The sequence below is a fragment of the Cavia porcellus genome, unplaced genomic scaffold, assembly GCF_034190915.1.
Source record: "Cavia porcellus strain 051 isolate PalLab524CR breed Dunkin Hartley unplaced genomic scaffold, mCavPor4.1 scaffold_4, whole genome shotgun sequence".
Lineage (NCBI taxonomy): Eukaryota > Metazoa > Chordata > Mammalia > Rodentia > Caviidae > Cavia > Cavia porcellus.
Window position 1 is genome coordinate 27,614,191 of NW_026947487.1, and position 72,089 is coordinate 27,686,279.

The window sequence follows — 72,089 nt, forward strand, 5'->3', positions numbered from 1 at the left end:
CTTCTGCCTCAGCCTCCCAATCCTGCAGGCTGGGTTTACAGACATGCATCACTATGCAGGTCCAATATCCTTATTTTCTAAATGAGAAAAGTAAGGCATAAGTAAGACTAATTGAGGTCAACCTTCAAAAGACAGAAAGCTAGTTTTTCATATCCTTTTTAGTACTCTGTCCCTCAGAATATAAGATAATGTTTTCAATAGGAACTAAAATCACTTATCACTAAGTGGCATTGTAGAATAATAAGAAGGAAAGAAGCTCTTGACTGAGGCAAAACTGGCTTTCACACCTGGACCCATGCCCAACTAGCTGTATCATTATGGGCTATTATGTAACTTTCCTAAATATGAGATTCTTCAGATAAAAACAGAGATATATAATTAATATTAATAACATTTAAGGGATGCAGAGTATTTATTATGCAATAGTTACTGCATAAGAGTTTTATTACTACTTTTTTAAGTGTTCTGTATTTGCTAATTATTGAATCCCCAGAAAAGAATTATTGTTAAAACTGGGTAGGAGGATAAAACACACAAAGCATTTCTCATAGTTTTCCTTCCTTCTTAATTATGTAAGTCTGATATTCAGGAGGGCGACAAACTTCATCCTCATGAATCCCCCATTCTTTCTACTGTGACTCAAATTAGGACACATGAAATGGGAAAAGATGATGGAATTTGGGGAAAAATGATCATCTTACACTGTTTTTGCCAAACTTTAATTTTAATGCTCTGATCTAACATTATGGTTGTCACCAACCCATCTGACAACAAATTAATTTTAATTTGTGTATTTTTAAGTTTATATTTTTTATGTTTGCCTGCATTAAGTAAAAATATTTTCCTTCAAGAATTGTCTTCTACTTAAAATATATGCAAATTACAATCATTATAGAAGGATGGATCATCTGATTCCTATAATTTGATCTGGTAAATACCACATAAGCAACTAATTCTTACAGAAGATTTTTTTCAATAAATTACATCTTAAAATCAAAATCAAAATTGACTTTCCAATTAGAAAAAAAAGAATTCGGGTCAAATATGTGAACCATCAGTTTCAAAGGCAGCCACATATATGGCTTAGAAGTAATATTGAAACAAACTCTGCTGCTGCCCTATTTACCAGAAAGTCTTTTCAGCAGTTTCTGTAAATTCTTACCTTGTTGCCAACAAGTGATTTGGGGTTCAAAGCAACTAGAGAATGGAGCTATTATTTCTGTGACTTTTCATTAATTCTAGGCTTTATGGTGACTGAACATCTTTCTTTCCAGAAGCTCAGAGACATTGTTTACTGAGCCACTATGCTAATTTGTCCTTTGGAACAAAGCTTGTGCTAGTACTTACTTCAGCCATGGTGCAAATGAATTGGGTAGAAGCAATGGTACCCAGATCTTGTAGTGTTGGAGAATACAGAAGTTTCAAAATCAAACTATTTGATAATTACTCCTAAAACTGTTTCTTTAGTAATAACTCTTAAATCTGCTTCTTTGGTAATAAAAATAGTAATTCTTTTATTTCAAGTGCTAAGTATGAGAAATTAACTGTGTATCTCTTCATCCAGAAGTTGCAGAGATACTTTAAATTCAACAAGTCCCATATGAACGCAAGATATTCTTCCCTAAACTTCTTTCCTTTGGTATTTTGATTGATGATTTGCTGTCCCCCTAGAAATCCAAGGCAGAACCCTGGCCATCACTGTGAGTCTTCCTTTTGGTTAGCATTTATACCCAATGAATTGTCCCTGACCATCAGTTCCACTTCTAAAACGTCTTTGAATCTGTTCCTTCTTCTAACAGCTATCCTCATTTTCTCTCTTCTGGATTATTGTCATAGCTTCCTAATGGGCTTGCCTGTCTCCAGGGTAACCACTTTCTATTCCACCCACTGAACTGTGCCAGAGTGTGCTTTCTGAATAACAAATCTGATCTTGTCACTCACACAATTAACATCCTCCAGTGGATCCCAGCTACTTGCAGCATGAAAATTCAAACTCCTCAGCACAGAGTACAAATATTGCTTTCAATCTGGCTTCTGTATCTTTTCTCTGTAGTCTGACACTATACTCCATTAACCTTTCCCAGTTTGGTCTTCTGTGATGCTCGCTCATGTTTTCATGGCTTTGCATGTACAGTTGTCATGCCTGGAACAGCCTTTCTCTCTTTTACCCTCTAAACACCTACTCATCCTTCTAGATGGAATTCAAGTGGCACCTGTTCTGAGCATCAATTCCAACTTCCCTCTGTGCATACTCTCTGTAACAATCCCGTGAATATCCTTATAGTAGATTTAACTTCACTGTATTTAATCATGTGTTTATACATTTATTTCCCCCTCCTTCCTGTGAATTCATTTGAGCATTATCTGTGTGTTCTCAGCATTTACAAGAGTGCCTGGCAGTAGAGAAAACTCACTATGTGTTTGCTGAATATGAATGAATACTGAGGCAGCTGGTCTCAGTCAAAGCACAGCAACTCTGGGCATGCATCCTTTGAGACTTTGTCCTCATCTGCAAAATCAAGGATGACAAGAACTATCTTCCCATGCTGTTATAAGAATTAAATAAGACATTGAAATATTCTATACATTGTAACCTATATGCTTGTAGATCACATAATTATTCTGACCATTATACACTGAACAATATATTTTAAAAATCTATCAATGCATGTGACATACAAGGATATTTCACAAAACAGATTTAGATGACACTGTCCCTTTACTCACCTTCCAATGGATTTATCTTACAAAGTCTGGCCCTGGTGTTTGATGCTCTTCCAGGCCTCTGCTGTCTCTGCTGAAGCTGAGCTGGCCATGCTTCGCTCTAGGCTCCACATGACTTGGTATATGCTTGTCTTATAGCAAGTGGAACTGACATTTGTCCCAGTGGATAGTTTGTCTTTTCTATGTTCTTTTGCAACCTCCTGGAGATGTCTTATTTTCCCAAGATTGTTAGTTCCTTTTGGTCTTGACTGCCCAGCTGCAAAATGGGTTTTATTTAGATTCCCAGACCAAACTGAGGACAATGAAGACAAGATATTTAAACATCACTGGTTTCCCAGATGGCCCCTCTCTTGGGAAAAGGTACGATATTGCAGAACATGTTATTGAGATCACAAGTTCTTCAACGACTGCCTGACCTCTATCTGTTGTTCTGTGGGGTGTTGCAGATTCCCCAGGTAACTACTGTCCCTGGTATTTTGTGGCTTGATTTATTTAAGAGCTTTAAGTGGACACAGTGCCTTGATTTCCTCTTAGTAAAAGCTCAAGTCTCTGTATGAGACTTGGTATACTTTTTCTTTTAAAAAATTAAAAGAAAGAAGGAGATTAAGATAAAAGAGGACATAACAACATAATAACACAGGTCAGGACAGAACAATTTAAGCAACATAGTGTTTCACCACAAGATAACCCGACATAACAGTAGCTACAATAGTGTCTCTTTCCTTGAAATATTTGAGTATAACTTCGGATATTATAGCATCAGACACAACATGACAGTGTAAAGCCATTCAAGAGAAGGAAAGTATTACAGGGCATTTAGAACCAACTAATAGAAAACGAACAATGGTTTCTATATTATCTCCTTGTCTGTAAAATTTTTGTTTATACTATCACATATAATAAAATTCAATAAGATACAACATGATAAACCGATGGAGACAGAAGAACAAAAGCTTCATGGGACTTCAAAACAAGATGATATTATATCAGCACTAGCTATTATATTGTCTTGTTTTCTTCAAAATAACTGCTCATATCATCACAGACAATAAAATCAAACAACCCAGAATAAAACCATTCCAATTAATGAATGAAAACATTATAAGGCTTTAAAGTAATACAATGGGGGATCATGTTTGCCACATACTTTTATGTATTATTACCACTTCTTACACTAGGAAAACTATTCGGTATTTATACATGTGAGTTTGATTTATTTCACTTATGAGTATGGTCTCAAGCTGCACCCATTTATTGATAAATATCTCAATGTGATCATTCTTTATAGCTGAGTAGTACTCCATTGTATGAAAATACCACAACTTTTTTATCCGTTCCTCAGTTGATGGATACTTAGGTTGTTTCCAAGATCTATTACAAATTGTGCTGCTATAAACATGGATGCACATATATCACTGTGGTATAATGCTTTCAGTTCTTCTGGGAATATGCCTAGAAGTGGTGTAGCTGGAACAAATGGAGCTTCCAATCCCAGCTTTTTTGAGAAATCTCCAGACTGACCTCCACAATGGTTGCACCAGTCCACCAACAGTGCAGGAGAGTTCCTTTTTCCCCACAGCCTCTCCAGCATTTGTTGTTGGTAGTTGGCATACTCTTTCTTCCTTGGTTCATTTCTTGCTGATTCTAAGCTTTGTCCAGGAACTCAGAGCTGTTCAGGTACATATCTCCTGAGCGATGACCAACACACAGCCTTCCTGAGTCTACGTCTTTTCATTGCTCCCTAATGTCTGCCTTCTAGTCTTCTCGTCTTCTTCCACACCCTACATTAACAATTTTGAAAAGGCAATTTACTGTCCCTGAAAATGTGTTCAGTTCTGGTACTGTGCTAAGCACTGAACGTACATTGTATCATTTTTCCTTATAAGAAATCTATAAATGATTACTATCAATGTCTCTTCTTTGAAAGAAACTTAGAAAGATTGTGTGACTTGGCAGACATTTCAAATGACCCCAGTCTTTAGTCTTTCCTGCATGAAAATAGAATAGCAGAACAGTCTTTTACTTGCCAGCTCACAATCCTTCTACTAAGGGTGCGACCGATTCTCTGGCACAAAGATTAGCAGTGACAAGATGCAAGGGCCAGGCTTGAATTAAAAGAAAAATCCGAGGCTGGGACTTGGGGAACCAACCAGGAAATCAACTAGCAAGCCTTCCTGGTGAGCTGTAAAAGCTGCACATGTTCCAGAGAAAAAAAGACAGCTCCTCCAGTGAGCCTGACAATCAAGCACCATCCATATCTCACTCCCCCAGCCTGCAATTTAGCAACTGGCTGGTGTTGAGGACAGCTGGAGTTGATAGCAACTAAGGTACATAAAGCAACTAAATGCTTTTATTGTTTGGTTGATTATGCAGGCCTGGGGTCAGTGGTCTGAGCATCTCTTAGGAGAATGATAGTATGCAATACAGCAAATATGGAGGATTTCCTTCTATCTTGTCTTTGAAGGCCAATATTATTTTCACTGTTTTGCTTTGTTCTGACTAGTGTTTTGCTTTATTCAGTATTCTGTTTTGATAGTTTTTATAGTATTCTGTCTTTGGTTTGATTTTGCTATACCTGATGAAATGGACAACTATTGTGAAGATAACAAGATATATTATGGTAGTTATTAATGTTTTCCCGGTATCCTGCTCTGAAGTTCTGTACCAATTTTTCTGCTTTATCTTGATTGGCTTTGTTCTGTCTTGTCTTATTGGATTTTACTATCTTTAAAATAAAAGAAAAATATTCAGACAGCACTAACAGTTATTAAATATTTCAGTGTCTACAATGAAATGAATTACTGCTTCTTGTTATCCAAAAGGGGAGAAAATGACTTCTTCCAGACCTATGATCTGCCCTTATTATTGAATTAAGAAAATTTCCTTAAGAAACTAAGATATAACATCATGTGTTGTGTTGAAATAATCATGTGATTCATCTTTACTTAAAATTCACAATCACATTGAACTTATGTATTTATATGGAGTTGTAGAATCAACCATGATTTTTACAACAGTCTATATGCATTTTAACTGATCTTATCCAAGTGACTGCATAAATCAAGCAGTTAATAAAAATATTGATTTAAAAAATTCTTACCTTCATGCCAATAACATGTAATTATAAAAGCATTTGAAGTACAATTTTTAAAAAATAAATAAATTTTGAAGGAATGATTCATTTAAATTGGAGGAAGAAATATGATTTGGATCTCCTAGAAATATAATTTTATCATTATTTTATTAAAAACAACCTGTCTACTCTGCTATCCTTCATTCATTTGTTTAACAAGTAATTACTGAAAACCTTCTCCAAACTATGTTATTCAATCCTGAACATTATTTATTGAAGATAATGTTCATGATTTATTAGCCAGTAAAGACAAATTCACTGTCATTTCAGTAATCTTACATGTTATTTCGCCAAGCTTATACTTTCTTAAGTAATAGAGAACGTAGAGTTTACTGAACAAAACAGTAGCCTAAATCATACCACTATCTGTGTTCCTGGTAAGCTTAGTTTCTAATTTGTCCATAGATTCCTTAGATTAATTGTTTAGTACTAACAAAGAGTGTCAGCTCTGTCCTGTCTACACTCTCTAGGAACCCTGTGGGAAGTGAGGGGCTTTATACCAACTACTCACATATAACCACTTAAAATCTGCTATCATGCCACAGTCCTTTTAGCAGATTTCTGTTGGACCTTGTCAGCCACTTACACTTAGTGGACCTCTGAGTTTCTTTCTGTACCTCCCCTACAGCCAGCCCTGTCTGGACAGTAATTCTCCTTTCCATGTTATGAATGCTGCTGCTTGCTGGATGTATGTATTATCTTCTGCTTAGTCATCTGCAGAAGGCGGAAGAATGTCTGCCCCTCAGAGCTACCCACAGCCTAATCCCCATGCCTGTGGCTATGTTGCACACCAAAGGGGAATTAGGTTGCAGGTGAAATTCAGGTTGCTTAATCAGCTGGTCTTGATCCAGGGAGAGACTTCTGGATTGTTCTTGTGGGCATGATGTAATCACAAGCGTCCTTAAATGGAAAAGGACAGGGGTGGAGTACTTCAGTGAAGAGAGCTTGACCCTACCACTGGTGACTTCAAAGCTTTTAACGCCTGCAGGAGGTAGAAAAATTTAAGGAACTCATACTGAAGGCTAGTGGAGCCTCCAGTAGAAGAACAGCCCTGCAAATGTCTTGTTTTCAATACAGGGGAGACTCATATCAGACTTTGGCCTACAGAATGATGACATAATAAATTTGTACTGCTTATAGCCACCAACTTTGAGGTAATTTTTTAGTTGAAGTCACTCAACTAAAATGTATGATCCCTAGATGGAGGTGTCCTGTCTTTCACAGTCTCTCTGAACGGTTACCCTACACTTGTAAAACAGTCAGATATCTGACTTTAAAGTTTGGTGACTTTTTCTACAGATAGGAGGACATAGCATCTTTTCTGACACCAATAACTGTTCAAAAGAGAGTGTATCTACCAGAGACATGCTTAGGCCTCAGTGTTACACTAATTTGATTTTTAAATAACCTTGTGCTATCTGTGACACAAATATTCTAGGCTGATCAGGAGGACAGTATATGGGAAACTGATCATCCTCCAAGTTGCTAAAACTGCTTCCTTTTATACATGGGCCAACCGGAGAGAACAGGTCCAGCCTGTCAGAAACCCTGTAAGAGTCCCAGGGTGTTTTAGTGAAATCTGTCTCTTAGGCACCATTTCTTTTACCTTTAACAGAAATGTTTGCACATATGGAACATTAATGGTAAACAAGTATCAAGCTTTTTCCCACAGACAGCTAGAGCCTCAGAGAAATCAGGTATGGAGCCAGATCACTATTTTAGTGCATTAATCTGCTATTATGTTATAAGAATTTTCCTGAACATTCTAGAACCAAGGCAGAGGTATATATACTTGACCATTGCTCCATATGTTGTGTTCAGTTCTAAGACAGACAATAGTTGCAGTAACATAAATACCAGATGGTGCTTGTCCTCAAGGAGATCAGAGACCTTTTAGACTGTGCACAAAGTGATTGTCCCACCAGGAGACATTTTGTTGTGCATGACCAGACCTTTTATGATCAACCAGGCCCTTGTTTTGTTAATTGTTGAATGTATTGAGTGTAGGAGAAAAAGTGCAGTTGACTTTAAATTGTCCTCAGAGTAGACGTGTAAGTCTGTTGGGAGAAGAGAGTCAGAATCAACAAGAGCTACACTAAGCCGTCAAAGGAGAAATCCTGAGTATAGATGAGAACAAGATTCAAGAAATTCCTGACCATGTGTGAAAGGTGAGTAATAATCCAAGTGGTCAAAATGCTGAAGATGAACCTGGGATAGCCAGGGGACATTAGAGACATACTGCGAAAGTAACTACTTTTAAAAACAACTGTTTGCTTAACATTTTTTATTGCGGAAGAATATATGTCTCCAGTTACTTATTTTTCCTCTTTATAGTTGCTTATTTCACTGTACAATGAAATAAACTCTTGAATTCCCAGTACTATGAAACAAACTAAAAAAGTAAACAGTCTCTCATATGGTTTTAAATATTTCTGACTTCAAAAATGGTCATTAATTTTCTTATTTTGCTTGTTTATATTATGAACTAATTGTCTAGTAATTTATTTTTGTCTTATTTTGTTTGTAATGGTTAAAAATATTGCTGAAATATTAACCAGTAGCAGATTGTAGAATGGCTTTTTAAAACCTTGCCCAGTCTTTGTTCATATATGAAGCTTACTTAGGTCCAGGCACAGTATCATCTTGAATACTATTTAATGTCTCTAAGTTTCTATTTTCATGTTTATAAAATGTCATTCATGTATCTGCTTCACATAATTATTGATGAATAAAGCATACTGTTAAGATTAAAATTTCCCGTAAGTCTCAGCACATTAAAAGATAACTACTTTCTTCATTAACTTCTACTACTTTTTCCTTACAACAAAGGTGAAGAGAGCCAGGTGTGGTGGCACATGCCTGTAACCTCAGAGCTTAGGAGGCTGAGGCTGGAGGGGTGCTATGACCTTGAGGCCAACCTGGGTTACAAAGTGAGTTCAAAACCAGCTTGAACTGCATAGAAAACCATGTCTCAAAAAAGACACACAGACACACAAAAAGGCAAAGAATTATTTCTGCAGGAAAAACATACAGAGAAAGCACAAAAAAGAGCATAATCTTACCCATTCAAATATCAGTATTATTAATACCTTGCTAAATATTTTCTATATGATATATACTTGTAAATTATTTCTGTATATTCTTAGATATTATTTTTTTTTGGTAAAATGAGAACATAGCATATGTGCTTCAGTACAATTTAACAATAATCAATTTGACTAAACTACGTTTTGGTGGACATTTATATTGCTCTAAGTTTTTGCCATATGTAAGTATAAAAAAAAAACTCCCTTAAAAGCAACAAATTAAAAACATTAATTTTTGTTAAAAATTGACAAAAATACTTAAAATGCACACAAAGGTGGCAAATAATACACGATTGCCAGTATTTTTAAGAGTCCATTTATCACTGAAACTTCACTTTTGTGTGGAACTGATTTCATGAAAAAAAAATCTTGAAAATACTTTATTTGATTGAATTGTTTCTGGACAAGTCATATACTACTGGAGCAGATAGGGAGTTTTGGTGCCAGGAAGAGGTGAAATTTTGAAGGTTATGTGTCACTGGACCATGGAGGATGGGAAGACTTTGAAGAGACTTAAAGTAGCAGCTGACGAGGATCTCTGTCAGTCTGAGACCTTTCAAAACAGAAACCCGAAGGAGTTAGTGGTGTAACTAAGCCACTTTCAGATGGAGATAGGGTAGCGAGTTAAGACAAAATTTCCAGTAGATCAGTCTCAATCTTTTCAGGACCTAGTTATAGACAGGTGTAAAAAGACATATTTAAGTAATAATCACCTCTCCAAATAAGTCGTACCTCCCTTCTGACCTGTGGATTCCTTTTTTTTTTTAATTAGTGTGCTACATTAATAAGTTCTGAATACCTGTTGCCCTCACCAGTATGGTAACGATAAAGGCAAAAAACAAATCAGCTGATATTCTATTTATGAACGGGACCCATTGCAAAAGGAAATGGCTAATTCCCTAGAGCTTCAAGGGAGCACTTGATCTCAAGAGGTAGTTACTCCGTGAGTAACTGCCCAGAGCCGATACTTTCTGCAGCTACTTCCTGTTTTCCTGCTTCTTTCATCTGAAACAGAATTATGCAGAATGTCCTTAGACTTGCTTAGGGATTAAAATTTGTAGTGATCTAATAAGGGTTTCTGACTCTGAAATAAAAATAAATTACAAATACATACAAAAATATATTTTTAAAAATATGTATATGTATATTTGAAAAGCATCCAGATTGTTTTAAAATTTTGTCTCCCTGGCTACATATTTGATGGGCTGACGTTTGGGTCACCGCAGCACAAGAACTCTGTCAGTGGCCAGTGCTGTGAATACACACGCCTACCTGATTCATCTACAGCGCTCAGCTTGGTTCCAGGGTTTTTGTTTTACGTTCATTAAAATTCCTATCAGGACACAAAATGCTGAACATCACCCAAAATAAAACAACAAACCAACCAATTAAAAAAAAAAAAGCTTAAGCACATAGATACAGGCATTTTGCTAAAGAGCTATAACAAACCATTTATATATGGTTTATTTTTCCTTAGCTCATTGGTATTTTTTCTAAGCTTGAAGATTTGTAATAGTTGCAAAGTCTCAAGTATTGAGTTTTTGTTTCCTTTTTCACCTCTCTGCTTCACAAACAGAAATTGAAAAATAGAAAAAAAGAGAAAACATATTCCATCTTTCATGCACCCTGTTTGTGCTCAAAGCAATAGAAAGCATAGTCTTGTTGTAACTCAGGTATTTTGGTTATTGCTAAAGGTGTTACTTTGCTATTTATAATTTGAGGAAGAATGTAAGGGTTAAAATAGGTATTTCATTCCTAAACAAAATGAGCTATTCCAGCTGAATGTTACACAAATATGCAAATGTTTGGTCTTTATTTTCAAAAACTACAACTGCAATTTAATTTCAATTTTAAGAAATTCAGTTGTATTTTCAGAGAACAGCATTAGCTATTCCAGGACAGAATAGTCATTTGATACAGGCTATTGGTTTTTTTTATTGAATGCATATGTAACCACTGATTTTACATTTTCCTGTGGAAGGGAAAGAGGTAGAGACTGAGTAGGTTACATATGATGTACTGTTTTTAACAGACATTGTACTATGTTAGAGAAACAACTATTTTCAATGAATGTGGCAGAAATTTCTGGTTGTGTCCATATGGTTGGTTCTTGTGTTCCTCTATGATAATAGAAAGCTTGATATTTGGTTTGGCACTTTGCCACTCGCTTAAGACCATATTTCCCAAACTTCATTGCAAGGTGTGGCTCTGCAAGAAGTTGTGCATATGTGTGTTCAATTTCCGGAACATATGCTCCTTCTCCTCCCTCCTTGCTGCATCTCAAAGGTGGGCGAGATGGTGAGCTATCTATCTCTAACTGTGTGAAAGAGAAAGCATCCTAGGGATGGCCCCAGAAAATCTGGAGGAAATCTGCAGTCCAGATCTGACTGTGGGATCATCATGCCATCTGTGAACTACCTTAATTCAGGTTTCTATGCAAAAACAAATGAAGATTCATCATGCTTATGTTTTAGGTAGTTGATATTTGTTATGAACAAAGAAATATCCTAATGAAGAAAAAATTTGATGTCTAAAAGTTGGGTAATGACTGAGACAAAAACCTATATATAGGTGCTGAGGAGTCAGATAATAGAAAACAAAAGGTAAAAAACTGCATTATGCTGTGACAAAAACAGATGATAAAACTGTTACTGTGAAATCTTATCAGACCACATACAACAATCAGCATTAAGAATAATTACAGGAATGATCAGATGTATTGTAGTATATTTGTTATTTCTTGATGCCTTAGCAGATCCTACAGAAGAAGTAAATTGAAGGAGAAGCTAATCAGTTTGGTGGAAGACTACATCTTACAATACCGAGAGTCCAGTAATGTTACACTAGAAAGTTAATACTAACTATATCTGTATGGTTTTTACAATAAGTCAGGGCCAGTTTTTAATGTATATATTTTCAGAATTTAATCTTCAAACAACACAGTGAACTAGATGCTGTTTAGTCTCATTTTATAGATGAGCATCAGAAAGGTAAAGTAACTTGCCAAATGAAGAACTAATCATGAGAAACTATTTGAACCAGACAAGGTTCCCAACATAGATATTCCTAACTATTATCCCCATCTGTATTCCTAACTGTCATACTCACTTTAGTCAGTAATTTGGGCCTTAGTATTTATAAAAGCTAATTTGCTTTTATACCTCAGACTGAAAGAATTCTATGTAATTGACTGAAAAATTTCAGACTTAGCAGAAGACAAACCAGGGTCTACAAGTCTTAGTGATCAGTCTCCCTATTACTGCTCTTCATTTCAAATGGCTTCAGATAGCTGGAAGTACAAAGGAGAATCAGAATCAATAAATAAAATATTTTACCTTTAGTGTCAAAAACTGACACCTCACAAGATTTTAATCTATTGTTACTAATACATAGGACTTCCCAGAGCACAGAAACTGGGAGCCTATCCCATATTTGAAGAAATTACATTACTAGAAGACTGAAATCCTATCCAATTCTCAAATAATTCCTTTGGCCTCTAACTCAATACTAACAACACATAATACTGGGCAGGTGCAAAAGGACACCCTTTTGAATACCTCAAATGAGCCTCAAATGATAATGGAGAGAGAAGGACCACTCAGAGGCAGTTTTGGGTAGGATAACCTAGGAACTCATTCTATTCACAGGAAAAAAGTCACAATTATTATTGCCCAGCAGGATATGCTTGTAGGTCTCATTTTTTCAAATGGGGCTTTTTTTCTCTCTTTATGGGGATATTCTTTCTTTCTTTCTTTCTTTCTTTCTTTCTTTCTTTCTTTCTTTCTTTCTTTCTTTCTTTCTTTCTTTCTTTCTTCTTTCTTCACTGTTGGGAGCAGATAAATGAACCATAAGGAGTCTACTTGTACCTATTAGAAATGCTTTTCAGTCAGTTAAACATCTAACACTTGGTAGACTTTAGATATCTCTCTTTTGAAGATGTAGAAGGGGCTGTCAAGAGAAGGATCTATATGGATATTTGGAGGATCAAAGTGTTAGCACTGGTAATAGATACTGGTAGTTGTTCTTGTAGTATCTATTTTGCTTTACTCCTTTAAAATGATGAGATATGATAAACAGTCACAAAGACTTTCATTCCTTGCTTAACTCACAGCTAAATGTGATCATGTAGCTGACTGTTGACTAATGAGATATAAGAAGAAATTGTGTGCAATTTTGAAACCTGCTGTTAAAGAAAATATGTTCTTTCTTTTATTCTTCTGTAATCTTATTCCTGAAACATGAATCTACTGGCTAGGGATCCATTATGGGTGGACACCACCCTTTTCCTTTCCCCCTAAGTATTTACATGCTAGTCCTTGGAATATGAATATTACATTATATGTGATTAAATTAAGTTTCTAAAGAAAGGGAGATTATGTTGCATTACCCAGATAGCCCTGCTATACTTTTTACTGCAATACCAGTGTACCACAAGCTGAGTAAATTGCAACCAGTAGAAGTTTATTTGGCTTATAGTTTTGGAGTTTGGAAGCCAGAGAGCATGGACTCAGTATCTGGCAAGGGCCTTCCTACCACATCATTCAGTGCAGGATAGAGGAAGAGCAAGCAAGAATGTGAGACTAAGAAAAGAAAAGGAGATCAAACTGTCCTCCTTTATAACTCATCTACTCCAGAAATGCTCTGGCTTGGTCCCTCATGAGAGTGCACCTATGTCCTGTTCACTCCTTAAGGTCTGACTTCTTAACATTGTCACAATGACAATTACACTTCATGAATTTTGGAGATGTTCAAATCATTGCAGACCTTAACATAATCATACGTCTTCCTATACAAGAGAAACAGAGGGAGACATGACATGGGCAGAAAAAGAGAAAGCAATGCAGTCACAGAGAATGTGGCTTTTTGGCACAGAGTATATGCAGCCCTGGAAGTTGACAGAGGCAAGACATGGATTCTTACCTGGAGTGCAGGGAAACCAAACAACCACTCCCTGCCTGGTGAGCAGCTGTGAGCATGGCAGGCTCTGGAGGCCCAGGATGGGAGCTACTGGTGTTTACTAGGATTCCTGCCATGCCAGAACCTGGAGTGCTGAGAAACCAAGCAACCCCTTCCCCACTGGTGAGCAGATATGAGCATGGCAGGCTCTGGCATCCCAGGATGAGAGCCACTGGCATTTACTGGACCTGAGCCGTGCTGGGACTCAGAGCACCATGAAATCAAGCAACCCCTCCCCCTTTGCCTGTTTTGTTTTGTTGAACTTCAATATAGATGGAAGTATGGACAGCTATTTTGAAGAGAACAAGAGACTCTACAACAGCCATTTGTGACTTCCCTATTGTTTGGTTTTGAAGCTCTAAAATGCCTTTTTCATTCAGTTCAGTTTTATACTATGTTGTTTTGTATGAATTCTCTGTATGCGAAGACATAGGCAACTATTTGGAAGAAAACGAGAGACAATGTGATAGACAGTGAAGATCACAGGTTGTCTAGCTTTGAAATTTATATCTCTTACATTGCTTTCTTATGTCCTATTTTGTTCTGTTTTGTTGTGTTTAATTTTGCTTCCTTTAAAAGAAAAATTGAAAAAAATTTAAAAAGACACAGATTCTTCCCAAGGTCCTCTGGAAAATATGATCAGACTTAAGTGAATGTAAACAACTCTGAGTCAAAAATTTAGAAGACCACTGCCTGTGCATAACTGGAAAACATCTGTGAGGCCCCTGGAAACTGAGAATCTGTGCCCAGTGACCCATAGACCTCCATAAACCCTCAGTGAGGCCTGGAAATCTGCCACCAGTGACCCACTTACACCTAGGAACCATTGCTGTGGCCCATGGGGAGTAGGAATCTGTGAATAGTGACCAATAGTCATCTGGTAACCCTCAGTGAGGCCCATGGAGATTGTGTGCCATCCAGGAATGCTCAGGGAGACCCACAGGGACTTAGAGTCTGCATCCAGTGATCCACAGTCACTTAGGAACCTGTAGTGAGGCCCACAGGGATAAAAGTCTGCACCTGGTAACTTGTCCACACCCAACAACCATCTCTGTGACTCAAGGAGACCAGAAGTCTGTGCCCAGTGAACCACAGCCAAAGGCAACACTCAGTGAGACCCATTGCTGGACAAGGCACCAGTGTAGCATATACCTAGGGCTTAGAATCCATCTGATTCAAAGGAATACAGGAAAATGCTAAAATGAAAAAATAGGATGCAATCTCAAACTTCCAGGCCATCCAGATCAAGATGACACAGACATGGATGAAATTGGAAACCATGCACCTGAAATTTCTGAAATGAAGCAATGGAAGTGAAAAAATGATTCTAGGAAATTTAATGGAAATCAGATCTGAAATAACCTCTCAGATGAAAACAGAAATGACAAACATAATGAAAGTATTGGTAAGTATATCCAAAGAAGATATAACTTTAAAAAAATAAAGGATCAACGGACTTCCAGAAGAACATGGTGGATAGATAGCAGCAGCTATGGAGGCTCTCTAAGATACCCTGCTTAGAATCCAGGAATGCTGTGGTACGAGGAGTCCTAAGGAAGGGGAGATACACCCTGCTGACCCAGGAATGAACTAAGCTAAGAGAAGCCAACCGGAAATCCAATCCTGCTGCTATAACAGGAACAGATAAAATCTCAGCGCAGAAGCTAGAACCCGTGCCACTGGAAGCCCCGATTTGAATTTCCTGCTGCCGCTGCTGGGTCCAAATCTGCAGGGCAAGGAGAGAGACACACGAAAGCTCTGAGAGCAGGAATCTTCAAACAGAGTTGAGAGCGGGACTAGCAGGGAGCCTTACATCGACTTACGGTGAGTGAGCAGAACAGGGACCCTTTCATAGAGTAGGACGCTCCAGAAAAGGACATACTGGAACTGGGCAGATTTGCCGGAACAGGATGCTGCAGTGACATTAGTCACGTATTGCCCTCTCAAGCAGGATTGGCGGGGAGCGCTTAACCTGGGTGATGCCATGGAACACCAACAGACCCAGTAGGTTAGCCCAAACCAGGTCCCAGCGCCTGGAGATGCAACCTAGTGGTGAAGCCTTCGGTAGGTTGACCTGGAGGGCGGGCCCAGCACAGGCTGCCCAGGTCTGTGTCTCCAAGTGTACACTGCAGTGGGTGGGAACACCTAGCCAGCACAATTCAAACAAACTTATAACCAAAAAAAAAAAAAAAAGAAAAAAATTGGGTCTCCTACATTTGCTTGTATGGAAGGAACAAAAAGTATGGGAAGAGGAAGCAACAAGAAAGGGTCCTCAGTCCCCAATCCTGAGAACACTGATCCAGTAAAGGGAAATGCAAAGGAAGACAGAAAACATGCAATATCAGACACAGCACCAATAGACATAAAGCGATATCTCCAGAGCCTCATAGGTGAGTTTAAAAATGAAATATTTAACAAAATAAAGCAAGATATAAGTAGAATAGTTAGAGAAATGCTAAGCACCACCCAAGAAAAAAGATGGTGGAATGGAAGAACAAAAAAAAAAGGGGGGAGAATTGTTTGATGGAGAAAATAAAAAAAAACATAGAATATGTGAAGCAGGTTCAAACAGATTACCAGGAAACTAAAAACTCTATCGAAAGCTGGCATAACAGCTTGAAAGAAACTAAGGATAGATTATCTGAATTGGAGGGCAGATTTGTAATATGGGAGCATGCAATGAAAAACTTCTTAAAAATAACAAGAAAACAAACAGCAATAATACAAAGACTAGAAGACGATAACAGGATCTACAACTTAAGAATTAAGAACATAAAAGAAGAAGTAGAGACAGAAACAAATGGCCTACAAAAGCTATTCACAGAAATAATCCAAGAGAATTTCCCTAATTTAGCAAAAAGTAAAGATATTCAGATATATGAGGCATACAGGACCCCAGCCATCCACAACCCAAACAGAGCTACACCCAGGCATATAATAATCAAAATTCCAGAAATCCAATATAATCACAGAATATTAAAAGCTGTCAGAGACAAGAAACAGAACACTTACAAGGGAACACTCATCAGAATTACAGCAGACTTCTGGGCACAAACCATCAAATCACAAAGAGCGTGGGGGGAAATAATTTAAGCTTTGAAAGATAACAACCTCCAGCCAAGATTGATATATACTGCACAACTGTCCCCAGAAATTGATGGAAAACAAGGTGCTTCCAAGATAAAGAGGAACTAAGGGAATTTGCAACCACCAATTCAACTCTACAAAGAATACTGCAGGATATTCTTAAAAAAGAAAATACCAAGTCAGAAACAGTGGCAGAGAAGCCACAAGGAATGGAGCAGAAAGCAAAATGAAGAAGACAAACTGACAACTAAAAACAGAAAAAGAGCTCAACAGAAATGAGGCAGAGAAGATTGGATGGTAGGAACAGCTATTTTGGAGAAAACAAGACATCATAATAGCTAGTGCTGATTTAGTACCATCTTGCTTTGAAGTCCCATCAAGCCTTTATTATTCTGTCTCCATCGGTCTTAACAGGTTGTATCTTATTGAATTTTATTATATGTGATAATATAAGCAAAAACTTTTATAGACAAGGAGATTATACAGAAACCATTGTTCATTTTCTGTTAGTTGGTTCTAAATACCCTGTAATACTGCCATTCTCTTGAATGGTTTTCCATTGTCTTGATATGTTTGGTGCTACAGTATGCGAAGTTATACTCAAAGATTTCAAGGAAAGAGACATTATGGTAATTACTTTTATGTCAGGATGTCTTGTGGTGAAACACTGTTTTGCTTAAATTGTTATGCTTTGACCTGCGCTGTTTTGTTGTTATGCCGTCTTTTATCTCATTCTCCTTTCTTAAAATTATTTACTTTTTTTTCTTTTTAATTAAGAGAAAATTAAAAAAGTAGCAGGATACATTATAGTTACCCACTTTGATTTCCTATTAACTTGATTTGAAACTCTGTATAGCCCTCACCATCTTGCTTTGACTGATTTTCCTCTATTCTGCTTTGCTTGATAGTATCAAGTTTGAAAGTATAGGCAACAACTGTAAAGACAATAAGATTCATTTTGACACCCATTCTGGTTGATTATTATCTTCTTTTAAACCCTGTAATGTCTCCAATGTTTTGGTTTTATTCTTTACTGTTTTTTCAATTTTATTATAGCTGATGATATAGGCAATTCTTTTTAAGATAGCAAGAGGCAGTATGGTAACCATTATTGATCACCTGGTATTTTGTTTTTACTTATCTATTATGTCCACCCTTTTGATTTGACTGAGTCTGTTCTTTATGTCACATTTAAATTTACTCTCTTCAAAAAAAAGTAATAAGAACTGTGGGAGTAATAAAACCCAAAATGTGTAATTGTCATTGTACAAAAGAAAAGAAAGTGCTCTAAAGAATATAACCACATATATATTGAAGTGTATATGATAGATAACCATATTACTGAGCTTTGTTGGATCATTGAACAAAACTGTTTCCAGTCTCACTGTTTGAAAGTCCACTTTATATGCTTTAATTTTGTAACTTAAACAACTATTTCTAAGACAACAATATGTAATCTATTAACTAGTGATTTTCTATTGTTTATTTTTCTTTCTGAAATTCTGTATAACTTGTACCCTTTTTCTGTTTTTTTTCTTTTTCTCCTTAAATAAAAAAATAAAAAATAAAGGATCAAGCAAAGTGATGGAAACTTTGAATGAACAATACAGGAAACAACTAAAATACATGAGGCATTCAAGGAGATATTCAGGAAATCAAAAATTCCATTGAGAGCTAGTAAAGCCACATGAATGAAATTGAAGACAGACTCTCAGACCTTGAAGACAGGATTGCAGCTAGTGATCATGAAAGAAAAGATCTCTTAAAAATAAAAAGGAATCAAGAAATAACACAAGCTATAAGATGATGGAAAAACAATGCAAACTAATAGATATCAATGAAAAAGAAGCCAACACATATGACGTACAAAGATTATTTGCAGAAGTAATAACAGAAAATTTCTCAAATGTGGAAAAATAACCTGACATACAGTTAAGTGAGGCATATAGAACTCAATTAGCCATAACCAAAATAAGGCTACACCTCGACATATAATATGATCAAGATCCCAGACATTCAGCATAAGAACAGAACATTAAAAGGCTCTAGAGAAACAGATCACCTATAAAGGAAAGCCTATCAGAATCATAACAAACATCTCAAAAGAAACTATCATTTCAAGAAAAGCATGTAGAGCATGTAGTGAAGTATTTCAAGTACTGAAATAAAACAATTTCCAAATTGTAGGTTGATGTAAACTACAAAACCATCTCTCAAAAATCAATGGAGAAATAAGCTACATACACTAAAAAGAACAGCTGAAGAACTTCATTTTCACTCAACCAACCTTACAAACAGTACTGAAAGACATTCTATAAAGAGAAAAAATAACCACAATTCCAAGAACAACAACAGAAAAAGATCAATAAGCAGGAAAGACAAACAGAGGGAACCAATAGCAGAAAGGTAACATGACAAAGATAAACCAATACATATCAGTTATAATGGCTTCAATTCACTCACTAATCAAAAGAAAAGACTGACAGAGTAGATCAAGAAACAAAATCTAGCAATATGCTGAATACAAGAAACATATTTAACTCAAAAGGGAATTCATAGATTGAAAGTCAAAGGATGGAAAACAATACTCCATTATGACAGAAACCCAGAAAAAAGCAGGGGTAGCTATTTTGTTTGCAGAAAATATGAACTTCAAACCAAGAATGATCAGAAGAGATAAAGAAGATCACTACATACTTGTTAGGGGAAAGCTTCAAGAGGAAGAGAAAACAATCATAAATACATATGCACCAAAATGGGAGCACCCAGCTATGTAAGACAAATATGAATAGATACAAAAAATTAAATAAGTAATAATACAGTTATAACAATGGACCATAATACCCCACTGTCACAAAGAGATAGATCAACTAGGCAAAGCATCAGCAAAGAAATAACAGAACAGAATCAAATTTGTGAACAAATGGACTTAGTAGACATGTACAGAATGTTTCACTCAAAAACATCACAATACACATTTTTCTTAGCTGCACATGAGATGTTCTCTAAAATAGGCATATACTAGCCCACTGAACATGTTTAAGTAAATGTGAAAGGACTGAAATTATTCCATGTATATTATCTGACCATAGTGCTATGGAATTAGAAATTAATAACAAAAGAAACTTCAAAAGTTCTGTAAACACATGGAAATTAAATAGCACCTTGCTAAACAAACAAAGGGTCACAGAGGAAATTAAAGAAGAAATTAAGCAACATATACAATTAAATGAAAATGCAAATACAATTTGCTGGAACCTGTGGGATGCAATGAAAGCAGTCCTTAGAGGGTAATTTATAGCAGTGAATTGTCACATCTCAAACTTCTAGAAAAAAAAAAAGTCAAGCCCCAAACCCAATGAAGAGAGGAAATTATAAAGATCAGAGCAGAAATTAATGCAATTGAGACCAAGAAAAAAATACAAAGAATTAATGAATCAAGGAGTTGGTTCCTTGAAAGAATAAACAAAATTGATAAACTGCTACCCAACCTTATCAAAAAAAGGAAAGAAAAAACTAAAATTCATACAATAAGGAATGAAAAGTGTGAAATCACTACAGATCCTGTGGAAATAGAGAAGATTATCAATATTTACTTTGAAAGCCTTTACTCTCATAGGATCAAAAACAGAAGAAATGGACAGATTGCTAGAAACATGAATTACCAAAGCTGGATAAAGAAAAAGAAGAAGGAGAAAGAGAAGGAGAAGGAGGAGGAGGAGGAGGAGGAGGAGGAGGAGGAGGAGGAGGAGAAGGAGGAGGAGAAGGAGAAGAAGGAGAAGAAGGAGAAGAAGGAGAAGAAGAAGAAGAAGAAGAAGAATAGAAGGGGGAGGAGGAGGAAATAAAGCTTCTAAATAGCTCAATATCAGTAAATGAAATTGAAAATATAATTAACGATTTAACAAGAACAACAAAAAAGTTCTGGTCCTGATGGATTCACAACTAGATTCTACAAAAAATTTAGAGATTATTCACTACTAGTATTCCTCAAACTCTTTAATGAAATTGATAGGGAAGATATTCTCCATAATTCATTCTGGAAGGCAAATATTACCCCAATACCAAAACCAGAGAAAGATCAATCAAAGAAGAAAATTACAGGCCAATCTTTCTAATGAACATAGATGAAAATCTCTTAATAAAATACTAGCAAACAGAATGTATAAATCATTGAGAAGATTATACACCATGACCAAGTGGGATTCATCCTAAGAATGTAGGGAGGGTTCATCATACACAAATCAACAAATGTAAGGCATTGTATTAATAGAGCAAAATATAAAAATCACGTGGCCATTACACCAGATAAAGAAGAAGCTTTTCATAAAGTCAAACACACATTCATGGTAAAAATCCTAGAGAAAAAATGGAATAGATGGTCTCTACTTCAATCTGACAAAAGCTATCTATGACAAACCAATAGCCAACAGTATACTAAATGGACAAAAATTGAAAGCCTTCATTCTAAAATCAGGAACAAGACAAGATCATTCACTGTCACCTATAGTGCACACTAGTCAATGTAGTTCTGGAAACATTAGCCAGAACAATTAGCCAGATAAAATGGAGAAACAAAAGGAATAAAAGTATGAAAGGAAGAAGTTAACTTATCATAATTCATAGATGACATGATACTCTACATAGAAGATCCCAAAATGTCCACCAGCAGTCTTCTAGACTTAATAAACAAATTAAGCAGCATAGATGGATACAAATTCAATATTCAAATGTCAATAGTATTCCAGTAGATAAACAAAAACTCACTGAGAGAAAAATTAGGAAAACTACACCTACCACAATAACATAAAAAAAATGAAATACTTAGGAATAAATGTAACAAATGAAGTAAAAGATTTATACATTAAAAATTATGGGATTCTGAAAAAAGAATTTGAAGAGGAATTCAGAAAATGGACAGATATCCCTTGCTCATGGATAGGAAGAATCAACATTGTGAAAATAGCCATACTCCCAAAACTGTTACACAAATTTAATGCAGTTCCAATCAAAATACAATTAGCATACCTCATGGATCTAAACAAAACATTCCTAAAACTCATATGGAACCATAGGCTACCTAAAATGGCAAAGGCAGTACTGGGCAACAAAGACAAGGCAGGAGGTATCACAATTCCAGACCTGAAATTATACTACAAAGCTGTTATAAGAAAATCAGTATGGTACTGGCAAAAAAAAAAATTTAGTATGTATGTTGCCAAAGCAAGCACAACAAAACCAACCAAACAAAGCAAAACAAAAGATAAACAACAACAGCAACAAACCAGGCCAGAGAATCAGTGGAACAGAACAGAAAATATAGACACAACTACAAACACACTCAGCCCCCTTATCTTTGATAAAGGGGCCAAATATGTTCACTGATAGAATATATCTTTTTTATTAAATGGAATTGAAAAAACTGGCTTTCTACATGCCAAACACTTAAACTAGATACATGCTTCTCATCATGCCCTAAACTATTCATATCATAAACTATTCCACATCATAAATAGGAAATGTGAAATAAATGTCTCCAAGGTCAAAAATTTAGTAATAATGACATACTACACTCACTAATGAATAGATTATATTAAAATCTGTGTTCCTTTCACTACATCATTCTGTGATTGCTGCTTGGCCCATTTTTGTTTTCTTCCCCTGTCCTTTTCTTCACAGAATGATAATCTAAATATCCTCATTCTAATAAGTCTTCAAAAACGTGAAGAGAATTAGGAACCTTGTGTTCAATATGATCTTTTCCCCTGTGCCCTAATAATTCTCTGTGCTGAAATAAAGATCCTTGCAGCTTTCTTTTACTCTTTGAATGACATTCAATAATGATTCTAGTATTGTAAAATAATTCTGACTTCCAATTGGGCAGAAGATTTCAGTAAAAACAGAGAGGTTGATGCTAGATAAGTTCTATGTAGATCAGGAATCACTTTCTCTGTTTGACATGTCAAAAATGAGAATGACATTCCAGAATAAATAGTAAAGCAACTTCCAGATAACCCAGAAGGAAAAAGACATCATATGTTTTTGAGTCACTCTGAACTGTGTAGGAAGACAAAATATAAATCAGTAGAGAAGGTAATCAGTATGCAGATTTCCCTGAAGCTATCCCTAACTGGCACCATCTGCATGGTACACACTAACATGGTGAAGACTCCAAGTGGTTGACCATCTCAGAAGGAAAGGGCCAGCCTTCCCCTCCCCTGCTTGTACTCCAGTGGTCACTAGCGGACTGGGGAAGGCAGCAATTCCTAGCTAGCATACTTCAGAATAATTGTAACCAATACATGAAGTGCTGGGGACTTCTACTATCCACTTGTCTGGAAGAAACCAGAAACATGACAAGAGGAAGAAACAAAAGGAAGTCTCCAGCCTCCAACCCAAACAGTACTGGCCAAGGAGAGGTAAACACAGAAGAGATCAGGGTTGCACACTTGCAGTTTCTGAAGAAGCAGCATCTGACATAAAGAACTCTCTTTGTGACATTATAAAAGAACTTAAAACAGAAATACTAATACATGGGCTGGGGATATAGCTCAGTGGCATAAGTGATTGCCTGGAAAATGCAAGGTCCTGAGTTAAATTTCTGGTACCAAAAACTTAAAAGAAATACTAATACAACTAAAGGAAGATATAAGGAAAATAATAAAAGAAATGCTAAGCACCTCTCAGGAAGACACAAATGGAAGAATGGAGGGACATAGAAAAAGGAGAGAAACCTTCAATGAAGAATATTTTTTAAAAAAAATCTAGAATACATGAAACAGATTCAAAGAGATTACCAGGAAATTAAAAATTCAACTGAAAGCTGGTAAAACTTCTTGAAAGAAACTAAAGATAGACTATCAAACCTTGAAGACAGATTTGCAATGTGTGATCATGAAAGGAAAGATCTCTTAAAAATAACAAAGAACCAGAAAGCAACAATACAAAAGCTAGAAGATGACAAGATGATCTCTAACTTAAGAATTTGAAAATGTGAGTGAAGAAGCAGGGGTAAACGTAAATGAAATGCAAAAGTTATTTACAGAAATAATTAAAGAAAACTTCCAAAGCATAGGGAGAGGAAATGATACTCAAATATATGAGGATACAGAACTCCAGTCAGCTATAACCAAAATAAATCTCCACCCAGACATATAATAAGATCCCAGAAATTCAACACAAAAACAGAATATTAAAAGTGGTCAGAGAAAAGAAACAGATCATCTATAAAGGAAAACCCATCAAAATTATGACAGACTTCTTGACATAAACAATCAAATCAAGAAAGAGCTTGGAGTGAAGTATTCCAAGCCCTGAAAGAAAATAACCTCCAACCTTGCAAAGCTATCTCTCATAAACAATGGAGAAACAAGATGCTTCCATGACAAAGAGGAACTGGGGGAGTTCATGACCACCAATTCAACCCTACAAAAAATACTGAAGGACATTCTAGAGAGAGAGGATAAAGACCAGGAGCAGTAGCAGAGAGGGCTCACTGGGGCAGACACTGGAATGAAGAGGAAAAGTAGCCAAACAATGACAGAAAAGTAGCATGGCAGAGAAGAGGCAGAGAAGGTGGGCCAAAATCGCTAATATGGATGACCTTGATACACTAATAAAAAGAAACACAGGCAGAGTGGATCAGGAGATAGGGTCCATCAAGATGCTATATGTAACAAATATAATTAACCTCAAAGAAAGTTTATGGATTGAAAGTCAAAGATAAGAAAAATGCTCTATGTGACAGAGAACCAGAAAAAAGGGGGGAGGGGGTAGCTTTCGCATCAGCTGCAGATTGGTTGGAAAGACATAACACTTTTATACAATAGAGAATTACCCAGCTATAAGGAAGAAAAACCTAGAGGCTCTTGCAGATAAATGGATACAACTTGAGATCAAGTTGAGGGGTAAAAAGATTCAGAACCACTTAGGTAAATAGCGGGTTGCCTCCCTAATCTAAAAACTAAAGGAGTTAGTGGGATACAAAACGTACAACGCACCCTGAAAAAGTGAAAAGGGAGGAATTGTCTAAAAAGGGAAAGCGGAGAACATTGTTAATCTTTTATCATGATTGGGAATCCATATTGTTTTCATCACTATGTTTAGTTTGGTTATATTCTGTCCCAGATTGTCTACTTGTCGTAGATTTGAGGACATGGACAGCTATTCCAAAGATACCAGAGTATACTATGTTAACCATTTTTAATTTCCTATTAACTTAATCTAAATCCCTGTATTTCTTTCACTCTCTTGTTTTAACTGACTTTATTTGAATCTGTTTTTTTTTTTATTGCACTCTTGTCTTGACTGATTTTATTTGAATCCGTTATGTTTGAGAGTATAGGCAACTACTCTGAAGACAGTAAGATTTACTATGATAACCATTCTGGTTTGACTATTACCCTCTTTTTGAAGTCCTATAATGTCTCTAATGTGTTGTTTTTACTGATTTTGTTCTGTGCTGCTATGTTCGATTTTATTGTGCCTGATAAGATGGGTAATTCTATGGAAGATAACAAGGGACATCATGGTAACCATTGTAAAGCACCTTGTATTTTAAGTTTAGTTTTGGTTTTAAGTCATGTGCTATGTCCATCCTTTTGTTTTAAATGACCCCATTATGTTTTGTTCTCATTTAATTTTATCCTCTTCAAAATAAAAAAAAAAACAAACAAACTGTACTTGTCATAATAGACAATGGTGTTTTAAAAACTACAATCTCCTTAATATCATAAAAATTCAATATACAAAATAGTTTTGAGCCAGTTATTTTATGCTTTGTTGTCTTCCTTTTAAACACAATAGATCACGTATGTCACTGAGCTGATACACAAAAACAGGGTAAAACTATGATAAACTTTTGGTGAGAGAAGAGATAGATAAGAAAATAAACACCAAAATCATGTTGGAAGTTTAATAGAACTGCTCTAATTCTATATAAAATGATAAAGAAGATTGCTTTTAGATTCTCTATTTGAGACAGATTTATAAATTTACAACCTACCTGGGTAATATGGAATAGTCTACTCACAGCATGCACTAATTTCAGATAATATTTTCTGAAGAGCAAGTCATACAATTTATACAAAAATAAAATGAAGTTTAGTTTACTTTTCAGCCTCCCTTACAGGAGAGAGGGGTCAGTTTTCAAGTTTCATCCATAATGCAGGTGCATGATAGTGGGATCTATGTATCTGCTGAATTATCCATAATATCAACTGATCTTCAGTCATTGACCTATATAGGCATTCTCAGAGACGTCTCTTGGTTTCACTCATCCCTTGAGATGTGACACTTTCTCTACTTATTCCAAGAAAGGTGCAGCAATCACACATCATTTTATTCCCTCTGTGCTGAGACATGAGAACTATCCTTTCCTTGTGTCCCCATCTACCTGTGTAAAACAGCTGATGCCTCTCTTCCTGAGACCCCCGATGGCACAGAAGCAAAAGATGGAGGGAATTCACTTCTCTTCAGGACTTCAAGACATTCTCTATTTGACTTCCATGTTTCCTATCTTCCCACTCAAATGAATTGTTTTCTAAACTGTAGCAAGGAAGTCCCCAACTGTCCTATGATTTTCCTTCTACTTTCTTGGTCTTTGCATAAGTCTTCAATATTGTTCAAGTGTTGCATCAAGACATTTCTGGATGGATACATTGTGGTTGTAGGGTTGTTTTTGCACTACAATATTAGTACAATCCTTGATATTGCAGTCAGGGTTTGCATAGAAAATAAGACAATATGAGAACCATAATTTATAGAATTATTTTATAATAATTACTCAGGGTCATGAAAAGTGCAGGAAACCTGTCCATGTACTAAAGACCCCCCAAAAAATCCAGCTTAGCCCCCGGATGCCACGGAAATGTCCTGCATGAGCCCAGCTGAAGACCTAGAACTCATAACAATGACTCATGCAAGACTGTTTCATGGCTCTGCACTGGGATAGCACCAAGGTCAGCAGGGGAAGCTAGAAAGTGTGTGCCAGCAGGACGAAGGATCTGTGCCAGCAGGCTGAGGGTTCTGCACTTGAGCCAGGAAGCAACATTCAAACTAAGAGCAAGAGTTTCCTTGAAAAGTACCACAGCCGTCCTCAGCAACAATGAGGTCCTGATGATGAAAATAGCAAAGTTCATATCAAGAAGCCTGAGTGACAAGCTTCTCCTAGAGATTCAACAGCACACATCTTGCTCTCCAGAGCCAGGAACCTAAGGACCAGGGTTCCTCCAAAGTGAACTGCAATCATAATCAGTGACAACAAAGTCCTAAGCTCCTCTGACAATGAGAACAGCAAAGTTCATATCAGGAAAAATAGTTTGGCAAGCTCCTCCAAGAGAACCCATGGCAGTGTGAAAACCAATAACATAAAACAACAATTTCTTCTTCTCCAGTTTTCCATTGATATTGGCAACAATCCTTAAGTGGGCCCTCTTAATTCAACACTATGCTGATTCAGTTCAGCTGGTGTTAAATTGATCAGTTTTCGATCCACCACATTTGCTTTCTGTGTGCTAGGTAGTAGTCACATCCCAAGTTGTGAGCACAGAAAATTGTCTCTAGATCTTGCCTAAGATCATAAGGGACAAAAATCACCCTTGGAGGAGAACTTCTGCTTTTTAAAAGCATAATTTTTTGTCAACTGACACTGTCAGATTTTCTTGGAACCATATTTAACAGAAGAGTTGGAAGAAAAGATGGCCAAAGGAGAGATGGAAACATGGGAGTTTATATTTTAAAATTTCCATATATCTGATTTTCAAGAAAAGAGGATGGAAGTATACAACCACTATACATGAAACTTCTGTCTAAACATAGATATACTGGTATTTATAGGTTTCTGACTTGCATTTTTTAATGAAGTACTTCTTTTCTCTTTATCAGCCACTGCTTTCACATTTCTAAGAGCAATTTTGTACCCTTGCTTAAAAAAAAGTACATGAAAATTGATGCAAATAAAAAAGATTTCAAAAACATATGTGAGTGTTATAAAATTCACACTTCTAAAATATAGGGATTTTTCTAATGTACATTATTCAGAATGTATCATATAGAACATCACATGCCATTTTATCAAACTCACACAAACACAAAGTCTTGTCATACTTCTTGAAGAAGAAACACAGAAGCACTAAATCATAAAGAATTCAAATTCTGGGACATCTTGAGTTTCTGAACTTTAGAGCAGAGTCCCTTACCTTGCATTTTCTCATGACTGATCTATGATCAGTTCAATAGAAATGTCAAGACCGTTGACAGACCAAGAATGATGAGGGTGTATTTATGGCCCTTGTCAATAGACCAGACAATCAATTGTCCCCAAGACCAAGTATTTCCTCAGATGGCTAAATCTTGAGAAGAGGTGTCTAGATGCAGTTCATATCCAGGTGTTATATTACTTTTTTGGACTCCTTTTCAATTAATTGTCTTTCCCCAGGCAAAGGAAGTTTGAAAACCCACAAAGATCACTAGCTTGCTTTCTTCCAGTGTTTACTAAATGAACGACTGGCAAATGTGTTCACTCTAAGGGCCAGTAAGTAGTTTGGGAAACCATATTTAGGATGTTTGACAGTGACGTCTTTGTTCTCATCTGTAAGTTGATCACAAAAGAAAGAATTTAAAATGTTTGATGTTGAACTTTTCTTTCTTTGTTTCTTTTCTTTTCTTTTTTTTTGAGGATGATGGTCTTTAAACCTATCACATTTTGTGATGTGTTAACACTGGGAAAAAATTCAGTGAAATACCTGATTATTTCACTTTGAAATTATTCATTTTTACAGTATACATATCTGAGCTCTAAAGGTGAAAATCTGACATTAAGAGTTATTCCGTATATAACATTTGTTTCTCGTATACCAACTAAATGTGTTTTATATTTTCAGGTTTTATGCTATTAATTCTTCCAAATTTGTACTCACATTTTTTCATGAATAAATGTAAATATCTGAATTGAAAGTTAAAAAAATTTGAAAATATATTTCTTTGGCAATTAGAAAATTTTCCTTATATTAGTAAGCAACAAAGTACAAATTAAAACAAAAATAGGATGTACACTTTTACTTCTCAACTTGTCAGAAATAAAAAATAATTTAGAATGCTCAATACTGAAGATAGTGTCTTTTTGGAGAAAGAAATTTTATGGTTCCTTGGGAAAGTATTCTGCCAATATGGAGAAAGAGTCTTTCAGATTTCCAAGTCTGAGACAGTTAATTCTAAGTCTGGGATTCTATACAAAGACAATCATTTTTTAAAGGGACAGCTTTGCACACCAACTTCCTCACTGTAGGGAAAAGTGTTTGACAATAAAAGAAATTCAAATAACTCGTAGTGTAATTAGAATCTATGTGTAGACATTAAGTATATTGATAATTAGTTGTAATGAGAGGAACTTTCAAGTTATAACGATCAGCAAGGAAGCACTGCACACAGCGGTCCGTGCTGTCATTCTGAATTTTGTTCTCAGTTTTCCTGTGAAAGTAGTTTTTGGTTATTAATTTTCTGAGTGGACGGGAAAGAGTGGCCTGGCAGCATGTGTTCTCCCTTCCCAGGCAGCAGGACCTTGAAGGCGCCGGAGCAGCATCAGCCAACAGCAGAGAGGTCACTGAAATTATTTCTGAGCTATTTGAAGAGAGTGACTAAATGCACCTGGGTGAGACTGATGTGGCTGGGAGAATCCAAGGACGCAGTGGAGAAGGGCAGGAGAAATAGAGGCAAGTTGTCTAATGTCATCAGCAGAACCAGTCAAAACTACAGCACACTTGACAGAAACACCTCAAAGATGGGCAGAAACCTAGTCAAGAGGAGGACAACCAGATGTAATGGTGATTCAGGATTTGAAGGACAGAGTCATCTTGTGCCATCTTCTAGAATGTCTGCCATGGAACTTTGTGAAAATGACGACCTGGCAACCAGTTTGGTTCTTGATCCCCAAGTTTTCAGACACAAAATGAATACTGGTGCGTTTGCTTCGAGGAACCCAACGCATTTTCAAACTGTTTTCCTCACAGCAACCCTGTGAGATTTCAGCCTATTAAAGGAAGGCAAGAAAAACTAAAGGAAGTAACTGAATGTTTTAAAGAAGATGAACTCATGGAGAAAGACTTCAGTGAATGGGCACGGCACTATTTCCCCGAGAGCAAAATGCAGGAGAAATTGTTCAAGAAATGTGTGTTTATTTACTTGTAAATGTTTGCCACAGTGGATTTGAAGTATTGCCCTGATACTCATCAGAACAAAATGGAGCCAAAATGTTGAAACCAAATGACAAAATACAATTACTGGTATTCTGTACTGACAAATTTTCAGAAATCAACAAAAACGTACTGCTTAGACATGGAGGAAACACTGTGCACAACTCTGGCAGGGTCCTGCTGCACTTATAAATCCTGATTTCAGATCTAACTGTAAGTTTGTGTCAGCTGGTCAAGATACGCATGTGTGAAAACTCTAAGAGATATTGAACCTGGAGAAGAAATGTTTTTGTTATTGTGGAGATTGATTTTTTTTTAAGGGATAAATAATGAGTTCTGCAAGTGTTATACTTGTGAAAGGATGAATTTCTCCTCCATGTGGGACTGCCAGCAAAAAGGAAAGGGAATTGGTGCTTCTAAATCCAGAGTAGGACTGCCTATGGCGGCTCTGCTATCAATAGTAAAGATGGACTCAGAAAAACAGATAAATGATTAAATAGGCTTAAAAATTTAGGTGACAGCAGCAAAAATTCAGTCTGTCAGCTAATACTGATGCAGATATCATTCAGGGAAAAAAGTACAAGTACGTAAAAGGAGATAAGATCCTTTTGAAAAAGTATTTTCACACAATTCGTTCTCAAAAGCATGCTTCAATACCTGTGAACTAAATATTGAGAGAAACTGGGACTTAAGAGCTTCAGCAGCACTACAAAGTTCTAGAAACGCTTTGTGTAGACTTTTGTATACTTGGTAACTGAAACTGTATTCCAGGATCATCATATGTTAGAGGAAAACATTTTTAAGGTGTTAGGACATTTGTAATTTTGTCACCAAGCCAGAAGACAGGGAACTGGATAGATCACACAGGTTTACACATATCCAGCCAGTCTGTTAGGAACAGATGATGGTCTTAGGGTTTCACAGCTTCTGGGTTCAAGCCTTCTACCTTTTTATTCTTTTTATTGCTTGCTTGAATTTTTAAGAATGAACTGACCCATTTCACTAAACCACCAGTTCGTAGACTAAGAATTCTGGGAGAGGAGCATTTGGACACGTGGCTGTGTTATGGCCTAATTCTATTAACCACTGCAGAAAGTAGCAAGAAAGATGAGAAAGAAGCAAGCTTTGAGATACCAAAGGGTGGAAGAGCACGGGAGGGCAAGATCCCATGGAAACTGGAAAATGAAAGTGAAGAATAAACAAGGAGAAAAAGAAGAGAAAGAAAGCTAAGCGGGCAAAGAACAGCACGTCACGTTTATGGAGCTCTGAAATACTGGACGTCTGGTGCTACCATCGTTCATCTGGGTAACACTAATGCTCTCTAGGCTGGCCTGTCTGACCTGTCTCCAACAGAAATGGTTGTTACAAAGATTTAACTTGATAGTCCTTAAAGTCTGCATAGGCTGGCCCTCTAATGTCGGTGAAACTTTTGAGGCACTGGTTATTTTGGGCTCTTTTGCTTTCATGTTTTCAACTTAATAGTGGGTGCTTCCTTCCCCTACAGAAAATCCAGAGGAAAGGTGTCTCACATGGTGGTGAATGTCACTGCTGTGGACTCCTCAGTCTACCTGCTCCAGGGAGTCAGCGGCCAGGTGTGCCCTCTGTAGTGTAAAAGTAATAGTATACTTCTAAATTTTAGTTAATGTTCAAAGTGAGCAACAAAAAGTTAGTCCCTCCTTCATTGTTTATTGTTGATTCTGATAGTAAATGCAGCCTAATGAAAAAAGCACTGCACAACATTTTATATGTGTATATATATTATCATCAAAATTATATAAAAGTAATGCTTAAAAAGACTAAAGTAAAATATTAATACACACTGCCTTTTTACAGTGAGAAATTGTATATTTTTAAATTTAAATTTTCCAAAATTTCTATATTGATTTTTTTCTATACTGGGAATAAAATGAATTTTATTTTTCAACATGTGCATACATTATTAAGTGATCACTCTTCATTGCTAATCTTCATATGCAGAGTACTTAGACTAACTACTATGATTTTCTTTCAAATGGAAAATTCTAGAATCACATTTTTTAAGTTTCTAAGACAAGGTCTTACTGAGCAGTTCAGGCAGGTGAGTTCAGCAGTTACTGAACTCACCATGTAGTCTAAGCTAGCCTTGAATTCATGATGATCCTCCTGCCATAGCCTCTTGAGTGCTGGGATTACTGGCATGGGCCACCATGCCTGGCTGTGAGAATCATGTTTTTAGAATTATTAGAATCTCATATCTTATTCACAGCATTTTTTTCAGTTAGTCAAGCTTCAGCTTCCTTTGATAAAATTAATCATCATTCTTAAAATTTATGTCTCATGAATTTATTCAATTCTTCTCTATATTACTAATCAATATTACTTCTAGGATGGAATGTTTTCTGCTAGAGTTGCATAACATCCTCTAAAACTGCCAACAACCTGATTTCCAGTCATAACTTTTATTTCTTTACCTATTTTCTTCCCATTATAATACTGATCTTTTAGCTAGAAATTCAAGATGTCATCATTCTTTTTGGTTAAAAGAAAAAGAAACAATGCAAATGGGCCTTCCCTTTCTGCTGTTCTCTTGGGAATTCAGCATCAGAGTACCTGAACTAGTGTTATTATAGCTGTCTTCAGTCACTGGCAGTCACGGGGTTCCTAGACTATGGAGCAATTTCTAGATCTTGGCATGGGTGTGTGTGTGTGTGCACGCATGTGTGTATTGAAATATCAGGAAAACTGAAAAATACAAGATATCTTTTAATTTCAAAAAACTTACAAGTAATTCATACATAGTTCTTCATGAGGGGGTTCCTAACCACAGGCCACTCACAGACCTATAAAATCAGAAAGCGAACTTTCTGGTGATCCTGATTCACAGTATAATTTAGGAACCTTTGTTAAGAAGCAAAAGGCAAGCCTTCAAAGCAGTATGCAAGCAAATTTTGTACCGTACATCCTGAGTAGTGTTGAGGTTATCCAAAGAGCTCCTTGGTTTTGGAGATGTTTTCACTGCTTGAACCCCAACTAGTTATCCTCTTTTATTTTGCATGTGTTAGTACTTCTTTGTCTAATTTTGTCATGAATCTGATTTTCTTTGCCTTCTGTTCTGAGGCAGGTCTTTCACGATTGGATTCAGTTGGCTGTGATGTTGGGATATTCTGAGGAAGTAGAAATCCTTGGATTTCCTTTTCTACATAAACTTCATAGATTGGCCTTTGTGGACTGGGTGTTGCTATTTCCTATACTTTTGTTATTTAAATCACTTCACCTGTTGTAAGCCAGGCTCATGTACTCCTGTGAGTGACATCGGTAGCAGGTGTTTGGCTTTCACATGTTCTCACCCAATTTTTTAAAGAAGCAAACTTTCGTCTCCTCCCCCACAATTCAAATTCACAAAATCTTCTCCAGTAGAAATGTGAAAATCCATACAGATTTATTTGCAGCTGTATCAAGTGTTCTTTGATCAGTATTCTGAGACTGTCCAGAGAGAAGGCTTAAAAGAGTTTGCCTTCCAGCCATTCCATAGCTTCATTTCCATATTTATACTCCAGAATTCACTATTTTCAAAATTCTAAACTTGCTCAAACACTTTCATGTCTAGGCAATGATTCTAGTGAATTATTTATTATGTTTCCCCCTTATAGATTTTCAGAGTATTTAATCTCTACCCCATTTATCTTACTCTGGTGGACAGGATAGCATCTGCTGGTATTCAAGGAAAGGAACGTGACTCAGAGGATGGTAGATGGCTTCCTTGCAAAATGTCTGTGTTACTAGCATGATACAAGCCTGTGTTTTAATTGCCAGTCAAATTTCCCAGCTCTGATCACTCTCCTCAACATCTGCCTTATATTCTCATCTCCTTGCTTGATGTCTTTCAGACTTCAAATTTGTACTTGTAACCACTGATTTTCTCAATTGCTTTGTGATTTATCTTTAATTTTTATAGGGAAGGCAGACATTTTGATATCTAAGCCATCCAACAACCATTTTTCCTTTCTCCTTAATAACAGATCTCAATTTTATGCAGCCATTCACCAAACTTTTTGCTTCAGGAGAGCCAACTTTCAAAGCCAGTCCCTAGATAAGAATCATAGTAAATTTGTTATAATGGAGTTAAGAAACTGAAAGTTACAGGAATTGTGTTCTTTTGTGACTTGTTTAATATGAAACGTGAATAAAGTTGACTTGGGCTACTTCAGAAAGAGGACACCTTTTCTTTTTATTTCTTTCTTTTTTATTTTTTTAAAGGACTTTGGCCTCTCAGAAAACAGAGATGAAAAACCTTTCCCACCCTAGATTGACTAAGTGTGATCGCAAGAGTGCTGCATCCAACTCATGACCATCAAATTATCAAGACATCAGGCTGTGCCTCATAACCACATTCAAAGAAGGAAAGAGAGCAAGAGCTTCCAGATGCAGGTGGTAGTTTAGTGAAAAGAAAGAAAAATAATTAGGGTCTCCAAATGGTAAACTAACAAATTAACCAGCCCAAGCTATTCTGTCTCAGAACTTCTTACTACACAGGACTTGTGTTTCCTGCAGATAATAACATATAAATTGATATCATCTATCTTTATTGTCTGTCTCTGTCTCTCTCTTTCTTTATCCATAGACTCTATCTAACTCATCTCTATGCTAGATTATATTGCCTTAATAAATATTTGATAACCAAAAAATAGGTAATGATCACAGTGTTCAAATACAGTTATGCTAGTTGAGAAGGATAGCTACCATCAATATTATATCAGTAAATAACCACATTTTTTACCTATTAGAGAATTATAAGGAATAAAATACAGGAAAAATTAAGTGTAGTAGGATGTGTAGAAGAGGCCAAAAAGTTCAGGGTCTACTCAGGAGGGCACCAGTATGGCCAACCTGGATTCCTGCTAGAAAAGGAGACTGTTTTCAGAATATCTTTTCTGTTGTTCCTTGTTTCAGAGTTATACATCAGTGATTCATTTTTCTCACCCTGAATTCAGTATGATTTTTTAAAATTTGATCTGTCATTCTCATGAAAATCTTTTGAAGTCTTTCTATTTTTGTTAATATACACATGTGAAATCCTTACCTTGTCCTGCAAGGGTTTGAAGGAGCTGGTTCCCACCTGCCTCTCATACTCATCTCATGCCACTCTTCCTGCTCTTTATTTTATTTTATTTTATAGTCCTAATAGCCTGCTTTCTGCTTTGCTTTTGTGTGGCATGAGCTTCTTGCCTCAGAAACTTTTATAGCTCATTCATTCACTCATTGATGGATATTAGTAATACAGAATACTGAGATTCATTTTGCCATGTTGGTATAAATGTAAAACACATTTTGCTTCTGTTCATTCCCATTATCCTCTCTCCCTTTCCTATCTCTCTGTCCACCTCCCCTATTTTTACAAGTCTACCCTCACAAACTTTTATAACAGCACTTTGCTTCCTAAAAAGGCATTCCCCATGATTTTAACACTTCATGCTTTACCTTTCATTTGTCACAGTTCAGCCTAAACGTGACAGGCTTTCTATACACTTTTGTATTCCAGAGTACAGAAACTTTTCTGTAGACCAAAATAACTTTTGTTCATTTCTAATGCATAATTGTCTTTTGTGGTCCTTATCACAGTTTTAATTGTATAATTAAACATACACTGAGTTATTTAGTGTCTGTCTCTTAAATTACCAGGTAAGCCCTTGAGGGTAAGAACACATATCTGTTTACTACCACACTTCTAGCAGCAGACAGAAACCTCAGGCTGAACTGACCTCCCTATCTTCAGGCATATTTTGTAATGACTAATTATCTTCATTCACTCTTCCTTCCTCAAACTTTCAATAAGTAATAGCCAACATTTACTATCACTACAGATGGGCAAAAATAGAAATTAACTTTTCTTCCTTACAGGTGAGAAACAGGTTCAGGGAAATTAACTTATCTACTTGTATTCGTCCCATCTATGCTAGCATTCTAAGTCCGAGAGCTTGATTCCTGCTCTTTGGGTTCTCCTGGACTCATCACCTTCAGAACATCGTAACTCAGCCTGCTAAGAATGAACTCACTCATGTTTAAACAAACCGCATCTTTCTCTCAGACCCTGCAGCATAATACTCTGCAGCTTACCCTTCCCTGAGTCATTCTTGGAAAGCACTTGGGATCGCATTATATGAACTACAACAGGCCGACCCAGAATGTCCTTCCACCACTCCACGTATGGAGTCAATGGAATGTTCTAGGAGTATTTTTGAGAGTAAAGCAATAATTTGAAAAGGAAAATTTCCTAATCATTAACCTATTACTTGCCTGTAGACTTTCTGGCATGTGTTCATCTATAAAGACCCAGGAAAATTTGAAAGTGAGTAAAAGATTTTTAGTTCCTTCTGAGAGAAACTAATTCTAGGAGTTATATTAGTGCTGTCATAGAAATTAGGATCCTTGCTATGGCCTTGAGTTTCTGAAAGTAGAAAGCAAGGAACTAAAAGGTCTTACATCATGCATTTGAGCTGTAGAGGAAACTTGTAGAACAGTTGGTTTCATTCATCTCAAAGCTAAGTGACCTGAGATTTTTCTGTATATCTGTGGCTTAGCTCTCTTTACCCTTTCTAATACTCTTCTGACTACATAGTTAAGGAATGAGATTCTTCAATGTGGGCACTACAGGTAACCAGAGGTTTGTGTGCTTTTATTTCATACAAGCAAGTGATTTATTCCAACTTAAAGAAGAATAAAAACAGGGAAATGACAAGGGGACAAGTTAAAGATGATAAAGGCCCTGTTTAGAAGCTGTTAGAATTTTTGTAAAGTCTCTATTAAATTATTAACATCAAAATTATATGTCTGTATCAATAAATAATTGCTACATATTAGTTCCTAATTCATTTGAAACTAGTTAGAAAATTAAAAAGGATGATGAGGGAGGCTGGAAAGCAAAGTAGAAAGAACACAAGCTTTACAATCAGAAGAATGGATGTGATTTCACATTTTTTACTTACTGAATCAAACTCTTTTGGGCCTATATTTAATTTGTACAGCACTAATAACCATGACAACTTCTGCATAAGCTTTGGAGAAGAAATCATGTATCAAAATGCCACCAAAAATATAGCTTATTATGTTGTGAGGCTTTTCATTCAACAAATATATTTGAAGGTCTCTCCTATACATCAGAAAAGTGCAAATGCCCAAGGTAGACTACTATTTATCCTTAAGGTTTGGGTCAACTATGACCTGTTATGCTATGTCATTCCCTATAGTAAATTTTGTCCTTAATTCATGAAGAATGTTTTTAGTTTGTTGCATTACTTTTTGTTTTTAAATTTTTATTTTTATTTTGGCATGTTTACAGCACATAATGATTATATTCCTTGTGAGGTGTTGGTACAAGTACATAATGCATCTTGATTCTTTTTGCACTTCATTATCCTCCCTTTCCTCCCCATTCCTTTATTTCTTGGTCTCTCTTCTTGTATTACTTTATATATTTGTGTCCATGTCCATTTTGATTCAAAATTCCTAACTCCCTTGATTTGAGGAATGAAGTCTTCCAGTATTGTATCAGGCGTTTAAGTTTATATAGTGTAAATTTATGGAATTTTGCAAGTGGAAAGTTGCAAGTTGAGGATTTTTAACAGAATCTTAAGAATGAAGAGGGATCTAGAAATAAAATCATTAATAAATTCCTCATGATATGAATAATTCTCAGTGCCACATGAGTTATAGGATCAACATTTCTTGTGACAAGCTTTTATAGGGTGGACTGTAAATGGCCACAGCATTTGGGAGTTTTTTTTCTCCTTAATATTATAAACAATGTTATAAGATGCTGTTCCTTTCAATTGTGAAGAATCATTTCTAATGATCCAACACAAGAGCAGATGAGCCACATTGGGTGGATTTGGGAGTAATTGGATTTTCCTTTCTCTTAACAAAAATTATGCATGCCTGGAAAGAGCAGTAAGAGGAAACTTCAACTGATGCTTGCTAATTGCCATCAGCTAGTGCCTGGCTTTTGAAATCTGATTTAAGAAAAAGGAAAAAAAATGAAATAAAACCACAGGCTTGGCTGATAGAAAACTGTATAATATTTAAGTAGTGATTGGGAAGCCCAATCTTAAGCAAGCCAGACTTTGGACCAAACCCAGCTGATATTTCTCATCCTTGTTTATTTTGTTACTTGACATGATTCAACTCATTAAGGATTTCAAAGGTCCAAGGAAAAGTACTTCTGCTTTGCCAAAGCACCCTCAGTTAGAATTCCATCTCCCATGATCCGAGACAGGGATTTCCTCCTACTCAGTTTTGAGTAATTATGTGTAAGCAAACCCTTGGTGTTCTCCAGGAGTGACTGTACTAAGCTGATGGTTCACCATGAATCATTTATATGGCAGGCATCTCAAATGAGGGCAGGGAGGACTAACACTGATTTCCAGTGTTTAGATGAGGTGTGGTTTGCTCATTCATTTAATTTGCTTCATCAGACTTGATGCTTATCCTGGTAAAACCAAACCCTCTCCAAAAATAATGTCACATGAAAAGAAGAGAAAACAAGCATATTTGAATAGTCCTTCCTGCTCTACCATGCCTAATATAGACAATCCCTTAGGAAATACTATTTTCTCCTTGCAGAAGTTGAGAGTGAGTATTGTCAAACTGTCACTCTCTATCTCCCTCCTCTTCTTTTTTTCCCCCTTTGTTGGTACTGGGGATTGAACTCATAACCTCACACTTGCCAAGCAGGCACTTATGCCACTGAGCTAAATTGGCAGCCCTTCCTCCTCTTCTTTTCTCCTTCTTCTTTCCTTCCTTCCTTCCTTCCTTCCTTCCTTCCTTCCTTCCTTCCTTTCTTCCTTCCTTGCTTTCTCCTCTTTCTCCTCCTTCCCCCCTCCCTTTCTCCTTCTCTTTCTCTCTCCCCTCTTTGGCCTCCCTCTATTTCTCCTCTAACCATTGTAACAAAACTGAGTCTGAATTAGGAAGTATATTAATTCTGTATTTTATATCTCAATTTTTTATAGCTTTCCTTTTCATCATGGATAGGAGATAGGCAAAAGATTCCTCTGAGTCTATGATAAAATGTGTCCTCCTAAAATCATTCAAGAGTGCATATTCATTATTCTCCACTATCTATTGGAATAAAATGTTCAAATGGGAAGAGGAACAAGGGAGGGGGAAAGGAAGGAAAAGAAAAGAAAAAGAATAAAAGGGGAAAATGGAAAAAAGCTTCTGTAAATAAGGAGAGGAGGAGGGGATAAAGGGAGGGAGGAACTGGGGAAAGAAGAAGACTCAAAATGTGTCATCATAGGGAATGTACAGATACAAATTCCCTATGACAAATGTGCTCAGTATGTATACCTGAAACGTACCAATAAAATTAATTTTTAAAAAGTGCAGCTGGATGTGGTGGCACACATCTGTAATCTGAACACTTGAGAAGGCTGAAGCAGGAGGATCATCATGAGCCAGCCTGGGGCATCCAGTGAACTCAAGGCTGGCTAGGACTGCATCATGAGACCCTGTCTCAAAACAAACAACCAAAGTACATATTTACAACTCATTTAAAACTATGTAGGTGCTGTTATCCATAGATCCCCTGACTCCTGTGCCCAAAGACATTATGTTGAACCCTTAGATTGAAATACCCATATGTTCTGTTGAATTGCATTAAAAGACACAGACTATGGGGTTATTCTTTTTTTTTTACCTTGAAAACCTTTACCTTGAATGTATGGCTATACATTAGACAGACTATTCGACAAGACCCTTGGCTCTTGACTTCCCTGCCCTGCCCTCCCCTCCTTTCTCCCCCCCCCCCCATTTTATTACTTTTTGGTGTTAGAGATTGAACATAGGCCTCTGCACATGCTAAACACACACATTAACACTAAGCTGTACCCAACCCTCCCATTCGTTCTACAATATTTTATTGAGATATCTCACCCCCCATGCCATTCATCTATAGATGTATTCATTCCCTCCCCACAATCAATTTTAGAAAACTTTCTCACTCTAGAAACTTAGGACACATTGGCAGCCATTCTCATCTTCTTTCAGCTTATACTCTAGCTCCAGGTAATCACCAGTCACTTTTTGTCTTTATGGATTTGTCTATTCCAGATGTGACTTCTCCTGTTATTTGTCCATTGTGTTAACCCATTTATAGGACTGTTGTGCCAAGTTAAATACCCATATACTGATAAAAGTACTAACTCAGATCAAACAATTTGGTGTAAGTAAAGTCTTTTTCCCCCTTACTAAATTGTGAGATTTATTCTTTTTTTAAAAAAAGGTGATAAGTACAAAGAAAGAAGTGTATTACATTGTGACATTTTGTGTATATATGCTGCTGATTGTTTTGTCCTTCAAATACACTCAATCCTTTCCTTTTCAAGGCCTATAGTCATAATGTTTTCTCTGCCTCAGATGAGTTTCTCTGAGCCTTCTCAAAGCCAGATAGATCTTGTTCAATTTTCTAGTGTAAATTCAAATGACACAATTTCAGAGAAGCCTACCTTAGCCATCCTTAATAAAACCTCTAGCTATATCTTTTTTACCACCTTTGCATATTTATTTTACCCACTTATCACTGTCTGAAATTATCTTGTTCTTTTGTTTTCTTTTTCATTTAACTATCTTCTTTCACTAGACTAATAGTTTATTGAAGCAATGAATCTTGTTTTCTTTGCTCTGCTCCTTACTCTGAGACTTAGAACATTAAATAGTTGGATGTTTCTTAAATGAATGAAAAATGAGGATTTGTGGTAGGAGGCTGAATTGAATGAGAGAAATAATAGCATATTTATGGAAAGTAAACTTGGGAGATTATAGAAGATGGCGGCTTGCTAGGTCGCTGGGTGGAGAGCCTCTCTGGAAAAACAGCTCAGATGCTGGAATTTGACAACATGGAGAGGGCCGGATGAGTGGAGAAGGATTCTCACTAACCCAGGAGTAAAAGAATAGGGAGAGGAAGGAAAAATGTGAGGGAAGGGCTGGAGCCTGACGCACTCACTGAGACTGGTCCATGCTGTGCTGGGAGCACTGTGGAGTCAGGCAACTTAAAGTTGCCCTGAAGCCATGGCCACCAATAATGGGAATTGGTAAGTCCTGGGCCCTTGGTGGGAGGACGTGATGCAGCGTGGAGTGGAGCCAAGGTGGGGAACTACATTGATTCCTGGTGAGTGTTGGAGATTGGGTCCCACAGCAGGTGTCGCTGGCTGGAGGACATCTTGGAGTGGGGCAGAACCCCATGCTGTTGTGGCATCAGTCAGCTGTCTCTGGCCCAGAGAGGACTGCTGGGATTTGCTTGGGCTGAGTCACACCCCTGTTGGGACCCAATAGCCAGGGATGAAACTGTCCTGACCCTGTGATGTCTGCAAAGCACAGGCTAAGTTGCTGAAAGCACTTGTGGGTTGACTGCCTCAGAGGCTAGAGGCTAGCCTGCATCATCCCTGCCTGCATCTCAGATAACAGCAAATTGGAGAGGGCAGCAAAACCTCGGCCAGCATGCTTCGGAAAAACTGAAAGCAATACGGAGAGGGCCAGGGACCTCCACAACACACCTATCTGAAAGAAACCAGAAACATGACAAGAGATAGAAAAAAAAAAAAAAAAAAAAAAAAAAAAAAAACCTCCAGCCACTGACCCTGGGAAAATAAGCCCAAGAGAGGTAAACACAGAAGACAACCAGTGCAGCAATCATGCAATATTAGCCACAACATCAGCGGACATAAAGAAATACCTTTGTGACTTCATAGATGAACTTAAAACTGAAATTCTAATCCAAGTGAGGCAAGATATAAAAAGATTAATTAAAGAAATGCTAAGCCCCTCCCAAGAAAACACAGATGGAAAAACGGAGGAACCCAGAAAAGGAAGAGAAACCTTTGATTAAGAATAAAAAAAAAAAAAAAAAAAAAACCTAGAATACATGAAACAGATCCAAAGAGATTACCAGGAAACTAAAAACTCATTGAAAGCTGGCAAAATTCCTTGACAGAAACTAAAGTTAGACTTTCAAAACTTGAAGAGAGATTTATAATGTGTGATCGTGAAAGAAAAGATCTCTTAAAAAAACAAGGAATCAGGAAGAGAAAATTCAAAGGCTAGAAGACCACAAGAGGGGCTATAACTTAAGAATAAGAAACATGAGTGAAGAAGCAGGAGTAACCACAAGTGAATTACAAAGATTGTTCACAGAAATAATTAAGGAAAACTTCCCAAACATAGAAAAAAAAATGATATCCAGATAAATGAGGCATACAAAACTCCAGCCAACTACAACCAAAACAGCTCTACACCCAAACATATAATAATCAAGATCCCAGACATCCACCACAAGAACAGCAGCCAGAGAAAAGAAACAGATCATCTACAAAGGAAAAATGATCAACATAATGACAGATTTATCAACACAAACTCTCAAATCTAGAAGAGCCTGGGAGGAAATAGTCCAAGCCCTGAAAGAAAATAACCTCCAACCCAGATTGATGTGCCCAGAAAAACTGTCTCTAAAAATTAATGGAAAAATAAGATATTTCCAAGACAAGGAGGAACTGTGGGAGTTTATGGCCTCCAATCCAACCCTACAAAAAATACTGAAGGACATTTCAGAGAGAGAGAGAGAGAAAAAATAGCAGAATTCCAGAAATAGTGACAGAGAGGCCACAATGAATGGGACAGACAGTGGAATAAAGGAGTAAAATATACAAATAAAAGCAGAAAAATAGAATAGCAGAGATGAGGCAGAGAAGGTAGGCTATAATCTTTAATATAGATATCCTTGATAACAAAAAGAAACACAGGCAGAGTAGATTAGGAGGCAGGATCCACTGAGATGCTCTGAATAGCAAATGGACTCAAACTGAAAGAGGGTTAACGAACCAAAAATTGAATGATGCTCTATGTGACAGGAAACCAGAGAGAAATAGGGACAACTCGTCCTGCAGCCGCAGATAGATTAGAAAGTTATGACACTTTTCAGCAGTGTAGAACTACACAGCTGAAAGGAAGGAAAACCTTGTGGCTTTAGTAAGTAAAGGAGTATAGCTCAAGATCAAGTTCAGGGGTAAAAAGGTTCAGCAACACTCAGCTAGATAACGGGTTGACCCCCTAATCTAAAAACTAAAAGAGCTAGTGGGACCCAAAAGATACAAAGCATCCTGAGAAGGGGAAAGGTGAGAAATTGCCTTAAAAAGGAAGGCAGAGGACATTGTTAATAGTGTATCAGGATTTAAAAATCACAGTAGTCTTATCACTCTGTTTAGTTTGATTTTATTTTGTTCTGGTCTGTCTTCTTGTATCAGATTTGAGGGCACAGACAGCTATCCCCAAAATAGCAGGTTATACCACGGTAACTATCCTTAATTTCCTACTAATTTAAACTGAAACCCTGTATTACTTACATTATCTTACTATGACTGATCTTATTTGAAGCTGGTTTGTTAGACCGCTGTTTTGCCTTGGCTGCTTTTATTCAGATTTGGTATGCTTGCTAGTATCGAGTCTAAGAGTAGTGACAACTACTCTGAAGATGACAAGATGTAAAGGATACCCATTCTGGTTTGATTATTAACTGCTTGCGAAGTCCTACAATGTCTCCAAAGTTGTGTTTTTATTAAAATAGCTATGTAATGCTATGTTGAATTATATTATGTCTGATGATGTAGACAATTCTATTGAAAATAACGACAGAAAGCATAGTGACCACTGTAGATCACCTAATATTGTGGTCTTATATGTCCTTTTCATTTCATGTTTTTCTAGGAATTCATTTTGTTGTCCTGTTTTGATCTGTTTTTCACTATAATACAGAAAGGATAGATATACATGTAGAGATTCACACATGGGGAGAATTTCTAAACTATTTACAGGAACAGATTATATAATGCACAATATAATGAACAGATACTCTGAAGAAGAAGAGACACTAAGAAAACCAATGCTAATTCTGCAGCATTATGATATAAAATCTAGCAATGCTATTATTCACTGTTTAGAGTGATATTAATCTAGTCTCTTATGTTCAATTTCAGCATACGTAAAGATAAGACAGCTACTACGAAGAGAATGACAAGCATTATGGCTGTCATTGACTTCCTCAATGTCAGGTCTTGAAGACCTAAAAAGCCTTCATCATCTGTCGTGATTTGATTAGTTCTATAATGTTCAGTATGTATTCAATGTGTGTGAAGATGGGGACAACTATTTGGAAGAAAACTACAGACAATAAGATAGAGAGTAAAGATTTCCAGTAGACTTGCTTTGAAATCTATGTTTCTTTAAAGTTTTTTTTTCCTTTTGATCTGTTTTGTTCTATTTTGTTATGTTTAATTTTACCCTTTAAAATAAAAAAAGAAAATAAACTGATGGGAAAAGAAGCCAAAAAACAAAAGTAAAGTGAGAAAAGAAGATTCTGGATTAGATTTAACAGGTTAAAGTCATTTTTCTTTTTGAAAATGTTATATTACTTGGCATATATTTCAGGGTATTCCTTGGAATACTATGAATCTCATCCAAGATCATTTCAACAGGGCCTAATGCCAAGATAAGAAATTTTAGAGATTGATCAGTGATGATTTTCTCTTCCAGAGAAGCTTTATTCTGAAGTTGAGCTTCCACATAGCATTTCTTAATTTTTTAATTTTTTTGGTGCTTCAACCTCTGAATCATATTTTCATTTCGGATGAGAAGTAAATGAACACAGCTGGTTCTTGCATTATCCTCAAAAATTTTTAGATTAGGCAACACTTCACAGAAAAAAAAAAGTGAAACAAACCAAATTTCTTAGGAATGTGTAGATTCTTATAAAGGAGCTATGTCAGATACATATGCCAAACTTGCTAGGTGATAGCTGTACCTTAATCATAATTAAAATATCATTATTAAAATGTATCAGGCTTCACACTGCTCAGAGCTTCCAGACAGAGATAAATTGTTGTCAAAATCTCTGTGAACACAGATTTTAAAATGGATCAAGGAATTTAGTATCATTTTTCTGCAGTGTTAATCTAAAAGATAAGGAAATGTTTTGAAATGATTCCTCCTGTGTGCACCAAATATATGGTGTGTTGAGTACCCGAGAGGCCTTCCAATCTCTGCCTGCTGCCTTACACTGGAATAGTATCACAATTTTGCAACACTCCCAAGGAAACTTCACTTCAGAAACATTTCCCCACTATTTTATCTGCGTTTGCTCAAGGAACTGAAGTCATCATGTCCTGAGCTGAGTGCCATATGTGAGGTCTCTAACCAGCACACAGAAAACTGTATAGCACCGTTATTCAGTGCCTCCTGCCATCTGCAAGCCTGTGGAATTCAGGTGCCCACAGGAAGGAATGGAGAAGTTTTCCAGCTTGACCGTATCAGCATCTCACCACAAGACCCTTCTGTTTTGGCTGAAGTCCTTCTGTGGGACTCAGGCTGTTCTTTATGACCACATGTGAGTTTAACGCGTCTGGTTTACGTTCTGTCAATGAAGTGTTTCTCTATTCACAGGCTCCTTTCCAATGGTTATATCCAACAGCCTGACTGCTTTGTATTGAAGCTTGTTTTTTAAGAGGAAGTAGGATGGGTGGATATCGGGGACTATAAAACAGCTCTAGGCATGTAAATTCAGGGAGTAGTGGACTTAATGATATGAAAAAGAGAACCAGGCACGATAATGCAGCAGGGAAAGCCAAGCACATGGGATGATGGGTGTCAGGATGTGGGAGGCGAGGAGATAACAATGTGATTGTAGAGTAGGCAGCAGCACCAAGAGAAAATGTGGCAAAACAGCACAAGTTGGAATGACTGTTCCTTCCTTATATTTGTGAAGTGTGGGCTGCTGTAAGCTATAGTACCAAGGCAAACAGCTCGGTGGAGAGGAGAAAGGTTTTAAAAATGTGTCTTAAAACCCAGCCCGCTGGAACTATGAAAGCAGCCTCAGTGAGCAGGATGGACTTGCACGCCTCCAGTCACAGAGGTGTAGGAAAAGGAGTGGCTTTGGTTACTGGAAACTGATATTTGCATTGGACAGCACTATTATTTGAATTGGATGGTGAAAGGGAAGGTGCATCTTAACTTTATCAAACATATTACAGATGTAATTCTTAATTCCTCCACTTAAGGCTGTTTTGTTGGTGGGCATAGGACTGTTAGTATGTTTAAAATTGGTTTTAAAAAATTATCTTAAAGCTCTTTAACTATTCTAAGAATATTTTCAAACTCCTTAAGGATCCCCAGCATAATTCCTGTGCATCATCAAAGACTGCTACCTACTCTATTCTGTTTTTAATTGTGTTCAAAAAGTGTCTCAGGTCCAGAGCCAGCTTGGAAGCAAGCTTCACTATTCTTCCTTCCTGTGTGTGTAGCAACCAGAGAAAGCCGTTGAATAAAATATTTCTCCCCCAGTGTCCCGCAGGCTGGAGTGTGCCTATTTAAGACACCAAGTATCTTACATTTCAGGATGATATTTGCATGGGGTGCAAAAAAAATTTTTTTCCCTTCAGATGACTTGTTCATGTTTTCTGAACATGACTCAGTTAAAGCTAAATGAAAGAGTCTCCTCAGAATAAAATGAGCTCAGCTTTTATGGCTAGCTTTCCGAGGCGCTCTCTGCCTCCCTTCCCTTTTCATAGCCAGTGTGAATGGCTCAACGCTGGCCCTCAGGCGGCCCTGTCTCTGGCAGAGCAGGAGCTGGGCTTGCTCCCTGGCAGCGCCCGGCTCCCTGCTCGCAGCCGCCTCGGGTGCACTCGAGGTTTGAGCGTGGGGTGGGAACGGAGGCGTTTCCGTTCTATTTCGGGTTCTCTACTGACTGGCTGCTCAGCTGTTCATGAGTCACCCTAACCTCAAATTCTGTCATTAAAACAGAAATAATGATACCTATTTTCTGTGCCTCGCATGAATTGCACGAACATATTATTCATATTTCTGAAATCCATGTGAGAATTAGTCAAGGTTAGGTGGAAGGAAAAGTACAATGTAAATGTTCCTAAGCTGTGATAGCTATGCTTTTTTATCATTAAGGTTTTGAGAATCCTCTGCTGAGAGAAGAGATTTTTAAATGAGGATTAAATTTGGCTCTATCTTTGACAAACTGGGTGGAGAATATAGATAGTTTTAGAAAATACACGGCATTAGAGCATATTTATTTGAGTATTCACTTACCATTATCGAGCCCATTCTGGCACTGACAGAGTCACATACTAGAAGTACGAAAAAAACAATGATTCTAGGTAAGTGCATGTGCAAGTCTGCTAATGTCAGAGATTTGCACTGTGATGTCATCTATGTTCCTGATTCTTACAGCAGGGACTAGGAGCTCAGAAGGAATTCTGCAGTTTGTCTTACTTAGTTGCTCTTTGAAAGTTTCTGAGCACAATGATTTTTAAAATTGTTTTTATTCATTTCTATTTAGAAATGAAAAACATTAAAAGGACATGAGTTTGTCTCTGGGTATCATTTTGACCATAGTCTATATATTGGTTTACTACCCAGTGTTGTATTATGTTATAAATTCTCTACAATTATAACTTTCATTAGATGATCATGTAAAAATTCTAAGTGATATTAAGCTGATGCTTTACATTTTGTCCTCTGTACCTTCTGGCTTACATAAGCAGATTTATTTGCATAAGCAGTTGCTTTTGTCTTTATTGTAGATGGCAAGTTTCCCATATGCATTGTTGTATACTCGACTTCTGGGCTAGGACAATATCTTACATGACTGCTTAATTCTTCCTAGTCTTCATACACAAGGCTTCTAGCATACTAAGCAGTGTTTGCTACACAGGCGCCTACAAATAGAATTCTTCCAAGCAGAAGTCTTTAGGACAGTGTCTGCAAACAGTGAAAATGAGTGTATTTACTTGAATTTGGGAACAAAAATAAAATGGAACCAAATACCTGGCCTTTATTTGCCCAGCAAGGCCTAAGAAAGGATATACTCATGAAGCGATATCTTGTCTTTGGGATGGATATGATAGTATTGGTATCCCTTGGACTTGAGCTCAGTTGTATGGTATTCCTCTTTGCTCTTGGGAGACACCATAGGGTAGCACGGAGTTTCTGTGCAGCAGTGTTCAAACATCATGATGGAAGCCCCCATTTTCAGCCTAGGAGTTGGATAAAGATTGTTTAAGCAGGGACTGCCCCAACACTGGTCCCCATCTAGCTCTGCAGATTGTCATCTGAGACAAAAAGAATCTTCCTTCTTCAAGCTTTTGCTTTAGTCACTAAAAACCCAAGACACAAATGGGGCCCTCATTATTATTGGCCAAGAGAGAAATAGGATCCTAATTATTATTTCCTCAACTGTTTTAGCTCATTCAGGAAAAATATGATTAACTTGTTTTCTCTCCCCAGGTTGTATGTTCCCAGCATATACAATGCTCCTTGCTAAAAGCTCCGTAACTGGGGCTGGGGATTTAGCTCAGCCTTGCAAGCGCATGGTCGTGAGTTCAATCCCCAGTACCAACTAAAAAAAAAGTCCTAAAAGCTCCATAACCTATCATTTCTCAACTCTCCATTTAAACTGTATTCATAGGCTCTGACAAATTAGAGACTTTGGGAGCAATTCTTTTGTTATTAAGAGAAAAGGAAGGAGCTCTATGTTAACAGCCCAGATCCATCAGCATCAAAATAACTTCACTCTTGTTTTGACTTACCAGCTAGGCTTCCTCATGACCATGTGACCATGTGTGCCAACAGCAGCTGAATACTGAACATCATTTAGTCAGCCCTGGATAAACCACTGAATGTGTGTTTTCCTCGATGGCCTACTACCTGGACCCTATTGCACCCATTTGAATTATGTACTCACTCAATTTTGGCTTCTGTGATTAAGTTAAAAAAGCAAACAAAAATGTTAAGTTATTACCATATGCTATGCTGTAAATCCAATTTTCCATATTCTCTTCTTGGCTTCATAATCTAGTAAATAACCTGCCATCCTGGAGAAACCACCTGGAAAGGAACGGAAGGTAATCAACATGTAACTGGGGGTTACAGTCCAACAACCTTTGTGAAAATGAGTGCTATCCTAAACTACTGACTTAGCTTCCCAGTAGATCCTTCCTCAGACCTTCATATTAGACCTGTAGAAGAACATGAACCAGAGTATCCAAATAAGTGGTGCTCAGATTCCTCACTCCCACCAACTATCTCTGCTACACTAAAATAACTTGAATAACTTGAAAGATAGAGTACTTCTCCTGGAATTAGAAACCTATCATAAATATCTTTGGTGCAGTTGGACTCCACTTAAGTTTTGCTCCCAAGGAAGGAAAATAATTCTTTATTATTGTGCATCTTCTTATGTATCCCATAAGGGATAATATAATGAAAGAGTTCTGTGTTTACTTTCTCACTGTTACCACACAATACCTAAATATCCATAATTTAAAGAAGAAGATGTTGAATTTGATTAATGGTTTCAGAAGATTCAGTCCATGGGTAGCTGGCTTCACAGCAGAAATATTATGGCAGAAGGGCATGGTGTACCAAAGCTGTGTAGTATGTGACTAATGGGAAGCAAAACAGGTGAACAGTGCCAGACAGGAGAAGGAAGACTGTATATAGTACCTATGGTCATGCCACTATGACCCAACCAGACACATGCAGAGTATGCTCCATCAACCCTGTGGGTGGTTTCCAAGTTAATCAAATTGAGACAATCAAGTTTGTCACAAGTTCAAGTGCTGACTGTGTGTTATTATCTGGGGAGACCATTCAGAGGAGTGATGACTTTCCAACTTCTGCCTTTGGAGATTCTCCCCCTGGGCTTCACCTGAGGCTGAGTTTCACCTAAGGCTAGGCTTTAGGAACTGTGGACTATTATGAGATGCAAAGAATTGTTCACTTTTAACCATGAAGGAGAGAAGCAAAGTTAAATGAAGGGGTAAGAAATTACATTTAGGTAAACAGATATGGCTTTGTTTGTTGTAATTTTCCAAAGCCAAGCATTTGGGGATTTTAAAACTTTATAGGTCTGTATACTTTATGTATACAACTGAGTTAGGTAGGAGGATCAGAGAAGTTTTTGGTAGATTCAAACAAAGAAAGGGAAGGGGCTCCTGTCTTCTTGTAAGTTAATTCTCCCCCCTTTTTTTCTTCCTGCTCTCTCTATACCACATAAGTTTCACCATCTATCCAAACACTGAGCCTTTATGCTGTGGACTGTGTCACTTCCTAGTGGAGAATCCATTCACATTCATACTGTCACTTGATCATATTTCTTGAAGCACCACCAGATGGGCCTTCCAATAGCAGAGAAACAACTAAGGTAGGTTTTTACAAAGTCATGAGTTGAGTTCTAAAGACACAGTTTGTTCTGATTAGTAAGACAGATGGGAAGTACACACTTAGTGTGTCTGCCTGAGTCACCACCATTTCAAATGCTTAGAAGTTGTCACTATGGGAAAAAATGCATCACCATCCAAGTGTATGTGAAAGACAGATAGTCAGAGATAAACTATCAGGCACTCTTAGAGTGCAGTCATGGATTAAAACTGAAAGTCACAGAAAGTCACAGATGCAATCTCATCGTTACATACATTTACTTATAAAATAAAAGCTGTTATTTTTCACCATGGGTTCTGTATTAACACAAGCTTCTATAACAAAATATAGATTGGGAAGCTTAAAGAAGAAAAATTTAGTTTCCTCACAATTTCGGAGACTGGGTTTGGAGTTAAGTTCTTGAGAGGACTTGCAAATGCCTGCCTTCTTATTATTTACATGGAAGAGTCAGAGATAGAGATGATAGAGATAGAAATAGAGACAGAGATGGGGGGAGAAGGAGAGGGAGATAAAGAGAGGAAAAAAAGAGAGAGAAGATGAGAGGAGAGAAAGAGGGGCTGAGGGTGCTTCCTGGTGTCTGTTCTACAGAGGCACTAATCCTGTCACAAAGGCCTCAATGTAATGACCTCAATAACCTTCATTGCTTCCTACAAGACCCATCTCCAAATATGATTCACTAAGCTTTAGGGCTTCAAAGAGCTTCAGGGCTTTTGAAGGACACAACATTCAGCCCACAGCAAGATCATTTTTCGTAAGTATTTTTTCACACCAAATGTTAACTACATGTTTTTAGAGAGCTCAGTTTAAGCAACTTTTTACATGGTATCTTCTAGGTATCACAGAATGTTCAGTGCCAATCAATGAATATTTCTTCCAATTATGATTTTATTCAGCCTTTTAGGTTACAGGAATATGAAAGCAAAACTATGTAGGTTATATTAGCAATGTCCCTTTTAAAATACTTCCTATGTTAAATAGTTACTGATAGTAGATGTTACAGAACAGGCATGGAAAAGGGATTCAAATGGCTTTAAGTGTCATAAAATGTATTTTGCATGCAGTAAGACCAAAATGTTAAGTTCCTCTCACAAATTCCAGTAACCTTGTATATGAAGACTTATGCTGAGTGGCCTTAAAAAAGGTCATTATACCCTGATGCTTTCACAGCCTGCTCCTTTTCTCTGTAACAAGTGCTTACTATTATGGGAAGAATGCCTGCCTTTTCTTTGCAGCTTTCCAGAGCTTTAAGGAAGCAGGGTTTTTAATCACACTCTTCTTTTCTTGCTTGCACTTCTGACTTCTCTAAGTTGGCAACAGAATTTTAAGTTCATTTTGGAGATAGCATCACTCTTTAACCTTGGACAAATTAAAAGTCTCTGCCAGGGCATTTCTATCCATTTTATTGCTTCATTCCTTTATTCTCATGTCAAGTACAAGTGAACTGGAGCCAGAAATCAAAATTAGAGCAGAACCCTTATTCTATTTCTCGATCAGCTAAACCAATTAATACAATTTAATTAAAACTTGTTTTCTTTCTTTTCTGCAGAAGGGGCTCCAAGTGCAGCTGTTGCGATCAGGTTTTCAGTGTGAGGCTGAAGCTTTATTTAACTCTTACAGGAACATTTTCAGGGTGAATAAAAGTGATACTACTGACTTCACCTTAAATACCCTGGCATATTGCTTCCTGAAGATGCATATTTTTTTAAATCTTGTAATGGGGGGACTTGATATCATGTTTCACTAGTATCCGTGCCTACAATAAATTACTTGGCAACTCAACCAATTCATCTGCAAATGCAAAATAATCCTGTTACAATGACAAATGTCCTCTAATTTTATAATAGGATGTATTTTTTTACCTTAGATTGGAATAAAAATTCATGACAGCAGTGACACTCATCATTCTTCTGTTAGTCTTATCTTTCAATATTTTTGTAAGTTCTACAGATAAGATAGGGAATGCTTTAAATTATACACATACATAAAGCAGTGACAAATGATTCATTTACTTAGAAGAAAAACCCAACCAGAACTTTTTCTTCACTTGATATCCCCAACCTACCTTGGTTATATCAATACCTTTCTTATGATTTTGCTGAGTTGTGTTTAAATATAAAATGGTCCCTGAAGCTTCATGTGTGAGGAAGGGGACTGCATCGTGTGGAATTGCTTCTTGTCAGTGGCTTCATCCATTGAAGACTGTGGTACCTGAATGTGCTATGGGGAAGTGGGGCTGGGTTGGGAGTGAGTCACTATGCACATGACCTAGAGGAGTGTTTTCTTGTCTCCAGCTTCTCTTTTCTCTTTCTGCTTCTTTGCTGCCATGGGTTGGGTACTTTCTCCTGTACCAGGCTGTTCTGCCAACCTGTCTTTGCCCGGAGTCAACCACCTATGGACTAAAACTATATGCCAAAATACACCTCTCCTTTAAGTTAAGGATGTTAGATGTTGAGCCCCACTGACTGAAAAGTAACTAAAATGCCATCTATTTTCCAGGCAAGACAGAGGAAAGGAAAGAGAACTGACAGAAGTCTTATGTCAGACTTCCGGGAGAACATGGCGGACATATAAGAGCAGCTACGGAGGCTCTCTGAGATTGCCAGTTTAAAATCCAGGAGTCCTAAGCAAGGGGAGATATACCCTGCTGACCCAAGAGTGAACTAAGCTGAGAGAAACCAACTGGAAATGCAATCCTGGTGCTATAACCGGAACAGATAAAATCTCAGCACCAAAGCTGGAACCCCCACCATTGGAAGCCGCCATTTGAATTTCCTGTCACTGCTGCTGTGTCTGAATTGGCACAGCAGGGACAGAGATGTGCAAAAGCTCTGAGAGTGGGAGTCAGTGAATGGGGTTGAGAGCAGGACTGGCGGCGAGCCTTGCATCAACCTGCGGGGAGTGAGAGGAACGGGGACTCTTCCATAGACTAGGAGGCTCCAACAGAGGACATTCTGGGACATTCTGGAACAGGATGCTGCAGTGAGTTTAGTTGCATATTCCCCTCTCAAGCAGGATTGGTGGGGAGCACATGACCTGGGTGACACCACGGACTAAGATCCAGTAGGCTAGCCCAAACCAGGTCCCAGCACCTTGGGGTGCACCCTAGCAGTGAAGCTTTCAGTAACTTGACCTGGAGGGGCGGGCCCAGCAGAGGCTGCCCAGGTCTGTGTCTCTAGTACACTGCAGTGGGCGGGAACACCTAGCGGCAGATGCAAACAAACTGTAACCGACAGAAAAATAACTGGCCCTCCTATATATGCTTGTATGGAAGGAATAAAATGTATGAGAAGAGAGAGCAACAAGAAAGGTTCCTCAGTCCCCAATCCTGAGAACACTGATCCAGGAAAAGTAAATGCAAAGGAGAATGAGGACAGAAAACATGCAGTATCAGACACAGCACCAATAGACATAAAATGATATCTCTGGTGTCTCATAGACGAGTTCAAAAGTGAAGTATTTAATGAAATAAAGCAAGATATAAGTAGAATAGTTAGAGAAATGCTAAGCACTGCTCAAGAAAAAACAGATGGTGGAATGGAAGGACAGAAAAAAAGGGGAGAATTGTTTGATGGAGAAAATAGAAAAAACATAAAATACGTGAAGCAGGTTCAAAGAGATTACCAGGAAACTAAAAACTCTATGGAAAGCTGGCATAACAGCTTGAAAGAAACTAAGGATAGATTATCTGAACTGGAGGACAGATTTGTAAGGTGGGAGCATGAAAGGAAAAACTTCTTAAAAATAACAAGGAAACAAACAGCAATAATACAAAGGCTAGAAGATGATAAGAGGATCTACAACTTAAGAATTAAGAACATAAAAGAAGAAGTAAGGACACAAACAAATGAACTAACAAAAGCTATTCACAAAAATAATCCAGGAGAATTTCCCTAATTTAGCAAAAGGTAAAGATACTCAGATCTATGAGGCATACAGGACCCAGCCACCTACAACCCAAACAGAGCTACACCCAGGCATATAATAATCAAAATTCCAGAAATCCAATATAAGAACAGAATATTAAAAGCTGTCAGAGACAAGAAAAAAATCACTTACAAGGGAACACCCATCAAAATCAGAGCAGACTTCTCAGCACAAATCATCAAATCATGAAGAGCATGGGGGGAAATAATTCAAGCTTTGAAAGATAATAACCTCCAGCCAAGATTGATATATCCTGCACAACTGTCCCTAGAAATTGATGGAAAAACAAGGTGCTTCCAGGATAAAGAGGAACTAGGGGAATTTGCAATCACCAGTTCAACTCTACAGAGAATACTGCAGGACATTCTAGAAAAGAAAAATACCAAGATTCCAGAAACAGTGGCAGAGAGGCCACAATGAATGGAGCAGAAAGCAAAATGAAAAAGACAAACTGACAATTAATGACAGAAAAAGAGCTCAACAGACATGAGGCAGAGAAGGTTAGATGGTAAGACCACAGCTATTTTGGAGAAAACAATACATAACAATAGATAGTGCTGATTTAATATCATCTTGTTTTGAAGTCCCATCAAGCTGTTGTTGTTCTGTCTCCATCGGTCTTAACATGTTGGATCTTATTGGATTTTATTATATATGATAATATAAACAAAAACTTTTATAGACAAGGAGACTATACAGAAACCATTGTTCATTTTCTGTTAGTTGATTCTAAATACCCTGTAATACTGTCATTCCCTTGAAATGTTTTCCATTGTCTTGATATGTTTGATGCTACAGTATACAAAGTTATACTCAAAGATTTCAAGGAAAGAGACACTATGGCAACTACTTTTATGTTGGGATTATCTTGTGGTGAAACACTATTTTGCTTAAATCATTATGTTTTGATCTGCACTGTTTTGTTGTTATGCCCTCTCTTATGTCATTCTCCTTTTTTTACTATTTACTTTTTTGTTTTTATCCTTTTAATTAAGGGAAAAATAAATAAATAATAGCAGGATATATTATAGTAACCTACTTTGATTTCTATTAACTTGATTTGAAGCCCTGTATTGCTCTCACCATCTTGTTTTGACTGATTTTCCTCTATTCTGTTTTGCTTGATTGTACCAAGTTCGAAAGTATAGGCAACAACTGTGAAGACAATAAGATTCATTATGACGTCCATTCTGGTTGACTACTATCTTCTTTTGAAGACCTGTAATGTCTCCAATATTTTGGTTTTATTGGTTTGTTCTTTACTGTTTTGTTCAATTTTATTATAACTGATGACATAGGCAATTCTTTTTAAAGATAGCAAGAGGCATTATGGTAACCATTATTGATCACCTTATATTTTGTTTTTACAGTATGTATTATGTCCATCCTTTTGATTTGACTGACTCTGTTCTGCTATGTCACATTTGGTTTTACTCTTTTAAAAAAAAATAATAAGAACTGTGGGAGTAATAAAACCCAAAATGTGTAATTGTCATTGTACAAAAGGGAGGAAAAGAAAGTGCTCTAAAGGACATAACTGCATGTATATTTAAGTGTATAAGATAAATAACCATATTACTGATGTCTGTTGGATCATTGGACAGAATTGTTTGCAGTTTTACTGTTTGAATGTCCACTTTATATGCTTTAATTTTGTAACTTGAACAACTATTTCTAAGATGACAATATGTAATCTATTAATTAGTGATTTCCTATTTATTTTTTCTGAAATTCTGTATAACTTGTACCTTTTTTCTGCTTTTTTTCTCCTTAAATAAAAATTTAAAAATATTAAAAAAAGCCTCATGTCAGAAAGTTCTGTATTATTTCTGAAAGTTTTATAGGATGCCCTGTCTAATGATTCCTATGTACCTTTTGGAGGCGTCTGGTAAGTACAGGATTCTAGGAAGAAAATAGATTTTCTTGTTACTATAATTCACCCAAATAAAGAAGATGAAAGTAAAGAACGTGAAAAAATACGTTCAATATGTAATTAGCTGTATCTACCAACTATACCTTAAGCTACCCAAATCCATATACACATTTATTTTAGTGTTTGGCCCCCAAATGTGGTAAAGTGCATGGAAACATTTTTATATGTTATGATGATTGAAGAGGCACTATTCTCTTTTAGTTCATAAGGAAGGGCTAGTAATATTAATATTTCTGTAACATGTAAAATATCCCTAAGTAGCAGAGAATTAATTTACCTAGGATCTCAATACTGGTTCCTGTTGAGAAGCTGGGTCAAATATATAAATATCTCTTATTTTCTGAGAGGAGATTATATCCTGACTTCACATCCATTCCTTTTCCAGGTCATATCAGGAACACTGTAACATTTACTACACATAATGGCCCATTACCTAGTAATCTAGTTATCTATACTTACAAAATGTCAAATATACAATGGTAGACTAGAAGCAGTATTAGCAGTAATAACAAACCTTATTTGGAAAACAATGAAGTCAACAGTTACAGCATTTTCAGGTCTTGTTGACTAATCTGGTATTTAGTTGGGGTACCTTGGATATCTCTCTGGTCTACAGATCATTCACAGTACATGTTAGTTAAGCTTTGGGGTAGGAACACATCACTTACAAGGGTTGCTTGTGCTCTTGGTGCCATATAAATTCGGAGGATTGATTTGTGGGTTGGATAGTTACAGAAAAATGTTGCCCTGTCCTGGAGTCTCTTGTTTGTTTAAGCAGTAAAGCCACCTCACAATTAAGTAGGATTCTAGGGTATTCACTTCAGCCAATTCTCTGAGTAACAATATAAGGATTATGTATGGATGTAACCTCATATATTAAAGTCTTTTATGTGCAGTACTAAATTCTATGTACTGACCATTTTCCTTAAGGTAATTAGAAACAAACTGGTGTTGAGAAGCAAGAATTTAATGTGATCCCCTTCCCACAATTGCTTTCTGTGTTTTGCAGGGAACTTTTATAGAATTGTAGGGAACAAAAACCCAACTATCAGTCCAAAACTGTCTCTTTTAAGGTGTCCTCTGTTTTAGACTGAGAGGCACCAAATTTGTTTAGTTTTCCAAGAGTCAAACCATGAGAGTTTCACTCCACTTGACTTTCAGATCATATACAGGAAATGTATCTCTCAACCAACTTACTTTTCTTAGTAACAACAACAGTTCTTAGTTTATAGATTTCTAATTGCAGTCTCAAATCCATTTGTCTTTTGTGTGATTTGGTATAAGGAGGAAAAATAAAGACAAATTTCATTTTTAATTGTTTTCATCATTATTCCCTAATATATCAGCCTTGATTTGCACATGGTCCATACATGATGTGGAGATAGATAAACCAAATGTTTTATTACTGAGAATGGCAGGTTACCAGCACTATGTAACTGAATCACACTAAAATAGCTTAACCAAATTGGGGTTTATGTTCATCACAAAAGGTGGACATAAGGAGCTCTGTGCCTCTGTGAGATCAGCAGTTACTTGGTTTTTCTTCTTTTTCTCTTGCTCCATCAAAATTAATATGTTTGTTTTAAATCTATTTTCTCTGGTTGGTTATGGGTATTTCTACCTCTGTCTTCATTACTTACTCTATAATCTAGAAAATGCTGTTAAACCTTATAGATTTGACTATTAACTGGGAGAAGGGAATACTAATCTGTGAACTGAATATCATACCTGGGTTTTCTTGACAATTCCAGCCTGTTGTGTTATCTGCTCTTTAGGATTTGAATAGGACTGGCTTGACTTTCTTTAAATCAGTGATGGAAATATGATTTACCTTTCAATTTGTCTATTGTATTCATCAATTCTTGGATGCCTTATATTTCTTCTAGACATTATAGATCTAGATCCTCTAAATTCTAAATCTTCAAACTGTCTGAAGATTTCATGATGCTGGTTGGCTATCTAATAAAACCTTTCATTTTAATGTTCAATATTTCCTTTTCTTAAAATCCCTCAAGTATTTCCTTTCCATAACTTTCCTATCAATTTTTACAAAACCCCAACTTACAGATGTATTATCTATTTTTATTTCTCTTTCTGTCACCTTCATGTCCTAATGTTAAATACTCTTGCCCAAATTATCCCTGATCTATATTTAGGCAGAGGAAATTGGCTCTTCATTTATCGTACTTCAAACCATCTTGATCGTGTCCAAGGCTTTTACCTTGTCATACTTAAGGAGATTATAATTATGTTTTTTTTAAAAAGCAAGAATATTTCTGGCCTGAAATTCTAATTTCAAGCTTTTAAACATTCTTACTCCCTTTTGTCAATCCTCTAATATAAACACATAGTCATAAAGATTACCAGACAGATGTAACTATGATGGGGTATCATGTATTTATTTAGTAAATGCTTATCTTACTTTGCAAATTAGACATATTAATATTTCCAGAAGTTCTGAAATAATTAAACATTATCTAATTAGTGCAATGAAATTTTAAGTACTTGCCATGAAATTTAATTAATTACTATGAAATTGACGGCTGCAAAACAATTATTTATTTAAATTCTAGAATTGAAAAAAGCTTTTAAAAATAAATTATTCTATCCTCTGCTTTTGCAGACAGAACAATCTAAAGTCTATAAATGTTAGCTTGAATTTTGTGGTATATTTTTTATATGAACATCACTCTTCATTGTAGATCTTTCTGGATATACATAAATTTGGTGCATCTCCGAGAATACACATGCTACCTCCAGTTAAGTGAAATTTACTTGTCACAAACTATGATAGAATCTGTCCCTTGCTTTCCGCAGCCTTACTTCAATTTGCAATTATACATTCACCAATAGAATTGATTAATGTCTTCTCCCACTGGACTAGTTTTAAGCTCCATGGGAGCAGGGCCTTTTTATATTTTTCCTAGCACCTAAGAGAGTGCTTTAATTACTGAGAGGTGCTATCCTACTATTCACAGTCTGCAACAGGGGAAACAATTTTGATCTGTACCACACAGCTCTATTATTCAATAATGTCTCGTTACCATTGAATACACCCCGAAATTCAATAAAAAATTCAAATCTCTTGTAATTCACCTTTTTCTCCCTGTTTTTTTTTGTTTTTGTTTTTGTTTTGTTTTGTTTTGTTTTGATTGGGGATCGAACTCAAGACCTTGCACTTGCCAGGCAGGCACTTGTGCCACTGAGCTAAATCCCTGCCCCTTCCCCACTACTCTTTAGAAATTAAATTCCCAGGGTATTCAGTGATCCTGAAAAGTTCTTGAACATCTGTCTATAATGCCACTATCTCCCTAAAATGAATTTTCTCTAAATATTTACTCTTCCTGCCAGATTCAAGTAAAAAAAATTTCTTTCTCTTGTATTAAAGTTATTCAACCTACCTTTAGGCTAATGTGGATGCTTGTTTTTCTGTTTCCTCTGCATACACCTCTATTAAAATACATATCATATGCTTTCAGGGCTGAATTCCTGTACCTTAAACTTTATTTCCTTGGTTCATGAAGCAATGACTATTATATTTTATGCTTTTAATAAATTTTTCTTGAATTAATAAACTATAAATAAATAAGTGACTGATGAAAGATAGAATTTACTATGCTATTTTAGTTATTTGATTTCAGTTTAAATATATGTATGAACACACATACACACACATTCAACACATTTTGCTCTTTTCCTGAATGCAAAACGTGATTAGGATTAGACAGGGAAAGAATCTGTTCCTTTATTGCTAAAATATTTATTTTCTCATTAAATTTCTTTTTTTAGCTAATATTTTCAAATCTTTTGAGTTTAGCATGACTTTTGAAAATTTTACCAGATTGTCTGATTTTAGTTTAGACAGAAGGAGAATCTAGCAATATCCAACAAATACTACAGAAACATTTGGTTTCAGAGTGGGGAAAGGAATTTAAAAATGTATTCCTGGGATACTATCTTTTTTCAATGAATTATTCCTTAGCATTACACAATTAACATGTTCCATTATATCATTTGTAAAGAAAGTTTCTTTACATTAACTCATATATTTCTATTGAGTTAACTTTCTTCATCTTTCCTAATTATTTACTAGATTATTCAAGCAATATGTGGTCAAAACAATAAAAAATTTAAACATAACAAAAGTAGATATATGACCATAAACTGTTTCCCCAAATACTTGCCCCTACAGATAAGTTTAGTGCATATATTTTCCAAATACAGAGGACCCTCAAATTACAACCAGCGTCACATGTAAGCACCTCAGGTTATGACCAGAATTTTAGGGTTAACTTCTGACCAAAGACTTGAGTTATGACCTAAATGCTGGCCGCTTGTGTAATTGTCAACAAAGATTCCCGATGACAGAAAAGCATACAGAAGCAAACATAAGCATCAATCTGAGTCCAGATGTGGGTGCTTGTGGCTGTGATTTCGGTCAGTGCTTTATATAATTGCTATGATTACTGTTACCAAAATGGTCCCAAAAGAGCTAGAAAAGGAACTAAAGAAGGAAATGAAGATAAAGAAAGTAACCACAATGGAAAAAATGGAAATTGTGGAGAAATAATTGTATTATTTGTGCTACCAATCCTGCTAGTATGTACAGCATGTTGAAATCCACTGTCTCATCAATCTTACTGAGAAAGATTTGTATAAGGAAGAATGTTATTAAAGGTGTTATTCAAATTAGTAAATCATGATCAACATTGGTAGGTAAGTGAAAGGGCTATTATTGATGTGGATAAATGAAGGGTATAGCCTGAGTCCATAATTTGTGAAAAAGCTAGGGCTGAAGGAGGGAGAAAGGAAAAAGATATAAATGTATCTATATACATAGATAGCTAAGATGACTATACCACTAGATCTATTAGTTCATGGAAAACGTTAACAATTACTACTCATATGGTTTGATTAATTTTGCATGTCCATATCGGTAATCTAAGCAACTCTGTTGAAGATAACAATATGCAATGTAACAACCACTGCTAAATTCCTATCACCTTGGTTTGAAAGCCTATATTGTTATTGCTTTGAGTTTTTTGTTGTTGTAGCTGTTGTTTATCTCTTTTGTTTTTGTTTTCTGTGATTTTTTTCTCTTTAAAATAAAGCAAATGACATTAAATAAACAAAAAAAGAAGAAGCGAGGCCTATAAATGCAGATCTTGTAAAGGATAATCCATCAATGAGAGATAATGATGATACATTTCAGCCAGCAAGGGGCGATTTCATAATTTTAAAGCAAAAACTATGATGCATAGCATTGCTAAGCGTGGTGAAGCAGCCAGAGCTGATAAAAAGACTGCTGAAAAATCACATACATCACTTCAAAAGAATGACACAGAGAAATGGTTTGTGCTCTCATCAAGTTCTCAACTGTGATGAAACTGACCTCTTTTCTAGAAGAAAATGCCCAGGAGAAGAAGAAAATACCAGCCCTCAAGTCTATGAAGGATAGGCTACCTTATTGCTATGTGCCGATGTGAGCGGTGACCTCAGGATAAAGCCTTTCTTGATTTATCACTCTGAGACCCCTAGAGTTTTCAGAAAACGAAGTCATGAAGAATAGGCTAGGGGTTGTATGGAGATCTAACACAAAATCCAGGGTAACAAGAGTACTATACTTTTTCTTAAGTGGTTCAGGGAAACTTTCTGTCCTACTGTTAAGAAATATATAGAGGACAAGGTTTACCACTGAGGACTTTCCACATTATGGGCAATGTTCTTTCTCAGCCACTAGATTTTGTAGAATTGGCTGAAGAATTCCCATGACTCTCAGTGGAAATCCTTTCATACAACACAACTCCTCTATGCAGCCTATTGGACCAGCAGGTTATAGCTAACTTTAAGAAGCATTATACTAAGGAACTGTTCCTGAAGTGCTTCCAGATGGTCTCAGATACAGATTTAACCCTCAAAGAGTTCTGGAAGGAACATTACAACATCCTTTCCTGTGTGGGGTTAATTGAGAAATTCTGAGAAATGTGTCTCTAAGGACACTGAGATCTGTCTGGAAGAAAATGTGGCTTAAAATTATACAAGTGAGAAACTTTGAAGGCTCTGTAGAGAGACCTGAGCCTTCAAGTGACCCTGTGATTGATGACATTGTCACTGTAGCAAAGTCCGTAGACTTGCAGGTACATAGTGGTGATGTTGGGGAACAGTGGAAGAGCATTCAGAGGAATCGTCTACAAGGAATTCAGCCACTTCTGGCTGAGCCACAGAGAATGGCAACTGAGAAGTTTTCTAAAGAAGAGGTGCTATCAACAATCAGTGCAGCACAGTACTTCTCAAATACAGGAAATCCTAAAACTATGGACATAACTAAAACATGAGTAGAGAAGACCCACTCAGACCAAGAAAAAACCAATCATTGCATTCACTTGCTTAATGACAGTGTCACATCATATTTACAAAACAGTGTTAAAGAAAAGACAGAAACAGATAGTTTTAGGCCAGTTTTAGTTCTGAAAATGTTGAGACCTCAAGGGCCAGAAGCAGGCCTTACTGGGCTACAGACTTTCTCGAGGAGAGAAAGCACACTGGAGAACCAGATTTCTGATGTTCATATGGAAAGAGACTTGCTTCCAACCACAAAGACCATCCATTTCATCCTTCCTTTCTGTAGCCAAAGATGTCAACTTGAATGCCGAGTACAGTATGAAATCGTTATCTCTGCTAAACACATTTTATAACTTTTTGGTGAACTAGGAAATTATTGGTGTTTCTGGTAAATTATGCATATTATACAATTATTTTTATTATAAAGATAATAGTTATGCCAGGCATGGTGGTGCACTCCTGTAATCCCAGCACTCAGGAGGCTGAGGCAGGAGGATTGTTGCAAGTTCGAGACCAGTCTGGGCCACAAAGTGAGCTCAAGGCCAGCCGGAACTGCATAGTGAGACCCTGTCTCAAAAAGACCAAAAAAAAAAGATGTTAGTTAAGGGGTGCTTTGAGAGGTTCAGAACACATTGTGGGTATTTCTACCATTTCTTATAAGAAAAATAGTCTTGACGTACAACTAATGAGTTATAACCAGCCCTCCTGAATGAATTGAGTCTGTAAGTCAAGGCTTCATTGTATCAACTTGATAGTAAAATCAGCCCAATTTCACTTCCCATTAATCTGGCTCCAAAATGTTACTGCCATAGGTGAAGAAGGTAAATATAATAAACTTTAAAAGAGATATTAGAATAGGAAAGGAGAGTCAATAGAGATTCAGGTATAGTTTCGCAAATTCTGCAAACCTTGCAGTCAAGGTGTTACATGTTATATAACTCCAAGTACAGCTGAGTTATTGCTAGCTGTTCTGCTTTAGGAACACGTTTGCTCACCATTCTAGTTCATGCAGAGTAATACCTTTGTGACATCTTAGTACCTCACATGCCTGCTCCCCATTAAATGTATCACTACACAAGAAAGCTCCAAATGTCTGTTAATGGCTTGCCAAGGTGTCTCTCAGGTTGAATGAGGCCTGAACTTAAGCTCCATTAGTAGCTTTGGAAATTGTACTCCAGTAACCCATTATTATTATAGCAAAGTCTATAAATTATTAAGTAAAACCAATAGGAAATTCACATACTTTGACTGTCCTTCAATCACTGTGTATGGCAGCTTAAATAAAGGAGGACAACTAACTTGCAGTTTTATGTCTTGTAAAGTTTCCCTTACCTGATCTTAACCCATGATAAAAATTTTACTTTTTTTTTTTAGTTTCTAAATTTACTACTCTAGCTAAACTCAATGCTTGGCATTCTATTTTCATTGCGTTTATTGTATTATAGAAACAGGGAAAGAACAAAAGGTAGAAACCATGTCAGACTAACATGCAGAAGCAAGCAGGAAAATAAAAAGTTTACAAATATGTTGAAGCTCAAGGTAGCAAAAGCTTTGTTACACACAGTAAAGTTAAACTTTGGGGAATGTTAATACATCTTCAATGGTTATACCAAGAACATTGAAAATACTTTTGCTAAGGGAAGGTATCAACATTTTAATCTACCTTACACTGATAAAAAAAAAAAAAAAAAAAAGGAAAACCCATAGCAGGGAGGAGGTAAGGGCAGGTTTTCATGGAGCCACAGGCAGTAGAAACAAAACGTCCTTTGTTTGGAGAACATTGCACCTGCATTAAATTTACTGCTGACATCTCTTCGTAGAAATTTGATTTTTCTCTCGTTCCCCCACTTTGTATTGTTTTCAACACTGAGGAATGTGAGGCATGCCACTCTTCCTCCTTTTCCCCCCTGCAACGGCTCTGTCTTCAGCTGTGAAAGAGCACCAGGCTTCCTCACCTCTCTGGCCCTCAGCGTGTCATGCGGGCAACGCACCTGCGCCGGTAACACTACACTGCACCTCACAGAGCCTCATACTTCTGTGACACACTCAAGAGATCAATTTCCTGTGGCTTTGGCCCTCAGACACTGGGCCCTGTTCTGACAAGGAAGTTTTCTTTCAAATAATTCTAATGACGGAAGGCGGCGCGCATAGAGACTGCACACCCATGAGAGGAGCTGCAGTATCAGGGCCGTGAAGGAAGGAATCAAAGTAGGCGCCGTGGTGGTCCCCGTGCTTTTTGAGGCAAAGGACATCCACAATCTCAGTCCCCACAGAGTGAGTGGACTTTCATCGTTTATGTTTTCTGAACATTCCGTGAAGATATCAAAGGAGAAAATGTGTTTGGTGGATAGCACATAATATGATTACTTTTTCAGAAATCGTTTTGCCTATGAAGGTGCTACATATATTATTATATGTACTGTAGATTAGCTCAACATTAACTTTATGTTTAAGCTCTTGAAGCTTTCTCTAGCAAGGCAGCGTGTCCTCCTCTGAGCTTTGCACTCACCTCTGTCTTTACACCTGCAATTCTGCTCAGTCGTTATTTATGGCTCCGACACTGTTGCTTGCTTTTGAAATACCTACAGACCTCTCTCTGTTGCTGCAAATGAATGAGAGGCTGATTTATTTTGGACAAGAGCACAACTAAAATAAGGGACTTTTAGATGTCCTTTCTCAGACTAAGCCTAAGCTGTTTTTTTCCCTCCATTTAACCTTTAATATAAGACACTCCGAGATAATTTTAAGCATCATTCACATATTAGGCTATCATCTTCTAGTTCACAGAGTCTGAAAAGATCACATTTCCCCACATTCCATAACCGTTTCCAAGTTGCTCCTGATCTGTGAGGTTCAAATTTAGCATTGGTTTATAAACGAGTCGTTCTACTGTGAATATTGTATTTCTCCCTGTCTCTCCCAAATTTTCTTGCTTATTAATAAGTCTAGGGGATCTAGCTCAGTGGCATCCTAAGTTCAATTCCTGGTACCAACCAACAAAACAAAACAATCGGAAGTCTGGGAAGGAAATAGAATATTTATTTCTAAAAGTTTCTCTGTTTTTAATATTTCATTGAAAATATTACCTAAGTATGTTTCATTTTGTCTATGAGTTCATTCTTTTCAATGTTTACATTATAGCATTTGAATCTGATCATATAGAAGTATTGAAAGTTCAAAGTTTTACCACATTTCTTCTTTTCTAGTTCCCCATGTTTCTAGCTTGAGAAGGCCTGTATACTCCCTAAAGGTGCCTCACCAGCTGTCTTTTTACCCATAAAAATTCTGCTCTCCTGACTCTTGAGATCATCCTTGACAGCTGCTGCTTTCTCTCCACCAGCACATCTCAGCTTGGACTGCAGATTCTTTTCAAATCCCTAGACCAGAGATGGTGAACCTTTCAGAGACTAGGTGCCCAAGCTGCAACCCAAAACCCACTTGTTTATTGCAAAGTGCCAACATGCAATTAAACCTGAATGGTCAGCTGCTGGAGCAAGTTGGCTTGTGTGAGGACAGAGAGGACTCTAGGTGTCCACTGCAGCATACGTGCCATAAGGTAGCCACCATTATCCTAGAGCAACAGCTAGTGCCTAACTATACCTTAGAAAAGTCTTAAGGAAACAAGAGAATCTTTAAAGTGGTCAGCAGATATTGGTTGTTCCTATAATCCACAGGCCTGTTTGTCCACAGTTGAATACCTCTGCATATTTATGGCTCTATTATCTTTTTTCTGGAGCTTATCCTAACTACATCTTCTCTCAAACATGCCTCCCTTGCTTCATTCCAAGTCCTCCGTTGAAGACTTAGTCTTAAAACCAGGAAGATGGAAGCAACATTTTCTTCCTTTCTACCAGATCAGAACTGCCTCTAACACCTGAGTTCCCACTAAGAACATGGGTTGGACTGACAATATCACATGTTGACATAAATTGGAGAAGACTTAATAAGCTCACATGATACACATTTTTCCTTCAGGGAAAATGTGATTATGATGCTAATAATTACAAAGGAAGCAATGCCTGACCTGAACAGCAAAGTAAGCACCGTTCAAATTCTTGTGATGAAAAATTTCCCTTGTACATAGGAGAAGACCATAGCTTGAAATAGATACTTAACAGGATATACTTCTAATTAAACTTCTTATACAAAAGTACAGGGCAATTTCTTCTTCATATAAAAAGTGCTTTAAATGGAATGTTCTATACATTAATGACCTCAATGTATATGCTTATTGGGCTAATAAATAAATTTGCATTATTTAATTATTTAAAGATATGATTTATTTCTAAGAAATACCATTTATTCATGAAGTAATTATAGATTAAGCAGACAAGGTGTGCAATCTGAATCCTTAGATCTGGAATATGATGTAATCAGCTTTCTGCTGTGGAACATTGCTTTAGTGACAGGACAGGTGTGGGGTTAGAATGGGGAGAGACTGAGACAGGTATGTGGCTACTGCAGAGCCTGTCAAACATAGGGCAAGGGCATTACTACAGCAAGGTCAGGAAGGATAAAGAAGACGGCATGAAATCAAGACATATGATATGTATACAAAGGTGAGTGATGACTTATTCTGGTATTTTATGAAATGTAACACAGAAAGAAGGCAAGACGGAGAATGAGAAGGAGAGGAATAAGTAGGGTGGGGGACTTGGAGCTGGTAAAGAAAAGATGGAGAGGGAGGGGAAAAAGAAATAAAAGTTTTAGAAGAAAGTTCTCGATTTTCTTAAGCTTTTCTGTCACTTTTATTTAAACCACCTCAGAAAGACTTCCACACACCTAGAGTGTCTCCATTTAATTCTGAATATTACTGGCCTCAGGCACTGATCTCAGTCCTAATATAATTGAGACCCTTAAGATCTTAGCACTTTTTTTTTTTTTTTGTCTTAGAAAAGATCAGGAAGTGTCAGGGATCAGAATGTCTTCTGCATTTACAGCATGTTTTAGGAGCACAGAGATACACAGGCATCCATAAATAAACAAAAGTGCCAAGCTTACTCATACGGGATAAACTCACTTGACATCATTGCCGTAACAATGATGAATGAACGTGAAGCAGAGTGCTGATAAACATCGATTATCTGTGCACAGCGAGGACACACAGAAAGTGCATTTTTTCATTGATTTGGAAAATATTTAACATATATAAGATATGTTAAGTGGCATTCCAGATTCTGGGAATATCATGGAGAATAAGGACAGAAACTCTGTTAGAAACAAAGAGAGTTGTTTTCACTAACTGTAAATAGTGTGCTAAAAATAATACAGGATAGACAGAATGTGACCTGCTTGGGGCCTGGGGTAAAGGATGACTGCAATTTGACCCAGATATTCAGTGACTAGTTCTATGAATAACACTGAGCAGAGAACCAACAGAGGAGAAAAACCAGCCATGAGGGGCTCTGCAAGGAGTGGACAGGAGCATTCCTGAAAGAGGCAAACTGTGGAGATCACAGCACAAATTTTGGAATCAGATTCTTAAGGTCTGAACCTCAGTTCTTCCAAGTGCCAGTCATTTGGTCTATGTTAAGTATAATAATCTTTCTTGCCCTTTCTGTGTCCATCCCCTCTGTTGTCTTAGGGCAAATAAGAGAACTAAGTATATTGCAGTTAGAAAAAATGTGTTTTGCTTGGTAAATGAATACTTGTATTGGAAAGCAATCAGTAAAACAAAGTCCTGAGAGTGCAATGGTTATAATGAATCTGAGGTCTAGAGCAGAAACTCTCTAAACTAAGGGAAGGGTATGTGGAAAATTGTTTAGAAACCACTCAAGCTGTTTGGATAACTTCCACTAATTTGGAAGAGATGGAGCACAGAGTGATATTCTGTTTATCTATTGATTCATGGCAAATTATTCCAAAATGAATGCTTAAAACAATAATTCATTATGTCTCATGATTTTGAGGGATTTGCTGGGCTCAGCTGGAGGCTCTTTGGCAATATGGTTAGATGGTAGCTGGGTCTCAATTCCTCTCAAGTTGCCTCACCTGGCAATCTGATTCCCAGGCTAGAACACCTGGAGCAGCAGGAGATGAGAACAGCCTCTCCTGCCTCAGGGCTTCTCCTCCTGGCTCCAGTCTGCTCACTGCACAAAGGTGCCCTCAGGGCTGTCACACATGATGCCTAGCAAACTCTCTTAGACTGAGAGCTCCAAGAGACAGTAAATTAAAACTGTGAATCTCATAAAACCTGGCCACTCAGTTCTCTGTTGATCAAAGGAACCATAAACCAGTCTAGATTCAGAGGAGGGGGACACGGACTCTAGATTTGATTGGAGTAGGAGCTAAGCATGTGTGGCTAGTTTCAGTCTTGTCAAAGGAAGTGGTGTTATGGTATTTTAGAGAGTCATTACGCCATCCAATCATGTTTGAATTTTATTTGTAGGAAACGTTGGAATCACTTTTAAGTGTTAACCATAGAACAAATATCTAAATGTTATAACTGAAGACAAGACTAAACTGCATTTCTTTTTTCTAAAGGTGCGTTGAAAGCTTTAGAACTATAAAGGGCAGCATAGAATAATGTATTGTCCTATGACTTTGAAAGATTATAATTTCTTTCCAGTGCTGTTTCCCTGCAGAGAAATGCTCTGATGGCCTTAAATCACTCCTAGGGAACAGAGAGATACAGTTGTGGCCAGAGGAAGAAGTGAATTTAGAGCAGGTCCTTTGCTTAGTACTCAGAATTTCCCACTCAGTTTTATTGCTTTGGAGTACACAAAGTGCTTCTTGGGTAAAACAGTCATCCAGTCTTGAATGGGTGGGATATTGCCTTTTTATATAGCTGCAGGAGTAGCTCATCTTAGAGCAGATGACCCAATTGTGCAGTAATTCTTCAGCAGCTAGTTCAGCGAATAATACTGACAATTCATTTTCTACATGTATTAACATAAGAATTACTTCGTATTTTCTTTCTCTTGGTGTGTACTTTCAAAATTATGGACGCAGAAATACAAACAGATACTCACAAAAGGAGCAGTTGTACAGTTATAAAACCTAAAGCTTATCTGATTTGTGTCACCAACACACCACGCTCATGTGGAATTTCTAGCCTAAGAGGAAGAATTCTAATTTTATGTGTAAGTTTCCAGCAGTAATGGAATAAGTATCCAGAGTGAATAATATGTTGCTTTCTTCATCATTAAAAATTAATCATGATCCTCAAAATAGTTTCTTCTCAAATTATTTTCCCAAGCCACAAGGCTTTATTTATTTAACAAGCACTCATATCCTACTTATTATGTATCAGGCATGATTTTAAATACTTTAGAAATAATAGTTAATTTTCTCATTAGAACTACCCCAGGAGATATGGCCTGTTATCATCATCCTCATTTTCATAATAAGTAACAAAGCTGGGAATCAAACTCAACAAACTGGCTCTAGAATTTAAAATCTCAAACACTATTCATGGCTTACTTTATTTTCCCATAAGCCAGTATTTTAGCCCCCACACATCTCCACTTTAGTACTACAGCGTACTATACGACCAACTGTACACTACTGTAAGACTCCTGAGAGCAGAAATCCACTTTCATTCTTCAATGCATCTACAGTGGTTAGCCCTGCATTTAGAAAATAGAAGGTACTCTGTACAATACATTTGCATAGGTTGTGTAAACAATAGGATGTACAAATGATTCTTAAACATTCTGATCTATCTTTCAGTAGGACTGTTAATAATCATATCTACACAAATTTTTACTTTCAACTGTATTGGGATGATGAATTATAACTTTATGCCATTTCTACTTTCTCTTGTACACCTAAACACTTACATTTCATTACTCTCTAGGAAGAGTTAAGTCTTAAAGTAATAAAGTCTTAAAGCTTTTCAACATAAAGATTAATTGGCAAAGATTGTACAAGTATTAATATTGTACATGAATCAGGTCAGATGGTATTTTTGAATCAGATAGCTCATGAAATTTTAGTAGAACTAACATCTTGCACACGAATCATTTCTTTACACTAGTAGGTAAAGAACACTGGTTTTTTTAAGGTTAGTACCAAAGACAGTCTAAAATGTTCTTAAAAAGAGATCATTTCTTTACACTAGTAGGTTAATTAGGGTTGATGTCTGTGAACAGTGAACTCCTAGTCTATGCAATCTATTTGAAAGCAGTGCTGATAAAATGCACATAGTATAGGTACCATCACTAAATATGTGTCACTTATCAAAGTATTAAAGACATTTAAAATTATGTGAAATTTAGCAAATACTGTACATTTTCTTCATTTTTTTGTACTAGCGTTTTGCAAATTTTATGATACAAAAATCTATACCTTGAGCAGGGCATGGTGGTATACACTTGTAATCCCAGCAATTAGGATGCTAAGGCAAGAGGATTGCTGTGAATTTGAAGCCTATCTGGGCTACAAAGTGAGTTCAAGACCAGCCTGAATTGCATAGTGAAACCCTCTGTCAAAAAGATAGAAACAAAAAACAAAACAGAGCAAAAATTCTATACTTTAATTATTATATACATTCAATTTTAAACAAATTTCTTGTAAAACAAAATGGGTGAAAAATATTTTGTGAGAAAGTCACAGTGATAATCCTGATATCTCAAATCTACTAATTTGACTTCTTAATTTAAAAAGTTAAACCATTTATTCTTCCAAAGACACACAAATATACAAATTATGTATGTGTACATATATATTTGAAATATTTTCAGTATTTAAAAAGTATTCTCTCAGTCTTACTCTGTTATAAATTTTTTCTGAAATGAATTTATTTTTATTTTGAAGATAGTAAAATAAAACAGAACAAGACAGAATAAAGCCAATCTTAACAATGCAGTAAAATTGGTATAGAACTTCACAGCAGGTTACCAGCATAACAGTAATAGGTACCATAGTATATCTCATTATCTTCATAATAGTTGTCTTTTCAATCATGTATAACAAAATCAAATCAAATACAGAATATCATAAAACCTATCAAAACAGAGTATTGAACAGAGCAATACAATTAATCAAAGCAAAGCAAAGCAGTGATAACAATATTTGCCTTCAAAGAGATAGTAGAAGGAAATCCCCCCTATTTGCTATATTGCATATGGTAACCCTCCCAAGAGATGCTCAGACCCCTGGCTCCCATTTGCTAATGGTGGGGTAGGGAGACAAGGGATGTTTAATTCTTAGCCCACATGCCGGTAGGCTCATGGTGGCCTACCAGGGAGGGGAGCTTTGTTGACCCGCACCCTAAGTTCCAACATGGCATGGATCTTGGGAGACGCTGGCTGACTGGTTGTCTCTGTGTCACCCACTGCTTGCTCGAGTCACATCACAACTCCCCAAATGAATTAATTTAGAAATGTAGACAATTTTATACTAAAGCAATACATACATATTATGTCTTAAAAATGAAATAAAATCTTTTTTACAAAAATTAAACTCAGAGACTCAAACATAAATGTATAAAAATAGACAATATCAATATTGTTTTAATATGACATGATTTTCTT

The 72,089-nt window shown here is 36.8% G+C and overlaps 1 long non-coding RNA gene and 1 pseudogene across 1 annotated transcript; both read left to right on the forward strand.

The window, feature by feature from the left end:
- The first annotated feature begins 4,793 nt into the window (after positions 1 to 4,793).
- LOC134475678 (uncharacterized) lies at positions 4,794 to 56,066 on the forward strand. The gene is made up of 3 exons (XR_010046861.1): positions 4,794 to 5,051; positions 44,168 to 45,573; positions 52,911 to 56,066. It is a non-coding gene; the product is annotated as an uncharacterized LOC134475678 (long non-coding RNA).
- On the forward strand, positions 29,159 to 31,882 carry LOC134475576 (histone-lysine N-methyltransferase KMT5B-like; annotated as a pseudogene).
- Positions 56,067 to 72,089: the final 16,023 nt, after the last annotated feature.